At 38.2% G+C, this 72,089-nt stretch overlaps 1 protein-coding gene across 1 annotated transcript; it reads left to right on the forward strand.

Annotated features, from left to right (window-relative positions):
• Positions 1–14,645: 14,645 nt before the first annotated feature.
• Positions 14,646–15,155, forward strand: LOC104213013 (uncharacterized). Its single transcript, XM_009762392.1, has one exon. The coding sequence runs from the start codon at positions 14,646–14,648 to the stop codon at positions 15,153–15,155; it is 510 nt and encodes a 169-aa protein (XP_009760694.1).
• Positions 15,156–72,089: the final 56,934 nt, after the last annotated feature.

Consider the following 72,089-nt stretch of genomic DNA (forward strand, 5'->3'; position numbering starts at 1 on the left):
GTGCCAGTTGTGGTTGATAAACTCACTGAGTTCAGGAACAGAAAAGTTCTTAATGGGGAGATTCTTGAAAACACTAATGAAAAAGGGATGGCTCAACTAGTTGAAAAACTTGAGCTACAGGGATGGAAATACATGTTTGTCAGGCTTTCCCTCCTATGTGTGTGCTTGTTGTGGTGGAGTTCTATGTGAACTTCCAGTTTGATGTAACGGTGGTCAAGAGTAATATAAAGGGGGTTTGAGATAGAGTTTGATGCTGAGGAGCTGGGGATGCTTCTGAATATTTCTTCTTTGTGTTTTGACAATTACATGAAGAAAAAGTGGCCAACCATAGACAATAATGTGGGCACAAGAATTGTGGTCACAAGGAAGTTCTCTCAAAAGTTTGAACTGGATGCTCCCTCGAAGGTGTACTAGACTGATATGACCCCCTTCCACAAGGTGTTGTTTCACTTTGTCAATTCATCCATTCTGTAGAGGCCTGACAGAAGGCATGAGGCAACCTTGTTGGACATGGTTGTGATGGAATTGCTTGACACTGGTAGACCTATCAATCTCCCTAGCCCGATGATTCAGCATATAGCAAGAGTTGCAGACACCTCCAAGCCTAAGCATATTATGCCTTATAGCTTCATGTTGATTGAGTTGTTTAACAAGTTCAACATTGCCTTCCCTGAGCTTAGGTATGGAAATCACAATGATGTTTTGGATGCTATTAACCTCAAGCAGTGTGGCTATGAGGTGATTAAGGCCAGAGAACCAACAGGTTTTGCTATTCTACCTGGTAGCAGTATGGAAGCAGAGCTCACTAAGAGATTGGAGTTGGTTGTAGAGGAGCATGCCAAGCTTCGAGAAGACAATGATGAGTTGAGGAAAGAAACCAGGTAGCCTAGGGAAGAGCTCAGAAGGGATAAGGAAGCTCATGCCCAACAGATTTCCACCCTTGTGAAAGCATTGACCCCCTTTACCTCTCACCCATGAACATGTTCCTTCCTCAATGTCCTTAGTTTCTTTTGTTATCCTAGTGATGCTTTAGTTTCTGTCTTTTTCTATTCTAGTCTGAGTAGGTTGTAGCAAGTTTAGTTAATTTTGTTCTAATGGTTTAATACATGGTCCTAGGCTTATTTTGGCACTGTTAAATGACTTCTCTTATAATGTTTTAATGCTTCGTACATGGTTAGATCATCAACTTAGTATGTCTGCTTTGATAATTCATGAGCTTGTGTTGTAGGTTGTATGGACTTGAATCTTGCATTAACTGTACTTAATATATCTAACATCTTTTTGTAATTTTTATATGATGTCAAAAGGGAAAAGATAGAGTTGGAGGCGTTGTGTATGTTGGTGTAGATATATCTATATATGGTATGATGTGCATATTGATCATGATTTGGTATAATTACATGGTTCTAGTATGTACAAAGCTTGTCATCATCAAAAAAGGGAATTTGTTGAGTATTGAAATTTTGATGATTAACAAAGTTTGTTCGGATGAAATGTTCGAAGAACCAGGTCCTCGACGTAGCTGCTTAACTACTCTAAGAACCAGATCCTCAGGGTGAAGGACCATCTCCTCATGGTTGATGATTGTACATCTTTATAAGACAGTAACTTTATCTTAAAGTTACCCAGGGCAAAGTTTGGTGGAAAAAGGCTGCTACACATGATAAGGGTTGTTGCCCAAGAAGATACACATAAATAAGTGAGAGACAAGAGTCCCAAGACTTATGGAGTCCTTGAAACAGTAGGTGTCTGATCAAACGAGAAGTTGACTACGTATTGGACTCCTAGAAGTTCTTGGAGTCCATGCATTTAAATACTATCCATCTAGACTGTTGTGCACCTCCTTTTGCACCAACTGAAGAACTACATTTTACACACTCTAGTTGAGTACTAGGGTTGTGTTCTTTGTGAGTCAGTCTAGTAAATATGTTTTAGAAAATCAAGTTGTAATCAAAGTGGCATAAGCAATTAGTGAGTGTTTGCTTTACAGGTTAGGTGTAACGACCCGAACGACTGTTTTGATCTTTTGCATTTCGTTCAGCTGTTTGAAGTCTTGAGTAGCTTTATATGATGTATTATGACTTATGTGCATCGCCGGTTTTGGTTTTCAGGTGATCCGTAGTTGACTTGGAAGAATGATTCTCAACTAGGAAGCTTTAAGTTGGAAGAGTTGACCAAGTTTGACTTTTGTGTATTTGACCTCGGATTGAAGTTTCGATGGTTCCGTTTGGTCCGTATGGTAATTTTGGATTTGGGCATATGCCCTGATTTGAATTTGTATGTTTGTTGAAGGTTTTGGCATAAATTGGCAAAAGTTAGCAATTTGGAGTTTTGGAATGTTCATTAGTCTAACTAGAAGTTGACTTTGGTGATATCGGGATCAGATTCCATTTTCGGGAGTTTGAATAGCTTCATTATGTCATTTGAAACTTGTGTGAGAAATTTGAGGTCATTCCAAGTTGATTTGATATGGGTTTGCACGAGATTTGGAAGTTGAAAGTTCAAAGTTTATTAAGTTCGATTTGAGGTGTGATTCGTGGTTTTGATGTTGTTATGAGTGATTTGAGGCCTCGAGTAAGTGCATGTTATGTTATGGGAATAGTTGGTATGTTCGTACACGGTCTCGAGAGGCTCGGGTGTGTTTCGGGTTGATCTCAGACCATTTCGGACTTTTCATGCATTGCTAGTTTCTTTTGTTATCTGATGCCCCTAGTGTTCTTCGCATTCGCGACGTTCGCGATCGCGAAGAGTACTTTATTTTGCTGGTGGATTTGTTTATTGTAGACATGACAGATGGTACACGATCGCGGAGGGTTGGATTGGTTAAAGTTCGCATTCGCGCATGGGGTATCACAGACGTGTAGGGTTGAGCGAGAGCGGGAGCTGGAGAACTATTCATCGCGTTCGGGCAAGTTAAATTCACATTCATGGAGCCTTAGAGTTTATGGTCATCGCGTTCGCATGGCCAGTATCGCGAACACATAAAGTATTTTGATGGCAGTAGCATTTGTTCTTCGCGATCGCGATGTGTATTGTTGCCCAGTGAATATAAAGTACTCTCCGGACTTTGAGTTATTCATCACATTTTGAGTTAGGGATCTTGGATTACGGCAATTTTGGAGGCGATTTTAACTACATGGATTGGGGCAAGTATTTTCTACTCAGTTTTGATTATATTCTGTGATTCCATCTTTGTTTTTTGTATTTGATTGATGATTTCAAAAGAGAAATTGGAAGTTTTTGTCTAAACTTTCCTAAAGTGAATTTTTGAGTTCTGAACACCGATTAGGAGTTGGAATTGAGTGAAATAAGTTTGGTTGAACTCGTAATTGAATGGGTTGTCGGATTTTGTGAGTTTTGTTAAGTTTTGAGGTGCTAGCCCCGAGTTTGACTTTTTGGTTGACTTTGAGTAAATGTGTAAAGATTAGACCTCTATCGATTGGGTTTGCTTGGTATGGCATTATTTGATGAATTTGAGTTACTTTTGGCTAGTTTCGGGTCGTTTGAAAGATGATTTGAGTGGGATGGCGCTTCTAGTGTATCGATTGGGCTTGTTTGAGGTAAGTGTCTTGCTAACTTTATTGGAGAAATTTTTCCTATTAATTGCCATTGTTTACTACATGCGGGAGTGATGCATATATGAGGTGACGAGCATATATGCATATGCCAAGGTTAATCAAGATCGAGGGTAAATTATACGATTAAATGTGCCTTGAAAAATTACTTGATCTTCTTGTTTCATTTCTTACTTGATTCTAGACTACTAAGAATGTGAAATTAAATGCTAGAAACCAAAATTCAACTTATTATAACTTGATTAAAATTTGACAGATTTTTGTCAAACTATTGATGTGTTAAATTCGGTCATCACTATGCTTAATCACTAATACATTGCTACGACAGTTATTCTTGAGATATTGGATTCTATACTTGAGTTGAAGATCATTTTTGAGACTTGTTGAAAAACTTGAAAAATTAGGTTCTTGAGGTTTATTGCATTGTTATTGGTTTGAAAGTTGTGGTTGATGTTCATTTGGAATATTCACTTAAACACTCTCATTGATGCTATTCAATCTTCCTACCTTGCTTGCTATTGATATACATGTGCTTGGTGAGGAACAATATAAAGAACGAAGGGTGATGTCATGCCAATGCATACACATTGTTATGTGAGGAAGAGTGTAAATCACGAAGGGTGATGCCGTGCCATTGCATATACATTATCATGTGAGGAAGAGTGTAAAGCACGAAGGGTGTCCATGCCATTACATATACATTATCATGTGAGGAAGAGTATAAAGCACGAAGGGTGATGCCATGCCATTTCATTTACATTATCATGTTTTCATTTACATTATCATGTGAGGATAAAAGTAAAAGAACGAAGGGTGATGCCGTGCCATTTCATTTATATTATCATGTTATCATTTACATTATCATGTGAGGATGAGAGCAAAAGAACGAAGGGTGATGTCGTGCCATTTCATTTACATTATCATGTTTTTATATTATCGTGTGTTCATGGCACAAAGGATGTTTTCGTGCAGGCGAGGACGAGGGACATGCATTATGTTGTGACATCTTTTCTTTGTGTATACATTCATGCCTTTACCTTGAGCTGTTACTGTTGCACCTATGTTTTCTATGTGGTTTGTTGTTGTTGTTCTGTCTTTATCCTCTATCTCAATTGTTGTTGTGTTGTCCTTGCCTTCTATCTGTTTAACTTGCATATATCATGCTTTCCTTCTTGTTGTCATATCTACATCCATGTTGTTTCTTGTTTCTGTCACTTTCGTATAAGACTTCTACCATGTTAGTTATTCATGCTTTCTATTTGTTAGATCATAAAGATCATGCTTTGCCTCTTGTTTGTTATATCAACATCTAGGCCTTCTACCATTTTAGTTAGTAAAACTTATGCTCTTCTTTCCTAATTGTTGTCTTTACTTCTATGCTTTCTACCTAGTCTGTTACTATTGTCCATATATGCTTCCTTGTTCATTTATTGCTACTTGTGTATTTCCCACTTTGTCATTACTGTTATTGGCATTTTATTCACCTGGTCGGTACTGTTATACATATATTTAGTGAGGATGAGATAAATGCACGAAGGGTGTTATTGTGCCATTTGATTTGATGTCTTGAGTATATTGCACTATGAAAGTTATGGATTTACTATCGTGGTTTGTTGGTTATCGCTCTGAGGCAAGGATTGGTCATGATATTGAGGAATATTAATCGTGATTTCTTCTAGTAACCATTTATTATTTCGCATATATATATTTTGTACTCTTTTCTATTATATTCTAGTATTGTTCTATTGTTAGTCTAATGCACAAGTTATATAACTGAGTATCTTTAAACTAAAAAGCCTCGTCACTGCTTCACTGAGCTTAATCAAAATACTTATTGAGTACATGGGATTGGTTGTACTCATACTACACTTATGCACCTTGCGTGCATATCTTGGAGCGGAGCTGTGATGGATGACAGGAGCAGACTCTGAAGATGTTCGTGTCTTTCGAGTGTGGCTACAACTTGTCCCTGGGTAGTTTTAGAGTTGAATTTTGTTTATGTACATTTGAAATAGAAGTTGTATTTATTTCATATCAATTTTTGCAATAATCCAGTCTTAGTAGCTCATGACTTGTACTACCACTCCTTGGGATATTGTATGGAATCCAGATATATTATTTATTGATCACCTTTATTTTATTAGAATTGTGTTAACTGTTAATTTGCTGACCTAACAGGTGGGGTTAGGTGCCATCAGGACTAGTGGATTTTGGTTCATAACAAGTTGGTATTAGAGAACTAGGTTCGTTGGTTCTACTAGTCATGAGCAAGTGTGTCTAGTAAAGTCTTGCGAATCGGTATGATAACGTCCATACCTACTTTCGAGTGGCTACAAGGCATTTACGAAAATTTTCCTTCTTTCATTATCGTGCGGCCTTGTTTCAGCTTGAAATCTACGATTTTTATTCTTCGTATTTGTTCATATGAGATATTGCATACTCGGTATTCGCTATGCGCCGACGATTTGTGATGCTACAAATGGATTACGAAGGGGTATGGATGTTTGATTATTATCGCGATGTGTTGTCTGGTCTTCGCAGCAGATGTAGTGATACAAATTTTAATCGTTCATTTTTGGTACAAAGAGGATTCTTGTATCTGATTGGTAAGCACGGACTTGGGAATGATAGCTGGTGGCCTAGATTTTATGATTAAGGTGTGTTCATGGTAAGGTATTGATTTGAGTACAACTGGTGGGTTATCTCCTACTTGATGAGTTTGGATCGTGTGTTTCGTATGAGGTTTCCATTCGGTGGAATGCATATATTATCATTTTAGAGCATTTGGGGAAGTTTGCTTGATTATTGCAAGGATGGGTATGCGCTTGGTGGAGTCTTCGGAGTGTTCTATGACTAGTATTGCATGAGTTTTAAGTATTCAGCTAAATAGACGTGCAAGATCGGGGGAGCTATGAAGATAAGGTACTTTGGATTACCGATGATGTTTTCTATTGCTTCGGGCTAAGTGGGGGAGTCTATTAATGATGATCGGATTGTAGGATCATGCGTTGTATCAGTTTTCGGACCGAGGGATTGCTTGGTTGTTTCTTTGAATAGTCATGTGTTGGTGAAGCGCGGGTTGGTTGGTGCATATTAGTTGTGTATTGAAGATCAGTGTAAGATGAGTGGTTATCGAGAAGGTCCTGATGAGTTCTAGATCATATGTAGCATTTAAGGAGTTCTGAATTTGTGTATAGGAAGGGCTTGAGGTTGGTAGAAAATGGTGACAGAATCTGCAGTATTTCTATTTCGAGAATGATTCCATATGGAAATATTAGAGAGATGCAAGAAGCGGCTTCAGATTCGTAGAATGTTCCTTTAGAGCGAGCATATCGGATGGAGTTACTTTCGGGTGGGTAGTCTGTGTGATTCGGTTGAGTTAGAGGCGATCAGTTCTGATGACTCGATTATGTGTTAATGAGTTCTAAAGAATTCACCATGGTTATGGCTACAACCGGAGTTGATGTTTGCTACAGGTATAGAAGCTACATTACGTGTGGTGATGTCCTCCTAGATTGAGTTAAATGAAAGGTTCACGGTTGATGAGGTGTTCAACTTGCTTATGGTTCAGAGTTGATTATGAGATTTTCATAGTGTCACGAGTTAGCATGTCAGAGGCGGTGCGACGTGTGGGGTTGAAAGTTGCAAGTACAAGGTTGCGGTTTAGTGGTGGAGGAAGGATATGAGTTATTGATGAAACAGACAATTTCAGATGTTTAAGAGGATGTGGGCACTTATTGATATCACCGGAGGAGAGTGCGCATGTTGGCAGGTGAGTTGTGGGTATTTTCTATAAGATGATAGAGTATAAGTGACGCATCATCCATTTGACTAGCGATGTTGAGATCAGATATGAAGATTCTGGTATTCGTGAGGTTCAGAGGCTGGATGTTCTCGTTGACAGACTATTCCTTGATTGCGAATTGTGAAGAAATATTAAGGATTGGATGATTGGTTGTAGGTGTTGTGGAAAGGTTGTTATCGACTTTTGGAAGGTTATTTACCTGTTTGGGGATGATCAGATTTTGATTAGCGATTATTTGTGAGCCTAATGAGAACGTGTATTCTGTATCGGATCGAATTTGCTTGCTCTTGCGCATTTATTACCACATGTATATTATCAGGCGAAATGTATGTTATTTACGCCTTGGTCTATGTTATGTGTTTCTATCTTATGCTATGAGGGGTGGTTAAGGTTACATGATTTTTTGCACGCATATTCTAATTCCGTTTAGGCCTTATGGCGTTATGGGCGAGATGGCCCTCGTGATGTTGACTTGCTTATTGCATCATAGTTGTGCTTGTCTTTCTCAATATTGTTTGTGCCTAATCATCTTCCCACAGTTATATTTTGTGCTCTCTATCGTGTTTGATGTTGACGCACATGTGATTAGTCAGCCCAAGTATTATGGCTCGATGGGTAGCCCAATATGGATTGATATGATTGGATCGGGTTGCGTGCCGCAATGGTACTGTGATAAGATGTAACTCCTTATGCTTATTTCTGTGTTTTGCTCTAACTTTGTTGAAAATAGTTCATAGGAAGATGCTAATATTACCCCATCTGTTTAAATTGCTTTGTAGCCTTCTTATTTAACTTTCTTACTATTATCTGTCATGTCTGAATTATTACTTGTTTGGTGTACGGAACCACATTGTGTGGGGCTCCAGATGGTTTTTTTGTGAGACTTGTCGGTTGGGCTGCTTGTATTGGCTGAGATGAGATTTCTAGACATGTGATTTGCACTATCATTTTGGGATAAGGAATGTTTGGAAGAATGATACCATATTTCCGCTAAGGATATTGGCAACGGCCCTGGTCGGACAATTGAGCTTCGTGGCTTATTGATCAGATGAGTGGTTAAGAGATTCTGCATGTTTCTTTCATCATCGGCAGTGTACGAAGGTTTTAAACGAGGTTTTATTTGATATGAGGTTAATATCGGTACCAGATTTTCTTTTGGGCAGATATGGTGGTCATTATTTATTGTCGTGAGTATCTGAGTTATGTGGTGTATCATGTGACTAACTCTTGGGTTATAGTTGTGGCTTGATACAGTTTGTTCGGATTTATAAAGTGTATAGATGCGAGGTTCGGGCCTTGTAGTGAATCACGAATATTGTAAATTAGGTTCTAAGATTTAAAGACTAAGGTTGAAGTAAGGATCTTTAGCTATGTTGTGTTGACGGGATTGCATGGATTGGGGTGATGTGGGATCACCCCTAGGTTAACCCATGGAAAGTTACACAGTAATTTGATGGCTTTGGAACAACTATTGGCATGTTCGAGGATGAGCGTATATTTAAGTGGGGGAGCATGTAATGACCCAACCGATCATTTTCAGCATTTGCATTACGTTCAGCTGTTTGAAGTCTTGAGTAGCTTCATATGATGTATTATGACTTGTGTGAATCGACGATTTTGGTGTTCAGGTGATCTGGAGTTGACTTGGAAGAATGATTCTCAACTAGGAAGCTTTAAGTTGGAAGAGTTGGACAAGTTTGACTTTTGTGTATTTGACCTCAGATCGGAGTTTTGATGGTTCTGTTAGGTCCGGATGGTGATTTTGGACTTGTGGATATGCCTGAATTTGCATTTGGATGTTTCCTGAAGGTTTTGCGTTAAATTGCGAAAGTTGGCAATTTGGAGTTTTGGAATATTCATATGTTTGACCGGAAGTTGACTTTGGTGATATCGGGATTGGATTTTGGTTCCGGGAGTTGGAATAGCATCGTTATGTCATTTGGAACTTGTGTGCAAAATATGATGCCATTCTAAGTTGATTTGATATGGTTCGGCACGAGATTTGGAAGTTAGAAGTTCATTAAGTTCGATTTGAGTTGTCATTCGTGGATTTGATGGTTTTATGCGTGATTTGAGGCCTCGAGTAAGTTCGTGTTATGTTATGGGACTTGTTGGTATGTTCGGATGGGATCCTGAGGGAATCGGGTGTATTTTGGGTTGATTTTGGATCATTTTAAGTTTTCATGCATTGTTGGTTTCTGCTGTTATCTGATGCCCCTAGTATTCTTCGCGATCACGAAGGTCCAGGTGTGATCGGAAAGAGTAATTTGGTATACTGGTGGATTTGTCCATCGCAGACGTGACAGATGGTACGCGATCGCGGAGGATTAGATTGGTTAAAGTTCGCATTCACACATGGGGTATCGCAAACGCATAGGGTTAAGTAGGAGCGGGAGATGGAGAATTCTTCATCGCGTTCACGCAAGTCAGTTTGCATTCGTGGAGCCATAGTGTATGAGGTCATCATTTTCGTGTGGCCAGTATCGCGAATGCGTAGAGTATTTTGATGGCAGTAGCGTTTGTTCTTTGCGATCACGAAGGATGTCCCGCGATCACGATGTGTATTGCTTCCCAATGATTATAAAGTACTCTATTTTTGGACTTTGAGTTATTTCATCACATTTTGAGTTAGGGAGCTCGGATTTGGGTGTTTTTAGAAGCGATTTTCACAACATATATTGGAGTAAGTGTTTTCTACTCGGTTTTGACTATATTCCGTTATTTCATCTTCGTTTTTGGTATTTGATTGATGATTTCAAAAGAAAAATCTAGGGGTTTTGCCTAAACTTTCCTAAATTAATTTTTGAGTTTTGAACACTGATTCGGAGTTGGAATCGAGTGAAAATAGTATGGTTGGACTCGTAATTGAACGGGTAGTTGGGTTTTATGAGTTTTGTTAGGTTCTGAGATGTGGGCCCGGGTTTGATTTTTTTGTTGACTTTGAGTAAATGTGTAAAGATTTGACCTTTATCGATTGGGTTTGCTTCTTATGGCATTATTTGATGATTTTGAATTGCTTTTGGCTAGTTTCGAGCAGTTCAAAAGATGATTGGGCTTGTTTGAGGAAAGTGTTTTGCCTAACTTTTTTGAGGAAATTATTCTTACTAATTGCCATTATCTGCTACATGCGGTGGTGATGCATATAGGAGGTGACGAGCGTATATGCATGTGCCAAGGTTAATCAAGCTCGGGGGTAAATTATACGAATAAATGTGATTTGTAGAATTACTTGACCTTCTTGTTTCATGTCTTGCTTGACTTCTAGACTACTAAGAATGTGAAATTAAATTCTAGAAACCAAGATTTAGCTTATTAAAATTTGACGGATTTTTGTGAAATTATTGATGTGTTAAATTCGGTCATCACTATGCTTAATCACCAATACATCGCTACGACTGTTATTCTTGAGATATTGGATTCTATACTTGAGTTGAAGATCATTTTTGAGACTTGTTGAAATACTTGAAAAATAAGGTTCTTGAGGTTTATTGAATTATTATTGGCTTGAAAGTTATGGTTGATGTTCATTTGGAATATGTGTTTAAATACTCTCATTGATGTTATTCATGCTTCCTACCTTTCTTGCTATTGATATACATGTGCTTGGTGAGGAAGAGTGTAAAGAACGAAGGGTGATGTCGTGCCAATGCATACACATTATCATGTGAGAACGAGTGTAAAGCACTAAGAATGATGTTGTGCCATTGCATACACATTATCATGTATGGAAGAGCGTAAAGCGCAAAGGGTGTCCATGCTATTGCATATACATTATCATGTGAGGAAGAGTGTAAAGCACGAAGGGTGATGCCGTTCCATTTCATTTACATTATCATATGAGGATGAGAGTAAAAGCACAAAGGGTGATGATGTGCCATTTCATTTATGTTATCATGTTTTAATTTACATTATCATGTGAGGATGAGATTAAAAGCACGAAGGGTGATGTCATGCTATTTCATTTATATTATCATGTTATCATTTACATTATCATGTGAGGATGAGAGTAAAAGCATGAAGGGCGATGTCGTGCCATTTTATTTACATTGTCATGTTTTCATAATGTCATGTTCATGGCGCGAATGTTGTTTCCATGCATACGAGGATGAGGGACATGTATTATGTTGTGATATCTTTTCCTTGTGTATAATCATACCTTTATCTTGAGATGTTACTGTTGCACCTATGTTTTCTATGTGGTTTGTCGTTGTTGTTCTGTCTTTGTCCTCTATCTCAATTGTTGTTGTGTTGTCTATGCCTTCTTTATGTTTAACTTTCAAATATCGTGATTTCCTTCTTGTTGACAAATCTAAATCTATGTCGTTTCTCATTTGTTGCACTTTCGTATAACCCTTCTACCATGTTAGCTATACATGATTTCTATTTGTTAGCTCATAAAGATCATGATTTCCCTCTTGTTTCTTATATCTACATCTAGGCCTTCTACCATGTTAGTTAGTAAAAGTTATATTCTTCTTTCCTAATTGCTGTCATTACTTCTATGTCTTCTACCTAGTTTGTTTCCGTTGTCCATATGTATTGCCTTGTTCGTTATTACTACTTATGTATTCCCACTTTGACATTAATGTTATTGACATTTCTTTCACCTGGTTAGTACTGTTCAACTTATATTTGGTGAAGATGAGATAAATACATGAAGAGTATTGCCGTGCCATTTGATTTGATGTCTTGAGTATATTGCTCACACTATGAAAGTTATTGATTTACTACCGTGGTTTGTTGGTTATTGCTCTAAGGAAAGGATTGGTCATGATATTGAGGAATATTTATCGTGTTTCTTCTAGTAATCTTTTACTGCTTCACATATTTATTTGTTGTACTCTTTTCTATTATGTTCTAGTATTGTTCTATTGTTAGTCTACCGCACCGGTTATATCAGTGAGTATCTTTTATCTAAAAGGCTTCGTCACTACTTCATCGAGGTTAGTCAAGATACATATTGAGTAAATGGTGTCGGTTGTACTCATTACACTTCTGCACCTTGCGCACATATTTTAGAGCGGTGCTGCAGTGGATGACGAGAGCTGACTCTGAAGATGTTCGTACCTTCCAGGTGTGGCTACCACTTGTCCCTAGGTAGTTTTAGAGTTGAGTTCTGTTTATGCACATTTCAAACAGAAGTTGTATTTATTTCATATCAGTTTTTGCAATAATCCAGTCTTAATAGCTCATAATTTGTATTACCAGTCCTTGAGATATTGTATGAAATTCAGATATATCATTTGTTGATCACCTTTATTTATTAGAATTATGTTAACTGTTAATTGGCTGACCTAACGGGTCAGGTTAGGTGCCATCGTGACTAGTGAATTTTGGGTCATGACATTAGAGTAACTTGTAAATCAAATAGTCGTAGTAGGAGTACTGGAGAGTGTTGAGTTACAGTCTTATAATTGATACATTTTTGCTCATTGTTCTAGTAAAATTGAAGCTGAAAATCCTACGCAGTAGGTTGTGATTTTTGCACCTTCTGAGCCGGGTGATTTTCCACGTAAAATTGTTGTTTTAACTTTACTGCTTATTTTACTTCACGTTTAAGGAGTACGGTAAAGAACCAAGTTCTTTTGTAATTCATGAGGGCACTCAAACTAACAATGTTAGAGCGGAAACTAAAACCTGGGATTTCTTGGTTCTTATCATACTCTTAAACGCTCAATCATCACATCAGAGACTTCCTTGAATGAGATAATAAAATGAGTAAATTTTTTTTTAGGCCCAATTATAGCTTTTGAAACTTATGTTTCTTTCTTAAAGTTTGCAATATTTTGGTTTGGTGTGCGTTCTTTAGTTTCATTCATGAAGAAGCTATACTGTGGAATACCAATTCCGTCCTGTGTATATATGTCAGCTTGGAGAAAAGTATAGGCTGAAGCTTCGAGAAGATGTCATTATATGGTTAACTAATCTTCAGAACTGTGAAAGTGGTGATGATTATCTTGGTAGCTGAATCACTTTAGCTCCCCTGCAAATACAACTCTATTGGGTTTCCCGAGATATTTCCTTATTACAGCAATCTGAAACATGACGCAGACCGTAATTTTGGACCATACGACTGCCCATATGCGTGCTGGGTTAGAGTGCTCAATTATTGGTGATATTCCTCACTTGGTTGCTCATTTGACAGATGATCACAAGGTAGACATGTTATATCTAGTGTTAATGATGCAAATAATATATCTATATAGAAAATCAATTACAGAAGAACAAGGGATCAAGAAGATACTACAAGATCGTTGAAGTCAATCTTGATGCTTAAGTAAAGAAAACAATCAGCAAAGATTATGAATCAATCATCAAATCTGGATGCCTAAGGAAAGAAATCAATTAGTAAATCAATCAACAAAGATTACGGACAACTGCGATGGAAAGAATCAAGCAAGCCTAAACTTAAGGCATTAATCAAGGCCACCATATCTGGAAGATCGAAGTTCCTGTAAAGATTGCTAAGCGGCTAATTTCAGAAGGACCAACAATCAAGGAGTAAACCTTCATCATAAATAACTGTTGAAGGAAGGATATCAAGGAAGAGCAACAACTAGCTATCTTATTCTTGGAAAGAATCAATCTCTTTCCAAGGATCAAATCTCTTGGGTTGTCAAGCCTCGTCAACAATCAATCTTCACCAAAGTATTTATACATGGCTTTAAACCTTAGACAAATATACTTTGATCGAACCAAAAATCCTCTCTTTGTTCTACTGCAAACAAATATTGTAGTTCTCTAAGATCTGTTGTGTAACAAGTTAGAGAAAAAAAGGAGAGTACAACACTGGTGAGGCATTGCATCAAAAAGGAAACGAGTGTTAGAGGAACTGAGTCATCAAATCATTGCCACTGTGCTCAGAGAAAAGCATTTACTAAAGAGAACTCCCTTGCAACCCAAGGGGACTGGACTAGGATTCACATTGAATTCGAACCAGTATAAAATTTCGGTATCTTTAATTCCTGCACTTACTTTCTGTATCTTACTTTCTATTACTATTACTGTTAGGTCATTATATCTAGTCGACTAATTGACAAACTAGTCAACTAATAAGAGATTAAGTTTAAAAATATACAATTCACCCCCCTTCTTGTACTTTCAATTGGTATCAGAGCAAGGCTCACATTCTACTTTTGCTTAACAGCTTGTGAGAAAAGATCATGACAAATCAAGTTATCATAGGAGCTCTCTTTCAGGAAGGAACTTCACAAGTTAGACCACTGTACTTCAATAGACAACATTTCTCCCATTAGAAAGTGTGTATGGAGATCTTTGCCAAGGCCTATGGCGTCAAAGTTTGGATAGTCATTAAAAAGGGGAACTATTCCTTACCAGTTGCTACTTCACCACTTGCTGATCCTGAAGATATAGATTCATATACAAAAGAGCAAATGAAAGTGGTACAATTTAACAATAAAGCGAGAAATTTGCTTCATAATGCTATAAGTGGTGAAGAATATGAAAAAATTTCAAGCTGTGATATAGCCAAAGAAATGTGGGACAAGCTTGAGGTCACATATGAAGGAACCAGCAAAGTAAAGGAAACACATATCAACATGTTGGTTCATGATTACAAACTCTTCTCAGTGAAAGAAGGAGAATCTATTGAAGAGTTGTTTGCCAGGTCTAGCAAAATAATTAGCGATCTAAAGGCATTTGGCAAGCCTTGTACCAGCGGTGATCAAGTTAGAAAAATTCTCAGAAGTTTGCCAACCACTTGGCAGACCAAAGTAGTCACACTGGAATCTCAGGATCTAAACAAATCATCATGAGGAGATCTCAAAGCTTTTGAAAAAATGCATATCAAGAAGACTAGTCAAGAAGAAAAAAAGAAAATAGTTGCATTCAAGACCTCAACTGAAATAGCTGAAAATGAAATTGATGATGATCATGAAGCTCTACAAGAAGAGATTGCTATGATATCAAGAAACATGGATGGATTAATGAGAAGATTCCGGAATACAAAGAAAGGAAGAATTCCACCAAGACGATCCAGGCAATACAACGAACAGGACAAGAATGATGGAAAATGCTATGAGTGTGGAAGATTTGGGCACATTCAAGCTGAGTGCCCAGAACTGAAAAGGAAGATCTATAGAGGCTTTAACAAGAACAAATCCTTCGGAAGCTGGAGTGATGAAGACAATTCAGACCATGAAGAGATAAAAAATCTTTGCTTCATGACGATTCTGAAAAACGAAATGAACAAATCCTCAGGATGCTGGACAGATGAGGACACTTCAGATGAAGAAAATGAAAATTGTTTCATAGTACGAGGTGAAACAAATGAGGTAAGATCTTATAACTATGAAAGATGCAATGAATTGCATGATATTCTTGATTTAACTTTGAAAGAGTCTCCAAAAATAATGAATGAGCTTAAGAGACTTACTAAAGAAGTTAAAGACTGGAACCAAAACATGAAGTATGTGAAATCGAAAAAGAAGTACTTTAAGAAGAGTTTGAGGAATTGCAAATGCAACTCAATGGCATGTGCAAATCCACCAGTCACAGTTCTGTTAGGTCAAACCAGACGACTTACAAGTCAACTGGAAAAGGACCAGCCAGAACTAAGTCGACTAGTACTAACACTAATGAAAAACCTAAAGGTGGGTCAGAAGTTACATGTCATTACTGTAACAAAAGTGGGCATAAATATTCCTTTTGTCGTTTTCGTAAAGTAAACATTTCAGGATTGGTTTACAAACCAAAAAACAATTCTGAATCTGGTAACACTAACCCTCCAGGACCCAGACAAGCTTGGGTACATAAAAGAAAGTAATCACTTTGTTTTGCAGGAACACCATAGAATAAGCCGCAAAGGAAAATGGTATCTAGATAGTGCGTGAACCAGTCATATGATAGGCGACAAAAACTTGTTCAAAGAAGTTACAAAAATCGATGGAGGAAGTGTTAAGTTTAGGGATGACTCAAAAGGCAAAATAATTGGTACTGGAACAATTTCTTTCAATAACAACTGTTACATCACTGAAGTTTATCTTGTCAATGGCCTCAACTGCAATCTCTTGAGCATAAGTCAACTTTGCGACTCAAGATATGAGGTAAATTTTAAGAACAAGTTGTGCTATTGAAGACGAATCAGGTAAAATAGTCCTTCCTAGAAAAAGGTATGAAAATATTTATATCCTTGATGGTTTTGAAAAGATAGATGGTCATATTTGCTTAACATCTATGTCTGATGATCCATGGTTGTGGCATAGGAAACTTGGTCATGCTAGCATGTATTTGATAGAAAAATTGTCCAAACACGAGTTAAGTTGGTCTACCCAAACTGAATTTTTATAGAACTCATATCTATGATGCATGTCAAATGGGTAAGTAGACCAGAAACTCTTTCAAAAATAAAGATATAGTATCTACTTCCAAACCTTTGCAATTACTTCATATGGATTTATTTTGGCCTACTAGAATTGCAAGTATAGGAGGAAAGAGGTATGTTTTTGTTATTATTGATGATTATTAATGTTTCACTTGGGTAATTTTCTTATCTCATAAGGATGAAGCACTAAGAAATTTTGAAGTTTTCTGCAAAATAGTTGAAAGAGAAAAGGGATATCTGATCTCAACAATTCAGAGTGACCATGGAGGAGAATTTGAAAGTAGAGCATTTGATGATTTCTGTAATGATCAGGGATACACACATAATTTCTCTGCACAACTCTCACCATAACAGAATGGGGTTGTAAAAAGAAAGAACAGAACCCTCCAAGATATGGCATACTATGTTACGAGATCATTCACTACCAAATCACTTCTGGGCAGAAGGTGTAAGTACAACATGTCACATTCTCAACCGATGCCTTATAAGGCCTATTCTGAAGAAGACTCCATATGAATTATGGAAAGGTAAACGTCCCAATATCAGTTACTTCCATCTCTTCGAAAGTAAGTATTTTATCCACAATAACGGTAAGGATAATCTTGGAAAATTCGATCCAAGAAGTGATGAAGGTATTTTTTTGGGCTACTCATTAAATAGTAGATCTTTTAGAGTCTATAATAAACTTAATTATGTGTGGAAGAATCAATACATGTTATATTTAATGAAAATAATCCCTTGGCCGAGAAAGGAATTACTGCAAATGATGAAGATCAAGCTCAAGAAATTCAGGAGACAAGCAAATCTCAAGAGTCGACTGATATATCTGCTGCGACAGAGTCAACTGGTGAAATTAGCAGCAGTGTACCAGATCAACCAATCGAGCCAACTGCCAAAGTAGTGCATCCAAATGAATGGAGAAGCGAGCCTGAATATCCTCAAAAATTCAGTATAGGGGATCTAAATGAAAGAATGAAAACCAGGGGAGCTTTCAAAAAGAAAGCAAATGTTGCATTAATCTCTCAGGTTGAGCCAAAGAAGATAGAGGAAGCGCTAAAAGATTCAAGTTGGGTTCAAGCTATGCAGGAAGAGTTAGATCAGTTCAGTAAGAATCAAGTGTGGAATCTAATACCCAAACCTGAAAATGTTTCTGTAATCGGAACAAAGTGGGTTTTCAGAAATAAATTGAACGAGGATGGAAAGGTCATAATAAATAAAGCCAGACTAGTTGCTCAGGGGTACTCACAATAGGAAGGAGTTGACTATAATGAAACCTTAATTCCAGTAGCTCGTTTGGAATCCATACGAATTCTTTTGGCATACGCATAATTTAAAGGATTTAGGTTGTTTCAAATGGATGTTAAAAGTGCCTTTTTAATGGATTTATTGAGGGAGAAGTATATGTGAAACAACCACCTGGTTTGTAGATTCAAAGTTCCTATACCATGTATACAAGCTCACTAAGGCGCTGTATGGGCTAAAGCAAGCTCCACGTGCTTGGTATGATAGACTTAGTTTCTTTCTTGTTGATCATGGCTTCACAAGAGGTAAAATAGACACTACCTTGTTTATTAAAAGATCATCGGAAGGTAACCTCATTATTCAGATTTATGTTGATGATATTATATTTGGTAGTGCTAACCCTTTTATGCACAAGGAATTTTCAAATCTTATTCAAAGCGAATTCGAAATGAGCATGATGGGAGAGCTAATATTATTCGTTGGACTACAAATTCAACAATTTGAAGAAGGAACCTTTATATTTCAGACCAAATACATAAAAGAACTTATTCAAAAATTTGGTATGAGCAATGCAAAATCCATTGGTACACCAATGAGTCCTTCCACAAATTTAGACAAAGATGAACAGGGAATCCCTATTGATGAAACTAAATATCGTGGTATGATTGGATCACTGTTATACCTAACAACAAGTCGACCGGATATTATGTTCAGTGTATGTAAATGTTCCAGGTTTCAGTCAGCTTCTAAGGAATCACATTTGACCAAAGTAAAAAGAATCATTCGATATCTCATTGGGACTGTATCTCATGGACTATGGTAACCTCACTCTAACTCTTTTAAATTAGAAAGTTTTTCAGATGTTGACCTTGCAGGTGATAAGGACGATAAAAAAAGTGCAAGCGGTACATGTCAATTACTGAGAAAGGCATTGATATCCTAGAACAGTAAAAAACAAGCATCAGTTGCATTGTCTACTACTGAAGCTGAATACATTGCGATTGGACAGTGTTGCGCACAACTACTATGGATGTCTCATTAACTGGGTGACTATGAACTTTCGTTTAAGCATATATAAATTTTTTGTGATAATTCAAGTGCTATTTTCTTTCCAAAAATCATGTGCATCATTCGAGAGCAAAGCATATAGATATCAAGCATCATTTTATTAGAGATCATGTTCTTAAGGGAGACATAGAAATATCTTTTGTTCGAACTACTGATCAGTTAGCTGATACCTTTACTAAGCCTTTATTAGAGTAGAGATTTTGTGATTTAAGAATGTTACTTAGCATTACTTGCTTTACTAATAACCTTTAGGACCTATATGTACTGTTGATTCTTTTACAGGTGTAATGATTGTCCTTTACTCATGCATTAATTATTCCTTCATTTTTCCTTCTCTTTTCTCTTCTTTCACATCAGTTCGACGTTCAAAGTTGGAAAGCCAATCATCGTGTCCCTTCAACTGACATCTTTTCCTTTTTGGTACTCAACCGTTAGAAACTTTCTTCTTAAGGTGGAGAACCCTTTTCAGTCACTTTCATAGTTATCCCCTCTCCAAAGCTCCGATCAAACCCCTTCCCCTTCAATGGCCAAACATCCTATAAATCCCTCTGCCTCTACCAGAAAACCCGTTCCAAAGCAAAACCCCCATCTATGCCCCCAGAACAAGTAGACCTAGGGTTCGATCACTCTGAGGGTTTCTCCTATTCTCAGGGAAATTTCTATGAACGCTCTCAGCTCCTAGGAGAAAAAGCCCTAGGAAAATGACGCATGGAAGAACCCCCTGTTTCCTCTACCCCAAAGATATCCAAGGTTGATTTTTTTTGCCTTTCTCGAATCTGAAGGACAAGCCCATTGCTCATGGAAGGGTTGTCGACCTTGACGACATGGAAGCCCTCAATTGCAAGGTCAAAAACCGCTTTGTTCATCAAGGGTGGGTTAAGTTCCTCTCCATTCCTCCGCCTAAGGTGTATGAACCCCTGGTAAAAATGTTCTATGCCAATCTCCGTTCTAGTAAGCCTGATAGGTTGGAATCCTTAGTGTTAGGTAAGCGCATTATTCTTGATTGTGCCATGTTTGATTCGCTCTTTTAGTGTTGTTGTTCTGGTTTTCCTATTCTTTTTAAAAACATTTGTCCTAATGACTTTGAAATTTCTTTTGGCTAAGACAAATAGTGTATTGCTGAGTGTCCCTCTAACTCCCTTCTAAACTAGTTAGGCCCCAGTGATGTTACTTTCGAAACTCGAGTTCTGGACCACATTGTAGCAACTACTTTGCTTCCCCGTGCTGGTTCCTTTTCAACCTTCTCTCAAAGAGACACCTTCTTCGTATACTGCCTTATGACCAAACTCAAAAACAAGTTGTCCTCCTAGGTTATTAATTTCATGATCGAGAGTGCTGAAGATCCCACCAGTCTACCCTATGGCATGGAAATCACTCACATTCTGGAAGCTCATCAAATTTCCCTATCCAACTATCCCTTCATCAATGTTTCGAAGTCTTACAATTTTAGATCCTTTGTTAGTATGGGATATGTGAGTGTAAAGGGCTCCTAGGTTAAGAAGCATGATAATGAAGGAAAGCATGCTCCTATAGAGCCCAAACCTTCACCCTCTGTTCCTCATCCCAGTTCTGGTAATCCTGATCTTGGTGACAAGCTTCGTGCCATTGACTCTCAACTCTCTGAAATCAAAAATCTTTTCACAGCCACTCAGTCTACTATTGGTGACATTCATGCCATCTCCAAGGAAACAGGGTTTGATGTGTCCAAAATTAGAATTGTTGTTCTCAGAGTTAGGGAGAATGTTGGCAAAGCCTTCAGGGAAATTCATGACAGGTTGGATGGAGTGAGCATCTAATCCAATGCTAGCTTTGAACAATTGAAGGAAGCCATCTGCAACACCCTTACTTATTTTCTGCGCTGTTAATGTGGTTGTTTAAGACAATATTTTTTGTTGTGCTGGTTGTGGGCTGTTTTCTCAGCCATTGGATAATTTATTTTTTGCTATGCTGTTTTTTGGGCTGTTTTCTCAGCCATTGGATAATTTCTATAACTCTACTGTTTAATGCTATATATTTTATTTAGTTCTTGGCTTGTTCCCTCTTTGCTGATGCCAAAAAGGGGGAGAAGAGTATATGTTGTATCTATACAGGTACAGTTTCCCGTTGGCAGGAGTCAACTCTAACCATGGACTAGTCAACTGCATGAACTGAGGGGGAGTACCATGGACTAGTCAACTTCATACATTAAGGGGGAGTAAAACACAGGGAAGTCAACTGGAGTTTACACCAATATATTATTTTATCATCATCAAAAAGGGGGAGATTATTAGATCTAGTTTTAATGATGCAAATAATATATCTATGCAGGAAATCAATTACAGAAGAACAAGGAATCAAGAAGATACTACAAGATCGCTGAAGTCAATCTTCATGCTCAAGGAAAGAAAACAATCAGCAAAGATTATGAATCAATCAGCAAATCTGGATACCTAAGGAAAGAAATCAATCAGCAAAGATCACGGACAGCTACGATGGAAAGAATCAAGCAAGCCTAAACTTAAGGCATTAATCAAGGCCAGCATAACCGGAAGATCGATGATCCTGTAAAGATTGCTAAGCGGCTAATTTTGGAAGGACCAACAATCAAGGAGTAAACCTTCATCATAAACAACTGTTGAAGGAAGGATATCAATGAAGAGCAACGACTAGCTATCTTATTCTTGGAAAGAATCAATCTCTTTCGAATGATCAAATCTCTTGGGTTGTCAAGCCTCGTCAATAATCAATCTTCACCAAAGTATTTATACTCGACTTTAAACCTTAGACAAATATACTTTGATCGAACTAAAAACCCTCTCTTTGTTCTACTGCAAACAGACATTGTAGTTCTCTAAGATCTGTTGTATAACAAGTCAGAGAAAAAAAAGAGTACAACATTGGTGAGGCATTGTATCAAAAAGGAAACGAGTGTTAGAGGAACTAAGTTATCAAGTCATTTCCATTGTACTCGGAGAAATGCATTTATTAAAGAGAACTCCCTTACAACCCAAGGGGACTGGACTAGGATTCACATTGAATCCGAACCAGTATAAAATTACGGTGTCTTTAATTCCTGCACTTACTTTCTGTATCTTACTTTCTGTTATTATAATTGTTAGGTCATTACATCTAGTCGACTAAGTGACAAACTAGTCAACTAATAAGAGATTAAGTTTAAAAATATACAATTCACCCCCTCCCCTTCTTGTACTTTCAAGACATGCATTCACGGTGCACTTTTGACCATTGTTATGTCAAATCTAATCCCCGAGAAGTGGAAAATGCAACTTGGATGTTAACAGTAAGTTGGATACAGCCTTTATGCATGTTTTAATGAAAAAAGACCTTTGCCTGGTATATGATTTTAACATGTTCTGTCATTGAGCCCCCGGCTAGCAAGATTGGGAGGGTTAGTGTCTTCTTAAAAAGGAATACTCAACTCCTGGGGTCAGCTTCGTTCATGAGGAGAGAAAACTGTGCATCGGATGTTTCATTAAGTCTCAAAATGGAAGGTTTCTAATGCTTATAATAGTCATCTAGTATCTGTTAATTTAATACTGGCTGTATTTGATTTGACGGAAATTGTTTCCCGTGATGAAATCTTTTTTTGTTGTTTACATCAGTTTTACCTTGTAATTCATAAAAACATTTTACGCTCATACCAAATGGAAGCTTAGGTTTACATCATATTAAACAGTTCTACATATCATGGAGAACATGATTCTTGAGATTTATAAAATGGATTTTCCAGTCTGTTAGTCGTTAGTCCAAATACTCTTAATAGTTCAACTTAATTAAACTTTTGTTCAGGAGAGGATTCTAATTAGAGTCACACACTCCTGCTTCTGCTACAAAAGGTTACGTTCTGGGTTCCTCATATGTTCTACTAGCTTTCTTCTCTTGGAATTATTTTAATAAAGCCAAAGTACTCTAAAGCAAGTTAGCTTAAAACTCCAGTGTCAAATTTTGCCACATACTAAAGCTTGGTATATAAGGAGAGAAGGATAAATTAAGGAGGGGGTCTATTATCCACCAAGTTTAGAACTGTGCGCCAGCTTGCTTTCATGAATTTCTAGGCTAACAAAAAAGTGTTGGTTGTACCTCACAACTCTTGATTTATTTATTTTTTATTTTTATTTTTTTGGCTATTAGGTGTCAAATTTTCGAATAGTGTCATTAGCAACTTCAAATGTTGAAGATTCTTCGAAAAATGTATCGAAGTTCAGCTACTGCAAGTTTTAGGCTTCATTCTGATAGTAGTACTACTATATGGATCAATGGCAGAAGGTGAATGTGTTTCATGACAACTTTGTTGTATCTAGGTTGCAGTTTAAATAGAGACAATGGAATACTTGTAACTAATAGTTTGCATTATTAGTAACAAGAAACTAAGGCCACAAATTAATATAAAATTTTATGGTTAGAGTTTACACCCTTTAGCTACATATTCTAATCGTCGCTATGTTTTTGCGTCAAACCTTTTTGTGTACAAAATTTAATTAGTTATAAGAGAAATAATGGTTTGTTACAAATTAAGTATATCATTAGTGACAAAATAATGTGTCATCTATGACTTTAATTTTGTGACTAATATTAAATTATGCCAATGAATTTTTCTTTTTTTGGTGAGAAACATTAGTGGACGAACTTTTGCAATGAAATTTGTGTTTCGTAACTAAGCAAAATATATTACTCTCCTATTAAAACACGAAATGTCATTTTTATCATAAAAAGTGAATAACTAGTTTTGTTGTTATCAATAATTCCATAGTTACATATCATATTTTTCATTATGCACACTGATAAATTCTTTTGACTTAGCAGGTAAATTATTCGTGAAATATGTAATAAGTGGGTACAATTTTTGGGATTGTACTCTAGTAAAGGCAAATTCAAAATTTAGAGACAATGAGTTCAAAATGTGTGCTATCTATGTGTGTATTTTTTATTTTTTTTTGGATATGTATACATAATTTTGTTAGAAAAAAATAAATCTAGTTCAGGGAAACCGCGTAAAATACACCTATGTTTACTGGTTCTTCTAACATAGTTAAATATGTATAAAATGTGATTTTCATGTGAATAGTAAAGTGGTTCCTTTTTTGGGCTTTTTGTAAGGAAACAGCTGCATAGCTTAGTTTTTCTTCAGTTCTTTGTGCATTTTACTTCTAACAGAGCAACTTTTGTGCCTAGCTTATTTTACAGTACAAAGCTAATTAGCTTCCGTTTGGTTTAGTTGAATGAGAGTAACTTTCAAATACCTAGTGTAAAAAATCTTTTTAAGTGTTGGGAGTCAATTTTATGAAAAAGTAATAAAAAGGTGCCTACGTTGATAGTTTTCAACAAAAGTTGTGAGCAGTAACCGCCTGTTTAGATGGTTGTTACCTGTTGTATATTATATCGTATCGTTAATTTAAATACAATATTTATTTTGATTGTTACTTAAATTTTATTGTATCGTATTATTAAATTCGTAACATAATGACGAAAAGTGTCACTTTATGGAACGACTGATTTAGTGTGGTGAAGTCGTTACCTTGCTTTTTCTCTTGTCTTGTCATTCCGTATTATTAAATAATCATATTTTATTCTTCATCATACTTTTTTATATAATAATTTTATTTTGTATCCTATTTTTTCTTAGTACTATTGCAAGTTTATTCTTCATATTGTTGGTGCGTGATATCATAAAACGACGGCAAACGACGGCTATTATCGTCGGTTTGTGAGGCGAGCTTTCAGAAGCTCAAGACAGCTTTGACTAGGCACCGGTGTTGGTTTTGCCCACAGGTTCAGGGCCTTATACAGTTTATTGTGATGCATCTCGTATTGGACTTGGTGCGGTGTTGAGGCAGGATGGCAAGGTCATTGCCTATGCTTCGCGGCAGTTGAAGATTCATGAGAAAAACTATCCGGTTCATGACTTGGAATTAGCGGCCATTGTTCATGCGTTGAAGAGTTGGAGGCATTATCTGTATGGCGTGGCATGTGAGGTGTTCACGGATCACAAGAGTCTGCAGTACTTGTTCAAGCAGAATGAGCTAAATTTGAGGGAGAAAAGGTGGTTGGAGCTGTTGAAAGACTATGATATCACCATCTTATATCATCCGGGAAAGGCCAATGTGGTGGCCGATGCTTTGAGTAGGAAGTCAACCAGTACGAAAAGTCTTGCTTACATTCCGGTCGGTGAGAGACCGCTTGCTTTGGATGTTCAGGCTTTGGCCAATCAGTTCGTGAGGTTGGATGTTTCTGAGCCCAACCGTGTGTTAGCTTGCACGTTTGCTCGTTCTTCTTTATTGGAGCATATCCGTGATCGGCAGTATGATGATCCCCATTTGTGTGTCCTTACAGACACGGTGTAGCACGGAGGTTCCAAGCAGGTCATCTTAGGTGATGATGGAGTTTTGAGATTGCAGGGTCGAGTTTGTGTGCCTAATGTGGATTGACTCTGAGAGTTAATTTTAGAGGAGGCCCATAGTTCCCGGTACTCTATTCATCCGGGCGCCGCTAAGATGTATCAGGATTTCTGGCAGCGTTATTGGTGGAGGAGAATAAAGAAGGATATCGTTGCGTATGTGGCTCGGTATTTGAATTGTCAGCAGGTTAACTACGAGCATCAGAGGCCTGGTGGTTTGTTCCAGAAGATTTAGATTCCTGAGTGAAAGTGGGAGCGTATCACTATGGATTTTGTTGTAGACTCCCACAGACTCAGATGAAGTTTGATGCAATGTGGGTTATTGTTGATAGGCTGACCAAGTCAGCACATTTTATTCATGTGGCAGTCTCCTATTCTTCCGAGAGGTTAGCTGAGATTTATATCCGGGAAATAGTTCGTCTTCATGGTGTGCCCGTGTCTATCATTTCGGACTGAGGTACGCAGTTTACCCCCCATTTCTGGAAAGCATTTCAGAGAGAGTTGGGCACACGATTTAAGTTTAGCACAGTGTTTCATCCTCAGATGGACGGGCAGTCCGAGCGGACTATTTAGATTTTGGAGGATATGCTCCGAGCTTGTGTCATTGACTTTGGAGGCTCGTGGGATCAGTTTTTGCCTTTAGCAGAGTTTGCCTATAAAAACATCTACCAGTCGAGTATCCAGATGGCTCCTTACGAGGCTTTGTATGGTAGGCGGTGTCGATCGCCAATTGTATGGTTTGAGCCGAGAGAAGCTCAGTTGTTGGGTACAGATCTAGTTCAGGATGCCTTGGACAAGGTCAAGATTATTCAGGATAGGCTTCGTACAGCTCAGTCCAGACAAAAGAGTTATGCCGACCGTAAAGTTCGTGATTTGGCTTTCATGGTCGATGAGCGGGTATTGCTTCGAGTGTCGCCTATGAAGGGCGTGATGATATTTGGGAAGAAGGGCAAGTACGTTCATTGGCATGTTTGAGATTCTTGATCGAGTATGAGAGGTGGCTTATCGACTTGCGATGCCGCTGAGCAATTGCGATATCAGAGACCTGTAAATTCACACTTAGACGTATTTTTAACCATTTTTCACATCTTCTCAAAACATAAACTCTCTAGGGCGATTTTTCAAAGGCAACTTCTCTTCCTAATCAATTGTAAGTGATTTCTAACTAGTTTTCTTCAATCCTTAACATCTTTTCACATGATTTCAATTCAAAATCAATGATTTTCATGGGGGAAATTGGGTGTTTTGGGTAGAACCTAGGTTTTTCAAAAAAATTGGGGATTTGGACCTCGAATTAAGGTCCGATTTCAAAACAAATTATATATTTGGGTTCGTGGGGGAATGGATAGTCGGGTTTTGGTTCGAACCTCGGGTTTTGACCATGTGAGCCCGGGGGCAATTTTTGACTTTTTGAGTAAAACTTTAGAAAACTTATTTTCATGCATTAGAATTGATTCATTTAGCATTTATTGACATAATTAAGTAACGTGTGGCTAGATACGAGCAAATTGGTGGTGGAATCAAGAGGTAAAGAGATAATTGAGACTTGAATTGTGTTTGTGGCATCGAGGTAAGTGTTTGGTCTAACCTTAGCTTGAGGGATTAGGAGTCGTGTCTTATTTGCTACGTGTTAATTGTGTAGTACAACGTATAGGCATGGTGATGAGTATCTATACGTCGGTGTCAAGCATGCTCATGAGTCTTGTATTGTAATTGTTATGACTCCGTTGTGGTTTATTGTGCTTCACATGTTATTTTCATTATTGTTCCCTTGCCAGGATGTTATTATCATTATTGTTCCTTTGCCGGGATATTATTATCATTATTGTTTCCTTGCCGGAATTTTATTGTCATATTATTGTTCCCTTGCCGGGATGTTTGTTTTGATATTATTGTTCTCTTGCTGAGACCCTTTTATGATTGGTGTTGACAAAGGAAATGGAAGCGAGTTGCACGCCTGCAACAAGATATGTGAATGGGAGCGGGTTGCACGCCTGCAATAAGATATATTAAATGGGAGCGGGTTGCACGCCTGCAACGTTATATATGAAATGGGAACGAGTTGCATGCCTACAACGAGACAAATGAAATGGGATCGAATTGCATGCCTGCAACAAGATGTGAAATGAAAGTGAATTCTACATTTGTTTTCCGTATCCTTTCTAGTAATTGGATTTTGGTTTTTTATATTCTCTTGATATTTTGTTGTTATTTGTTATTCCCTGAAGCATGTTTCCCCTGCCCAATTTTAATTATGATTATCTGCTTCTATTTCTGATGTATATGATTTAACTGCACGGGTTTATTTGGTAGTCTGGTCCTAGCCTCGTCACTACTTCGCCAAGGTTAGGCTAGGCACTTACCAGCACATGGGGTCGGTTGTGCTGATACTACACTCTGCACTCTTTTGTGCAGATCCCAGTGTTGTAGACTTAGGACCGCAGTGAGGTTGCTGCCTTCAGTCCAGCAAGCGACCCGAGGTAGTCCTGCAGGCGTCCGCGGGTCTTGGCGTCACCTCCTATCTTTCCTTTATCCTGTTTCCTTTACTTATTTCAGAAATAGTGCATCTTTTATCTTTCAGACTTTGTATGTAGTATTCTTAGACCGTTTGTGAAACTGTGACACTAAATTCTGGGTAGAGTTGTATTTAAACTTCTACAGTTTGTATTAAGATATATTATCAGATTTGTCTTCCGCTTAATTATTTCCGCTATTTGCATGATATCTACTCATCAGTAATAATGTTTTAAAACTGGAAAAGGTTAAGTAATTAGAACAATTTAGCTTGCCTAGCTTTCACCAGTAGGTGTCATCACGACTCCCGGGGGTGGGAATTCCGGGTCGTAACATTTCCTAACCCCAATAAGAAAAGAAACGTGAGCGAATTACGACTTTTGGCATAACCGAAAGAGCATTAGGTTGAAAAAATAAAAGATCTCTAATCATCTTATTATTCTATAACAATATAACATAGACTAGTTAAATGAAATTAAAACAACACATTGATGATAGAGAATCCGTTCATTTTTTACGATTATAAAAAAATATAAGGAATAATAAAATAAAATAAAATATCTTATAAAACTCAAAGAGTTTTTAAGTTTAAAAATAATGAGTCGGGAGATCTAAAAATACTTTTGACGTTTATCAAATATCAATAACTCAAAAAGTGTTTAAAAGTTGATCTGATGTAGGTGTACATAGGTCGGGTTGGTTCGGGTTTTTCAATTACCAAATCAAATCAATTGTATCGGATTATTAAATCTAAAGACCAAACCAAACAAATAAAAATCAGGTTTTTTAATCTCGATTTTTCTCAAATTTTTCGGGTTTCGGATTATTTCGGCTTTTTTCCCATAACGTCTTCATAGCACAAAACATACAATTTGTGCTCCAAATATTTCTTTGATCCTAGTAAGACATAAACTATATAAGGTGTATTTCAAAAAAATAACATAAAATATGAGATAAGCTATGACATTGTACTAAGATATTCAACAATAAAGATAATAAAATCGCATAAAATAATATTATTAATATGCCATAATGAAAATAAACATAATCTAATATTACTAAGTTGCTAAAATAAGAACGACTAACAAGTACTATTTTTACATGACTAAATACTATAAAAAAGATAAGTTATGCATTTTATCTAAACCATGAAAAAACTATTTAAAAAAAAAATAAATATCCAATACTATTGGTATTCCTAGTTCAATTTAATTGAATGTCTTTTAATATTGACTATAAAACTTATTGTAGCATTCAAGAATTATAAGTCCAAGTTTAAAATAATACGTTAAAAGATAAAATTATAAAAATATTTAAGAAATATTTATAAACTACATAACAATAAGTATATTTAAAACTTTTATACATGTAATGTCGGGTTGGTTTTGTTCGGTTTGACTTTTTTTTAGTTAAAATCAAACCAAACCAATTATGGTTGAGTTTTTTTTTTCCAATACCAAACCAAATCAAACCAAATCAAGACAGATGTTTTTCTTCGTTTGATTCGGATTATAGGTTTGATGCGTTTTGTCGGTTTCCTTTGTACACTCCTATGATGTACCATCATCCTAATTTATATATCATATTTTTCTTTTTAGTATGTTCCAAAAATAGTGATAATAATAATTCTATTTTTTTAAAATAATTTTAATTTGAAATTTATTTTATCCTTAATAAGGTAATGTATAGTCACACAAATGTTTAACGCTTGTTTAAGACTCTAAATTTGAAAAGTTTTTTTTTCCTCTTTAATTCTATATCTAATCAATAGTACCACATAAATCAGTTGACATGATAAATGAACCTTAAGCATAATATAGGAATGTTAAGCCTGCCACGTGCACGCATGAATCCAACCTACATTGTGGCTATGGTTGTCACTGAAGTTGCTTCAAGAATTTAAGGTTTCACTTTTATGAAAGGTCCTAGTTTTGTCGGGACCTTTTTAAAGGTAAACAGGGCAGATGATTTCTAAGTAGGAAATTAAATCTTTACTTGATAAAATGAAAATTCAAGTAGGTAATCCACTCAATTAAATATAGATGAAATGTCTTATATGGAGATTAGTTTTATGAGAATAAAACACCTATAACACTAAAATAGCTTTGATTTCATCTTTTTATTTTTATTTATTTTGGAAAATAAAGACAATTACAAACTTGGGTATTATGTACCGTGTACTTAATTTCAAATGCAATTACTATGCATCTACAAGACTACAACAATAACAACTTATCTAGTGTAGTTTCACAAGTGAAATTTGAAGAGAATATAGTGTATGTGGATCTTACCCCTACCTTGTGCAAGTAAAAAGACTGTTTCTGATAGACTCTCAGCTCAAGATAAGCATATCACAACAGTTTAGAAAAGGATATATAGTAGCGAAAAAGCCATGAAAAAAGAAGCAGTAACAACAACAAAATGATAAGAAAACCGATGCAGAAAAAATATAGGTACTAATATAAATCTTAGAATAAAGAAACACGAGAATAATACCAATACTACAGTTAGGAAAACAAATGAGTCGACTACTTACTAACCTTCTACTCTAATTCTTGGCCTCCACACTTTCGTATCAAAGGAGGGTCATGTCCTCAGGAAGCTGAAGATGAGTCATGTCCTATGTAATCACCTCTATCTAGTACTTCTTTGGGCTCTCTCTATCTCTCCTTAGACCCACCAATACCAACTTCTCACACCTCCTCGTTGTGGTATTTGTGCATCTTCTCTTCACACCGAATCATCTAAGTCTCGCTTCTCTCATCTTGTCCACTACGGAGGTCACTTGCACCTTGTCTCGAATATCTTCATTACTGATTATATCTCTCATAATATGCCCAAACATCCATCTAAGTATCCTCATTTTTGTTATACTCTCATCTTCTAGACATGAGAGTTCTTGACTGGCCAACACTCCGACTCATTCAATATCAATGGTCTAATCACCACTCAGTATAACATACCTTTAAGACTTGGTGGCACATTATCGCACAATACACCACATGCGATCCTCCTTTTTATTCATCTCGCTCCAATACGTTGTGTGACATCATCATTAATCTCCCTATTATCTTGGATTGCTAATCCTATGTACTTAAAATTTCCTCTCTTGAGGATGACTTATGTCCATTCTCACTTCCACGTCAGTCTCATGAGTTTTGTCACTGAACTTGCATTCTACGTATTCTGTTTTAGTCATGCTCAACCTAAAACCTTTAGACTCCATGGTTTGTCTCCAAATCTCTAGCCTAGCTTTAACACTGTCTTGCGTCTCGTCAATCATTACTATGCCATCTGCGAATAACATGCACCATAGTACGTACCTCCCCTTGAATGTGTTGTGTCAATTCATCCATCGCCAAGGCAAATAAAAAGGGGCTAATCCTTGTTGGAACCCCATCACGCCCAGAAAGTATCCCGAGTCTCCTCTCATTTTTCTTACCTGAATCTTAGATTTATCATATATGTCTTTAATTGCCCTGCTGTATCTAATAAGTATACCTTTGTCCTCCATACATCTCCAGAGAATCTACTTTAGGACTTTGTCGTATACTTTTTCTAAGCTATAAATGAATATACTATACATATTTTAGTGATTATGAACGGCTATGTTATAATCTGTTCTTGTTATGGTTTCCGCATAATTTAGGCCACGAATCAGATCACCCATAATTAAGAGCTATAACCCCTCGATGTCCTAATCAACATGGATGGATATAGACAAATTTGGTGCTGGTTCATTTAAATTCAATTTTAAAGGTAAAACATAATACGTATGTGTGTAAATGTTTATCAAAAAATTAATAATTAAATATCATATATGAACTCGTAGATTTAAAGATGCAACAAATTCAATCACAAGAACTTTAAATATGAACTTGTTGAATTAAAATCTTGGATTCCGTTGTAACGACCCGGTCGGTCATTTCAAGAGTTGTAGTCCCGTTCTCCCATTTCTGCTTCTTTTGTGTTCTACAACTGTATTATGACTTAGCGGGTTAGTTGGTTCGGGTCCGGAGTGATTTCAGAATGATCTGCGAAAACTTAGTCTCTTAATTGAAAGTCTAAGTTGAAAAGTTAACTGGATATTGACTTATGTGTAAACAACCTCGGATTTGAATTTTGATGGTTCTATGAGCTCAGTTAGGTGATTTCTGACATAGGAGTGCGTACGGTTTTTGATTTGGAGGTCCATAATAGAATTAGTCTTGAAATGCCGAAAGTTAAAATTTTGAAAAGTTTGACCGGGAGTGGACTTTTTGATATCGGGGTGAATTTTGAGCGAGTTCAGACATTTCGGCACTCTGAAGTTGTTCTGAAACTTGGGAAATGCGGACTTCACATTTCCGAGTGTTGAGGCACAATTTTGAGTGTTGTGGCAGAAGAAAAAATGTTGTAGTAGATGAAAAATGCGGACCACAGAGAAAAAGTGTTGTAGCAGATGAAAAAGTGCGTACCACACAATTTCATCTGGGGGCGCACTTCAGGGATTTCGCAGAGTCCGACTTCGGAAGATTATATCGTTTGATCGACAAGAAATCTGGATATAATTCAAAAACAAAAGTTATATCCCTTTGAATCTAGTTTTCGAGTGTTGTGAAGTGAAGCCGCACAATTTTCGTGCGACCGCAGAACTTGGAAATGTGCGACCGCACTTGGAAATGTGCGGACCGCACATTGGGAGGTCGAGGGGTGTATTATATAGCCGAGGATTAGGGTATTATTTCACATTTTGGACTTTGGGAGCTCAATTTGTGATGATTTTTTGTGGGTTTTTCAAGAAAATCATCAGGGTAAGTGCTTCTAACTCGGATTTGGTTAATATACATAAATATATCATTATTTTCATCATCCAATTAGTATTTTGAGATATAAATTTGGGGAAAATTGTAAAAAATTAATAAAATAAATTTTTGGGATTTGAATGTCGATTCGAAGTCGGATTTGAGTGAAATTAGTATGGTTGGACTCGTAATAGAATGGGTTGTCGGATTTTTTGACTATTGTCGGATTTCGAGATATGAGCCCGGGGGCCGGGTTTGAGCTGATTTCAAATTTTTGGCTATAGTTTAGTACTTTTCTTGTGAGATTAATTTCTTTAGCCTATATTAATTGTATTGTACTGTCTGTGGTTAGATTCAGGACATTTGGAGGCCGACTCGCCAGACAAAGGCATTTTGGAGTAGATTTTTGCTCAGATTGAGGTATGTAACAATTATAAATCTAGCCCTAAGGGTATGAAACCCCGGATTTTGTGTCATGTGATTATTTTAGAGGTGACGCACATTCTAGGTGATGGGCGTGTGGGCATGCACCAAGGGGATTGTGACTCGGTCCGTCTTGTGAAACTGTAAAGTTGAATAACTTGTTTTTAGCTATATGCTCTCTATGTGTTGTAGATATTTGATTGTAAATCATGTTAGAAACTATGTATAGGCTATGTGTTGGTACTGTGGATCCCACAGAGGCCATGTTACATGTTGAATTTCCTTCTAAATGCTATTTGTACTCAGTCTATGTTTTTACTTGCACATCGTATCTCAGTCTCTGTTATTAATATTGATACATCATGTTATTGTTGTTTGAGCTGATTTTCCTGAGAGCCCTTGAGAATATAGAGGTTGATGACTGAGTGAGGATTAGGGACTGATGGTAAGATATTAATACTATAGCACGTGAGTTGTCCGTGCGGATTCAGATATTTATGTTGTAGCATATGAGGTGTCTGTGCGGATCCTGATATGATACTGTAGCACGTGAGTTATCCGTACGGATCCAGAGTTGAGTGACTGTTTCCCTGAGAGGCTGTACTTGCTTTTATTTGTTGTTGCACTTAGTTGCTATCTGCCATTGTTCTAAACTCTCTAGAAGATTCTATATCTGGTTTTTACTTGAACTTGAAACTGTATAAAACTGAATTGACTTAAATTGTCGTATTTGAAAGCATGTCTACTTCTTACTTAGATTACTAAAAATGAACTATACCTGTGTAGCTCATCACTATCTTTTAGTTCCTTATTTATTATTGTTACTTACTGAGTTGGTTGTACTCACGCTACTCTCTGCACTTTATGTGCAGATCCAAGTGTTTACAGACACGGCGGGCGTTGATCTCGTGCTTGGTTGATCGTTGTAGATTTACGAGGTAGTTGCCCGGTGTTCGCAGTCTTTGTTTCTCCCTCCTTGACTTCTCCTCTATTTGTATTTGATACAGACTATTGTAGACACTATTTCTTAGACTGGTTGTTTAGTTTGCTCATGATTTAGTGACACCCCGATGTCGGAATATTTTTCGCACTTATGTTTTGGGTTTACCCCGTTTTTATGAAATGCTGATTACTTTAAATGCCTTAATTCATTTCTATTAAATATTGAAACTGTTTGGTATGTGTCGGTTTGCCTAGCACCACGATAGGCGTCATCAGGACGGGTTAGGTTTCGGGTTGTGACAAGTAGGTATCAGAGCCTAAGTTACATAGGTCTCACAAGTCATGAGAGTGTTTAGTAGAGTTTTGCGTATCAGTATAGAGACGTCTGTACTTATCTCCGAGAGATTGTTTAACCCTTAGGAGAACTTCATATTCTTGAATTCTGTCATGTGAGTCTATTGATTTTGATAACTAAACTTCTGATATTCTATTCTATCACAGATGGGGAGGACACGTACTACTAGGGAAGGCGTACAACCACTAGTGCCACAAGTCAGGGCTGCAAGAGGCCGAGGTCGCGGTAGAGGATGCGGTAGGGGCAAAATGTGCAGCTCGCACAGCATCCAGGGCAGCACCTGAAGATCCACCAGTTGCCCCAATTCAGGATCAAGTCCAAGTTGCAGATGCACCAGTAGGACCATCACAAGCACAAGTTATGCCCATTGTAATTCCAGCCCTTCAGGAGGCCTTAGCTCAGAATTTGACCGTATGCACCAGTCTTGCTCAGGAGATATCTGTTCCGGCCGTAGCAGCAACTTCTCGGGCCGAGGGAGTTACTCAGACTCCCTCCACCCGTACACCTGATCAGGTGATGCAGGGAATCCAGACACCGGGGGAACTACCAGCCCAGCTGATGGCAACTTCTCAGGACCATGTGGTTCCTGCTACGACTGATGATGAGCAGCAGAGACTAGATAGGTTTGGTAGACTTTAGCCTCCATCCTTCAGCGGGGCAGAGTTGGAGGATGCCTAGTGTTTCTTGGACAGATGTCAGAGGATCCTCCGTATAACATGTAATTTGGAGACCAGTGGGATCTCGTTCACTACTTTTTCAGTTTACTGGAACTGCCTTCACCTGGTGGAAAGCTTATGAGAGGCATATACCGGTCGGTGCAGCACCACTTACATGGAAGGAGTTCTCTGTTCTCTTCTTGGAGAAGCATGTACCACAGTCTCGCAGAGAGGAGCTGCGCAGACAGTTTGAGCAGTTGCCTCAGGATGACATGACTATGATGCAGTACGAGATGAGGTTTTCTGAGTTAGCCCGTCATGCAGTTTGGTTGGTTCCCACTGATAGGGAGAGGATTGATGTCACCCAAGTTCACACCTCAAATTGGGTTTGTGAAGCGGTCGATGCAATTATAATTATCCAACTAGGAGTTGGGATCGATTTCTCAAGGAGCGTAGATGGGATTAGGGCAAATATAAAACTAGAGAATGATATTTTTGTTGTTGTTTTTCAAGTTGTAAAAGATCTAGGGCTATGACTTCCACCTAAGTGGTTGCCTAACGGGTTGTAGGCTTTAGAGCGAGTTTAATTGGTCGGGGCGTAATATAGCAATCAACACACAATTACCCACTCAATGTCTCTCGGTAATAGAGTAGTTTTGCAAAATTTGGCTTTCTTAAGCCCAAATGGTAATTCACAAAATAGTTGATAGATGCTGAAGTGGGGTTTTACTATCTCTAGATTCAAACCTTTGGAACTATCAATTTCTTGAGTTCACCCCAATTTCTTGTTAGCCAAGTTTTTCTAGACTCAATCTCTCTTTCTCAAGTATTGACTAAGTCAATTAGGCATGAATCAATGTTTGCAACCATTAATTCTTAAATTAAATCAAGAACTAGGCTAAATATCACACACCAACCTTAAACAAGCCCTAAATCAAACACCCATTAGGTACCCACACTAGGGTTGAGTCACAACCCTAGCTAGAAATTTAGCTACTCATAGATAAAATGAAGAAATTAAATAAGAAAAGACGATTAAACTCATATTAGATGATAAAGAGATAAAAATCCAATGTAAATTAGACAAGCTATTGTAAACTTTCCCAAACCAGTAAATAAAAATGGCTCTCTCCTTTCTTAAGTTCAAACTTAACCTAATTTTGACAGAAAAAGACTATTTATACACAGAGAAAAATTTCAGAAAAAATTGCCTTTTCGGAGGTTCTACGGCCGCACAATTCTATGCACGGTCCACACTTTAAAGCTGAGCTTGATAGGAGGGACTTTTGCAGCCGCACAATTTTGAATTGCGGCCGCACTTCTTCAGGTTCTGCGGACCGCACAATTCTGTGTGTGGTCGCACTCTGGATTCTGCAGCCGCATAATAATAGTGTGGTATGCACTTCTCAATGGACTTGAAGTTCGAACTCTCTGATCTTCCTCTTCTGCGGCCGCACAATTATTCTGCGGTCCGCACATTGCAAAGTAGTTCTGTCAGAATTTCTTCGCATTCTACGGCCGCAGACAAAATTCTATGGTCCACAAAAAATAGTCCTTCTTGAGTTGAATTTCATCACGTTGGTATACAAATATTTATAGGGCTTTATCAATTTCAGATGAGGAATTTGCTACACTCGCAGATGCAAAAGCTTCAATTAAAATAAATGCTCAAACAATTTATAATGCTTATCAACTTGCCTTAGATCACGCTAGACCAAATGTTCCAACTCCTACTTCGTCTAGTTCGCAATCATCTAAAAAAACTACGGCCTAAAAGTACTTAGTTCTTGGACGGAGTTCAAGGGTTCTCAAGGTGATAATATTGGTTATAATTCACAACTAAATGAGCTTCAAGTTTATTTGTCGCAGGGACTTGAATTAGAGAATCTCGACGGCTCCTTCGATGTTTTGGAATGGTGAAAGGACAAAAAAACACTATCCGGTTCTTTCAAGGATGGCTCGAGATATTTTAAGTATTCAAGCTTCAACAGTGGCATCGGAGAGCGCTTTCAGTCAAGCGAGACTTCAAATTTGTGATCACAGAGCGTCTATGAGGAAGAGCTTGGAAAAATCAGTACTCTTCAGAGATTGGATCCGTTCAGAAAGAAGAAATTTTGGACTTGTTGAATCACAATCGAAGATAGATGAAGGTTATGAAGAAATGCTAGCGGAAATTGCGCAGGATGCTGCTTCGCCCGAAAGTGGTGATGATCAAGCTTCTTTTCCGCCATCACCAACAGAAATTCCTCCGGACCTTGAAGGATTTATGAAATTTGTTAGAGATAATACATAGACTAATATGTAACTTGTATTTTGGCACATCTTCATTAGTTTTTTTCCTTTTAATGATGGTATTAGTACCTTGTAGTAATCATTCCATTAGGGGTAGGAAGACTAAGAAAGATATTGCCATTTTTTGTTAATGTCGTAATAATAAAAATTATAAGGCATTCCGTTGAATATTTCTGTGCAATTTATTTTGTGTTTAAATTTGAATTAGAAGATTTAAGTCATAATTATATATATATATATATATATATATATATATATATATATATATAATTTACAAGAAATTTCCTTAGATAAAAAAATTTCAAAAAAGAATAGCCGGAACACATAGGCCCGAACCATTTAGCTCGGGACCATGTGGGCTTAGGCCCACAGTGGACCGGTTCCACCCTCCAAGACCGTTAAGCCCGGGACTGTTTGGGCCAGGACCGCTAGAGCCCGGCCCGCCAAAACTCGGGACCGTTAGGCCCGGCCCGTTTAGCCTATTTAAGCCCGGGCCCGACCCAAAATACAGCCTTACTATGAACTATCGGAAATGGGGTAAACAACCCTGGCATTCAACCACTTTAAGATCTCCTTTTTGACCACCTCTTCCATTGCTTCATTTAGCCTCCTTTGATGTTCAACGGATGGTTTGGCACCCTCCTCCAAAATAATCTTGTGCATGCAAAAGGCGGTACTTATGCCCCGAATATCCGCCAATGTCCATCCTATAGCTTTCTTCTTCTTTTGTAGCACAACCAATGTGGAGTCTACCTGCATATTAGTCAAACAAGAGGAAATAATAACCGATAAAGTAGAACAAGGTCCAAGGAATTCATACTTGATATGTGGAGGCAATGGCTTTAACTCTAAAGTGAGAGGCTCCTCGATTGAGAGCTTTGTTGGAGGAGTCTTCCGATTTTCAATATTCAAGGATAAACTGCGGGGTTCATAAGTGTACGACCCTATTCCTTGCAATGCATTCACATATTTCACATAGCCTTCTTTCTCCTCATCATTATCAAGGTTGAGAAAACGTCTTCCAAAGTATCCTGAATATTCATTGTGTCACGAGCATCATCAATAATCACATCGGTCACCAAATCCACGAACGAACAAACTTTATTGCTATTCGGTTGCCTCATAGATTTGCACACATGGAAGACCACCTTTTCATAACCCACCCGGAAGGTGAGCTCACATGCTTCCACATGAACAATAGCCTTTCCCATAGCAAGGAAAGGTCTACCCAAGATAATAGGAACCTCATAGTCCACTTCACAATCAAGAATTACAAAGTCCGTCTGGAGGATGAACCTGTCAACATGGACCAACACATCATCAATAATACCCAAAGGTCTCTTCATTGTATGATCCTCCATTTGTAACCTCATGGATGTGGATCTTGGTTGCTGAATTCCCAAAGTTCTGAACACTGAATAGGGCATCAAGTTGATACTTGCCCCAAGATCACATAAAGCTTTAGCAAAATCGGCACTTCAAATTGTACATGGGATTGTGAAAGTTCCGAGATCTTCCAATTTATGAGCAATTGAGTGCACAATTACACTTACTTGATGTGTCATCTTTATAGTCTTACAATTCATCGACCTCTTCTTAATCATCGTGTCCTTTATGAACTTTTCATACCCCGACATTTGCTCCAAGGCTTCAACCAATGGCACGTTAATTGACAAACTCTTCATCATATCAATGAGCTTTTTAAATTAGTTCTCGCCATTTTGCTTAGCAAGCCGTTGAGGATACGGGGGAGGAGGCCTTGACATTGGTGCCTTAGCCTTTGGCACTACCGATTTCGGTATGTCAATAGTGTGCTCCCTAGACGGCTTCACTTCTTCTTGAGTCTCCTCCACATTGTCTTCGATATCAATTCTCACCTAATCATTTGCTTTCCCTTCATTGTTTGACATCTCATCTTCTTGTACCAATTGTTCATCATCCTTAATCTTCTATTGGCTTGAGGTGGTTGCATCCCCACCTTTTCTACTCATTGTAGTCATGGCCATGACATGTACCATAATATTCCCACCCTATGAGTTCACAACCGTATCACTTGGTAGTGCCCCCTTAGGACGAGTGTTCAAGCTTGCGAAATTTGGCCCAATTGAACATCTTAATTACGAATTGAAGTGTTGTGAGAGGCTAGTTGAGCATCGGAGTCAGCATTCTTCTCCATCATTTTAAAACATGTTTTAGACTTATCTTATTGTTAGAGGAGCTCAGACCTTGAGAAGGATAAAGAGGTGGGTTTCTTGGTTATTGAAACATCGGGGGCCTTTGAAAACTCGACCCCCGGTTGTTGTTGTTGTTCCACCCTCCTTGGTTGTTACCTCCCCAATAGCCTTTATTATTTCCACTCCAATTGCCTTGGTTATTTTGACCATTTCAGTTTCCTTGATTGCTTTGATTATTCCAATTCCCCTAGTTGTTTTGATTGCTCAAATTACCTTGATTGTTTGAATTCCAATTCCCTTGATTTCCTTGTGGTTGTCATTGTTGTTGATTTGGTCCTTTATTGTTGTTTCTTTGCCCTTGGAAGTTGTTCTCATATTGTAGTTCCTCCTCTTGTTCGTTATATTGTCCATCTTGATCAAATTCACTATCATCTTGCACATAATTTTCAACCCGGTTTTTTGCTTAAAGACCCTTTTGCCTTCTATTGTTTACCATCATACTTACTCCTTCCATTGCATTTACTTGATTGGGACCTTGCACTTGTTGAAGTTGAGCTTTGGCTTGTTGATTCATTGTGCTGATCAACTCGGCAATTGCTTTCCCATGATCATGTAATTCTTTATGCAAGTGAATCACATTTGGATTGCATTGACGAACATTTGCTCTACTTTTCCATGCCGATAAAGTATTCTCCATTTCATCAAGAATCTCACAAGCTTCCGCATACGGCGTTGTCATGCAATTTCCACTGCAAATTGGTTGACCACGCATTGATTGGTAGTATTAATCCCCCTATAGAAAGTTTGTTGAATCATAGCCACTGTTATGTCATTGTTCGGGCACTCTTTCACCCTAGTACGGTACCTCTCCTATATCTCATGCAAAGGCATTAGGTTCTTATTTGAAAGCTAGAATCTTATCCCTAAGCGTTACCATATGACCGGGAGAAAAGAACTTAGAAAAGAATTTCTCGGCCAATTCATACCATGTATGGATAGAATGATTTGGCAACCTCTCTAACCAATCCAAAGCCTTCCTCCCGCAGAGAAAAAGGGAATTGCCTCAATCTTAAAGCATCCTCGGAGACGATTGTCTGTTTACTCCCCCAACAAGTGTCAAAAAACCCTTTCAAATGCTTATACACATTTTGATTCGGAGCCCGATAAAGAATACCCGTTGTTCCAACAATGTAAGCATAACATTTGTGATTTGAAAATTTTCTGCACTAATGTGGGATGGGACTATGGAACTTGCATATCCTTCATTTGGCAATACCCGGTGTGCCGCCGCTCTTGGAGGAGGTTGGGGGTGGAATGGGAACTCTATCTTGAGGCGGCCGGCCTCATATATTTGCTTGAGGTTCAAGAGGAACCTCATTAACTTGGTCATCATCCCCGGCATCCCCCAATGGCACGTTTGCAAGATGATCATTATTGTTGAGAGCCATTGTATCACCTACAATTATTTTACCAAACATATTAGTAACCCGGAAGGAAAGGAAGACAAATCACACACAAATCCAAATATATAACTAAATCCGTTTTTAGCTCCCCGACAATGGCGCAAAACAATTAATGTCGCCCAAGTTCACACCTTAAATTGCGGTTGTGAAGCGACCGATGCAATTATAATTACCCAACTAGGAGTCGAGATTGATTTCTCAGGGAGCGTAGATGGGATTAGCTATATACTTAGACTTAGCGTATAATGTGTCCAATATGCACTTCCACATACTTTGTTGTTTTTGTCTACTTCTAATTTAAGCTATTGTTAGCGAATATAAAACTAGAGAATGATATTTTTGTTGTTGTTTTTCATGTTGTAAAAGATCTAGGGCAGTGACTTCCACCTAGGTAGTTACCTAATGGGTTGTGGTCTTTAGAGAGAGTTTTATTGGGGGCTCGCAATCAACACACAATTACCCACTCAATACCTCTCGATAATAGAGTGGTTTTGCCCAATTTGGCTTTCTCAAGCCCAAATAGGTAATTCACAAAACAGTTGATAGATGCTCAATGTAGACATGTGATTTTTGACCCTCCCCAAGATTTTTTATATTTTAGCATGTAAATATTTAATTTAGGCCTAATATAGCTATTTCAACTATTTTTGATTTCTTTACTTTATTTTCGTCATAAAAATGAAAAATTACAAAAAATATTTTAGCTTACGTATCTTTCATAACTTTAAATAAAAAATATATACAAAAATAGAACCTTATTTTTATCTTTACATGATCTTGAAAATACAAAAAATATATATAATAGTTTCATGTTAGCTTTTGCATTATGTAGTATTTTTATCTTATTTTAAAAGGAGTCGATTAAGGTGTTGGATCATAATTTTAAGAGTTTGAGAACCCAGTTCTTGGCCCAAGTCGGATTAGTCCATTAAGCCTAGGGATCCTTCTAGACTCTTCTTTAGAATAAAAACAAACAAAAAGACCCTAAGGACCTAATACACAAAAGACCTAGGGACTAATGGGCAAAATACACAAAAATACACCTAAACCTAGACTCTACCTATAAATTAATGCTTAAAAAATCAAAAAAAAGGAGGAGGAACGCATATACACTCTATTGGCAGCGCCGCAAGAACAGATAAAAAATGACCCCCCCCCCTCAACGTCTTCTCCTTCGTCATACCCCACCCCAAATGCCACCCCCCTATCATTTTCGTAACCTTCAGCTGCAATACACACCCTTATAAACAAACAAACACAAAAAGAACGCCGGAAATAGCCACGCACCACATTTTCGAGCTTCGTCGATCCTTTCACTAATCCAAGCTTCCACTGGCTTCTTCTTTTCTCTTGATACCTAATGTTACTACTGTCTTAGCACACGTTAGTGCATCAGCAGCTGCAGCGTTGAACCAATGGAGTTGAGATCATAGCCTGAGGTTCCCGGAGAGATTCGCGGTCCTGTCAAGGTCGTCGCCAGTTTGAGATATCTGTCGTGGCTTTCTGGTGACGGGTCTGTTCATTTTCAACCCCATCGATACGTTCTTCTTGTAAATTAATTGGAAGATTTTTGATGTTCTGAAAGTTATAAAAGGTCCATACTCTTATCTTTCTCTTTGTTATAACTTTTTTTTGGTGATTTTAAATGTGATGTTGGCTCATTCTTCCTAGTTTTTTCTATCATCTGAGTTTTATTGGAATACTTAAGATTATTTTAGGCATCTAAATAAGCTGTTGGATCAATTTCTCATGAAGTTTAGTCCAATCTTTCTTCCAATCTCACCGTCGCCGATTGTTCTGTTGCGTTATGGTATTCTTCTGGGGCGAGATTCCGTTAAATATTTTCTCAAGTCTGAGGCAGTTCTTCTCGTTATGGGATTTCATTTCTAGTTCTCTCTATTCTTAACTAACGATTCCTTAAGAATTTGTCCACATCAAGTTGATATATAAATGTTAGTATCTCTCAATAATTCATATACAGGTTAAGTCGCTGAAGGCATTTTGGTAATCCATCACGTTCAGGTGTAGAGATCCTTTTTAAGCTTTGTCAAGTTGATGCATTAACTTTGAATTTTGGACTAATTATTGTCAAGGAAAATTTTCCCTTAAAGTAAGTGAATATTTGGGTTTTTCAAGTTAGTCTCACTGACTAAATTCATGGTGCCTTGCTGGATGTTCCATTTTTAGTTTGGAAGGTTTTTTTAGCGAAATATCACAGGCTTGAAGTTGATGGAATATTTCAGAAATTATGTGTAATAATATCTATCGTAGTGTTTCATGTTTGCTAAAGCCAGTTGGAACTTGAAGCCTATTTTCGTAGAAGTGTGCTTGAGAATGCTTTAGCCTTGCTCTTAGCTAATCAATTCACTATGATTGTGTACACATTCGCGTGACATAATTAAGATCCTTTAAGGATAAATTGAGATGTGCCATGCCAAATAAAATCTCAAAACTCATGGCCCTCACTTAATTAATTTTAATCCTTTAGAAATCGAGGCGTGCCATTTAGTTGAATTTTTCATGGCCCTCGCAAACTTGAAAGTGCGTAGTTGCTTTAGGCGCATAGTTTAAATTAATTTTCTTAAACTCGGGTGTGCATTTCATGTGACCCAAATCCAAATCTCAACAATGTTAAATAAAATGTGTCAAGGACTGCGGGTGCATTTCATGTGGCGTGGTTCAAGACGTGTTTTAGATGATGTTGAATCTTCCTAAAACTAATTGAAAGCGGCTAATAAGTTAAAAATGTATCACAGGCTAAAACATGTAATAAATCAGACAATAGGTCAATTATAACAGTTGAGCGACCGTGCTAGAACCACGAAACTCGGGAATGCCTAACACCTTCTCCCGGGTTAACAAAATTCCTTACCCGGATTTCTGGTTCGCAGACTGTAATACAGAGTCAACCTTTTCCTCGACTCGGGATTTGCACCGGTGACTTGGGACACCATAGACCTCCCAAGTGGCGACTCTGAATCTTTTAACAATAAATCCCGTTTCAATTGTCACTTAAAGTGGAAAAACTCCCCTATATACTCCCTTCCGGGGGTGTAAGCAAAAAGGAGGTGTGGCAGCTCTGGCGACTCTGCTAGGGAATCAAATCCAGAACTTCAGTTCAGGATTTAAGAATTCGAGATTAAAATAACTGTTATAGTTGGTTTGTTTTATCTGACTTTTACATGTTGAGCATAATGTGCTAAATGCCGCTTTTACCGCTTTAATATTGTTTGGACTGTATAAAAATTGCTACGAAACCCTCCTCTTTCTGAGTCTTCTAAATCATCTAGGAAGTGTGCACTTCGTGTGACTTCTTTTCTGTTAGAGTCTTATCCCAATTTTAGAATGAGGTTCGGACAAGTTGCAAAGCCGGTGAAGCTTCTATATTCCCGGTATGATGCCCCTCTCGGCTCGAGCTGTCCGCTCGGGTAAGCCAGGTCTAGAACAATACACCCAGGTTTTAAACCTAGAGTAACATAGCCTCATGTCGGATCCCTAGTAGGAACGCTTGTTTGCATCACGTGCATTTGACTTTGGGTACTCAACACAGGGGTTGGGTCCGTCTAGGACGGGTGTACCCAAATTAAAAAACTATCCTGATGCATCTTACGTGCTACTTGCGTATCTGTTTGTTTCAGCTTGCATGTTGATTGGCTTCTAGAATAGGGAAAGAAAATGAAAAAAAAAAAGAAAAAAGAGAAAATCAAAAAAAAAAGAAAAAAAAAAGAAAAGAGAGTGAGAAGTAGGTATTTGAATTGTCCTGAAACTCTGCCGAAATTTTGAAAAAAAAAACAGAAGTCATTTTAAAATAAGTCGATTTCTGTTGCGTCAAAACGGGCGAACTACGCGGGTATGATTCTCACCGGATGTGAGATACGTAGGCAAATCTCATCGGTTCCGGCCCATAATTTTTAAAGAAAATCCAAAAATATTTTCTTTTACTTCCTCTCTAGAAAAGTCTTTTTTTTAGACCCTACTTTTCAAAAATCCAAAAACAAAAATCTTCAATTCCTTCTTTAGAAGTCTTTCTTTAGAAAATCCCAAATAAAAATTTTTAAAATAAAAATATTTTCTACCTTATTTTTAGAAGTCTTTTTTCCAAAGATTCAAAAAAAAATCAAAAATCCAAAAAAATACTTTTCTTTCTTTTTTAGAAGTTTTTCTTTCAAAAATTTCAAAAAAAATAAATCAAAAAATCCAAAAATATTTTCATTCTCCTTTCGAAAATTGAAAAGAAAATTCGAAATTTAAAAAAAAATCTTTTTTTTCTTTAGAAGTATTTCTTTCATAAATTCAAAATAAATGTCCAAAAATTCAAAAATATTTTCTTTCTTCTTTAGAAGTTTTTCTTTCGAAATTCGGAAAAAAAAAACAAATCGAAATCCAAAAAATATTTTCTTTTTTCTTTATAAGTCTTTCTTCGGAAATAAAAAAAAAGAGTTAGTTTATTTACTTTATTCTTAATCTTCCCAAACTACGCAAGATCTGATTCATGTTCCCACATGATACATAGGCAACCCACATCAGGTTCGATCAACCATTGAAAAGAAAGATGAGAAAAAAAAAATGAAAAAAACAAAAATGAAAAAATATTGCTAATAATAAGGACCGACTGAGTCCATTCTAACATGTTTTGTTTTGAATTGTGAAGAAAGTTGAGGTGGTCGGTTTGTGGTAAGCTGGAAACACATGATCCAGGGAAAAATGATAATTGACATCGAAGCTGTTACAAGTGCTCAAGAGACTCAGGGTCAGAGGGTTCAACAAAAGGCTACTGTGTTTGAGAGAAATAGAATACTGAAACAGCAAATGACCGAAACGTGTCAAGCATGGGCCAGTGGTCAAGGACAACCTCGTCATGAATCACAGTTTGCTACACAGCAAGAGCAGTACCACTCGTACTCATTTGATCTTCCTGCAAACATTGAGAAGCCTGCCCGAAAGATGGTACAAGAAGAAATGACCCAAAGAGTGAAAAGCTTAGAACAACGATTGAAAAACATGCAAGGGTTGGCAGGTCAAAAGAGTGTTGCCTTCAAAGATATATGTATGTTCCCTGATGTCCAATTGTCGCCTGGTTTCAAGATTCCCAAATTTGAAAAGTATGATGGACATGGAGACCCCATAGCCCACCTGAAAAGGTATTGGAATCAACTGAGAGGTGCGGGAAGAAACGAAGAATTGTTGATGGCTTATTTTGGGGAAAGCCTTACGGGAGTAGCATCCGAATGGTTTTTGGATCAAGACACATCTCGCTGATACGTCTGGAATGACATGGCACAGGCCTTTGTCAGTCAGTTCCAATACAACATCGACATTGCCCCAGACCGCATTTCCCTTTCAAACCTGAAGAAGAAACCAAGTGAAAGTTTCAGGGAATATGCCATTAAATGGAGAGAGCAAGCATCTCGAGTTAAGCCACCCATGGATGACCACGAGCTAATCACTGTCTTTCTTCAAGCGCAAGAGCCAGATTACTTTCAAAACATGATGTCCGCAGTTGGAAAATCCTTCTCGGAAGCAATCAAAATGGGAGAAATGGTAGAGAATGGTCCTAAGACAGGCAAAATTATAAGTCAAGCAATTCTCAAAGCCGCAACTCAGGCTATCCCGATTGAATCCAATAATTTCAGTGGTACGAATGAGAAGGATGAAGAAACCATGATGATAATAGGTTCGAGAAGAGGTCCCAGGAAAACACCTCGAAGATATGCGCAGCCTCATCAGGTTTCCCATGACTCCCCTGAGCATCGCTATCCACCTCAGAACCCGCAATACTCTGTCGCTCTATATCAGTATGTTGTCCAGCCACCAAAACACCCAGAAGGCGAGCGCGAGCATCACAAAATCTCCACCAGCTTCCATAAAATTTTCAGGTACCCTATAACCCACATCCATGCCAGAGGTATAGAGGGGAACAAAAGTTGAAAGATAATTTTACACCAATAGGAGAGTCCTATGCAAGCTTGTTTGAGAAATTAAAGCATTATGACATGATTACACTTATTCCTCCAAATCATTTGGACCCACGTGCAAGAAGCTTTGACCCTTCTAAAAGGTGTGAATACCATTCCAATGCCCAGGGGCATAATATTGAAAGCTGTCGGGATTTGAAAAGAGAAATAGAAAGGATGATCCAGGAAAACCTGATTGTGATCCAAGACAGTGACGCCCAGAATATTGCGCAGAATCCTTTACCTACACATGATGATGCACACTTTGTGGGGATGATGCCCGGTGACGTGGAGTATGAGAATCTTCTCGGGAACTTGTCGACTGAAATTGGGGAAGGCCATGGTGATTCTGATGAGGAAATTTGTGGCTAAATGTCAAGCTTAGCAATTGAAAAGTCATTCTCTCCTCATTTGGAAGGAATCTTGGTAGCTTGTTTTGATATTTTTTCTACTATCTGGGTTATTTCAGGGTTGTCATCCAGATTTTATTTGTTTGGGTCAAACCCTTCTATCCCTCCATTTTATTTGTATGAGTCTTGTCTGTTTGTTCTGTTAACTCGGATTTTAGGTTGTTTGTCTTGTTGTCAAACCCTTTCTTCCTTTACTCAATAAAATACAGTTTGTCCTTTTGTGTCATTCTGTTCTTAGTTCTTTTCGCGCTAGTTCTAATAACATGACATGCATGCGGAAATTTTGGCCAAATCTTAGAAACTGATTTATTCTGGAATTGGATAACTGAAAAAACACTTTTGAGGATGAATAAAGAGTTGAAATACTTTGAAATTAAAGTCGAGTAAAATTCACCTTCAAATCATTCTGAAGATCGGGCTTGAGGATGTTTAATCAATTGATGTTTGTTGGAAAGTTTGTCACTAAGGGATGAAAAAAATGTCTTGTGACCACGGCACACCAAGAAGACATACATGTTCATCAATGTTGTGATCGCGAAAAGATATCATGTTTGACGTTCTTGAGGTTGGGAGGCCCTTTTTCTGCTACCAAACACTTTATATCCTTTGCTACTCCTTTTGAGCCTATGTTATTTTTCTTTGACTACCCTCTTTTGGAATCAAGTTTAGAGTCAAAAAAAAAATCATGTCCCAAGAGTACAAACTGGGGCAATTCTTAGAAAGTTCAGAGAAAAAAAAAGAATTATCAAAGGTCCATGCCCTCAAAAATAGAATCTAGGGCAAACAAAAAAAAGAAAAATAAGAAAAAAGAAAAGAAAAAAAGAAAAGAGGAAAAAAGAAAAAAGGAAAAGAGAAACAGAAAGAAAGATGAAAAATAGTTTAGGTCAGATGTTTGAACTACGTTAGACCTGATTCCTTGAAAATAAGGATACGTAGGTAGCCTCACGGTTCGGTCCAACCAAATAAGAATTTAGAAGAAAAAGAAAAATAAGAGAAAATAAAAAAATCCAAAATTCCCAGCATCTGAAACTGGGGCAAAGATTTTATTTCATTTTTGAAAGAGTCGATTCCAAGAGTTGTAAGTCTACAACCCCTCATTTTGAGTTTATTTTGAGCCTTCATGCCAACCTTTCTTTCCAACCCTATCCAAAATCCTTCCAAATAAATACCTCCCGATATGCCTTCAAGAATGCCAAGAGACGCATGCAATGAGCAATAGTTGTCACACGACGTAGAACATTGTCGAGTTGCTCACAAAAAAAGAGAAAGAAAAAGAAAAAATTAGAGAGTCTTATTAGTGAAAACCCTCACGGGCACTGTAAGGCGACGGTAAGCAGAGATGAATAAATGAGAGAGACTTGTTGCCGAAAACCCTTCGGTCACTACTTGTCGAAAGTGAGTCGTGAAGCTGATGTGAAGAATTGGCATAAACAAGTCCGACTTCAAAGGTCATAAGAATGGTGAAAGGGAAGATTGGATTAGTTTGGTAGATCGGTCGTTAAGTCCAAAATGCATGTCATGATCATTAAGACTAGGTATTGAAAAAAAAAAGAAAAAAGAACTCTTCTGTTTGTCCTTCCGACAAGGGCATTTCTTGTTAATACTTGTTTCTTTGCACCATTCTGTCCTTCACTCTGAGTCAGTCCTTGTCAAAATAAGCAAGAAAAGATTTTAAAATCTACTACCAGCTTTTCAGTTGCACAAAGTAAATTTAGCCAGCATACTCGGTTGTTACAGTTAACATGCCTTGAGGATTCATGCAAAAACTCCCCCCATCCAAGACTCTTGTCAGCTTACTTGGCACAAGGCACAAGCAAAGATAACTGGTGATTCTCTCTGACAGACAAATTGATCAAAAAGCAGGAAGTCATTCAAGATATCAGAAAAGGTCACCTAAGCAAAGATCTTCGGTTGGGATAAGGCTGTTTGAGCTACAAATACAAATGGTAATGGGTGTGAAACAATCAGAGTTGGTGTAGAACAAAAGTCTTTTGAGACCGACTCAAGTTGATTGAGCAGAAGCCAAGTTGCCCAAGACTCAAGGTCACAAACCGACCACCATTTTAAAAACTGATAAATTTTTCTTTGTATGAAACAGGAACAAAGCGGTGCAAGAAAATTGACTCAAAAAAAGAAAAAATGAAAAAGAAAAAATAACAAAAAAAGAGAAGAAAAAGGAAAGACGAGAGGAGCCGACAAAGGGAAGTTTCTCAAATCTTTGCCTTTATTTGTCTTGCTATTGTGCATAAAATCTTGCCATTTATCTTCACATTTTTCGTTCTAGAATAAAAAGTCCTAGTCTGATGGATTTTCCTCCCAATCGAAATCCTAGTCTGATGAACCTTCTCCTAGGATCAAAATCTTAGTCTGATGAATTTTTCTCCTAAGATAGAAGACCTAGTCTGATGAACTTTCTCCTAGGATAGATGTCTTAGTCTGATAAATTTTTCTCCTAAGATAGAAAACCTAGTCTGATGAATCTTCTCCTAGGATCAAGATCTTAGTCTGATGAATTTTTCTCCTAAGATAAAAAACTTAGTCTTATGAATTCTCTCCTAGGGTAAACGTCTTAGTATGATGAATCTTTCTCCTAAGATACCAAAAAAAAACAAAAAGAAAAAAAGAAAAGGACCTAGTCTGATGAATTTTCTCCTAGGATTAACGTCTTAGTCTGATGAACCTTTCTCCTAAGATAGAAAACCTAGTCTGACGAATTTTCTCCTAGGATATTTTGAAAAATAAAAAGAAAAAAAGAAGAGGAAGTTTGGATTTGAAAAAAAATGGGTCAAATTTTAGTTTTCTTAAGATTATCAATGTTTAGTTTTCCTGAAATCAGGGAGCCCCGCCTGGAGAATATGGTGAGTCTTTACTTTAGCCAAGCTTAGTTTATAGTTTTCCTAGTTTATTCTTTAGTTTGCTCTCATCATTGCATCAATAGTACAAGTGGTTTACAATTTTGCTAAACAACTCACAAATCTTCCTAGCGCAAACTGGGGCACAAAAAATTTCTTTTGTTTTGTTTGTTTTATTGTAATCAGGCGCCCACCTGGAGAATAAGGGAAGACAACTCAAGTTTCAAGGGATAGTAGTGTTGAAGGAAGACAATTCATGATGCAAGGGAAAACAGTGTCAAGTAACAAGAGAAGACTGTTCAAGTTCAGCAATCAGGCGCCCACCTGGAAAAAAAGGGAATTCAATTCAGAATGCAATTTAGGTCAGCAATAAAAGAAGCTCGCGTCAAGAATGCGAGGCAACAGTCCAAGATGATCAACATAATTAGTCAATCCAGAATAAAAAGTAAAAACAAAAAGAAAGATAAGAAGTGAATCCAAATGCAGAAGTTAATGAAAGATGTGATGTGCTCAAGACAGGGCTGAGGTCACAAGCTCTGCATGTCTCGTCTTGGTTTGAAAAGCTTAAGAAGATTGAACCAACACCTGCGGCTAACAAGCATCAAGATTCAGATCAGAGTCCGTATGAAAAACCAACCAAGACTCAAAATCAAGCTTCAGAAGACTCATAGATAGGAATCTTGTAACTCGTAGCTGACAGGTTTAGTTAGTCTTTTTCATTGGATTTTTGATGTAATAACCGGACCGCGGACCGGAACCTCAGCGGAACGGCACCTCGACTGGCTCTCCACCACGGCACACTCCATTATCTCACTCACTTCTGAACTACACGTGGCCTGATTCTTTTATAGCCAAGGATATGTAGGCAGCTCAGATACTAGGGCTCGGTCACATTTTCCCTTTCTCTTAGCTTTAGTCTCTCCCAAATAAGGGTCGTGTCAAAAAATCTTTCTAGTCGTTCTTTATCTGAAAACGCATCGCGTTTCCAGTCAAAGAGGGGCAGCTGTAGACATGTGATTTTTGACCCTCCCCAATATTTTTTATATTTTAGCATGTAAATATTTAATTTAGGCCTAATATAGCTATTTCAACTATTTTTGATTTCTTTACTTTATTTTCGTCATAAAAATGGAAAAATAAAAAAAATATTTTAGCTTACGTATCTTTCATAAATTTAAATAAAAAAATATATACAAAAATAGTACCTTATTTTTATCTTTACATGATCTTGAAAATACAAAAAATATATATAATAGTTTCATGTTAGCTTTTGCATTATGTAGTATTTTTATCTTATTTTAAAAGGAGTCGATTAAGGTGTTGGATCATAATTTTTAAGAGTTTAAGAACCCAGTTCTTCTCGTTATGGGATTTCATTTCTGGTTCTCTGTATTCTTAACTAACGATTCCTTAACAATTTGTCCACATCAAATTGATATATAAATGTTAGTGTCTCTCAATAGTTCGTATACAGGTTAAGTCGCTAAAGGCATTTTGGTAATCCATCACGTTTAGGTGTAGAGATCTTTTAAGCTTTGTCAAGTTGATGCATTAACTTTGAATTTTGGACTAATTATTGTCAAGGAAATTTTTCCCTTAAAGTAAGTGAATATTTGGGTTTTTCAAGTTAGTCTCACTGACTAAATTCATGGTGCCTTGCTGGATGTTCCATTTTTAGTTTGGAAGGTTTTTGTTTAGCGAAATATCACTGGCTTGAAGTTCATGGAATATTTCAGAAATTATGTGTAATAATATCTATCGTAGTGTTTCATGTTTGCTAAAGCCAGTTGGAACTTGAAGCCTATTTCCGTAGCAGTGTGCTTGAGAATGCTTTAGTCTTGCTCTTAGCTAATTAATTCACTGTGATTGTGTACACATTCGCATGACATAATTACGATCCTTTATGGATAAATTGAGATGTGCCATGCCAAATAAAATCTCAAAACTCATGGCCCTCACTTAATTAATTTTAATCCTTTAGAAATCGAGGCGTGCCATTTAGTTGAATTTTCCATGGCCCTCGCAAACTTGAAAGTGCGTAGTTGCTTTAGGCCCATAGTTTAAATTAATTTCCTTAAACTCGGGTGTGCATTTCATGTGACCCAAATCCAAATCTCAACAACGTTAAATAAAATGTGTCAAGGACTGCGGGTGCATTTCATGTGGCGTAGTTCAAGACGTGGTTTAGATGACGTTGAATCTTCCTAAAACTAATTGAAAGCGGCTAATAAGTTAAAAATGTACCACAGGCTAAAACATGTAATAAATCAGATAATAGGCCAATTATAACAGTTGAGCGACCGTGCTAGAACCACGGAACTCGGGAACGCCTAACACCTTCTCCCGGGTTAACAGAATTCCTTACCCGGATTTCTGGTTCGCAGACTGTAATACAGAGTCAACCTTTTCCTCGACTCGGGATTTGCACCAGTGACTTAGGACACCATAAACCTCCCAAGTGGTGACTCTGAATCTTTTAACAATAAATCCCGTTTCGATTGTCACTTAAAGTGGAAAAACTCCCCTATATACTCCCTTCCAGGGGTGTAAGTAAAAAGGAGGTGTGACACTCAAGCCGGGTTTTACTATCTCTATATTCAACCCTTTAATTGGGGCTATCAATTTCTTGAATTCACCCCAATTTCTTTTTAGCCAAGTTTTTCTAGATTCAATCTCTCTTTCTCAAGTAGACACTAAGTCAATTAGGCATGAATCAATGTTTGCAACCATTAATTCTTAAATTAAAGCAATAACTAGGCTATATATCACACACCCAACCTTAAACAAACCCTAAATCAAACACCCATTAGTTACCGACCCAACCTAGAAATTTAGCTACTCATAGATGAAAATGAAGAAATTAAAAAAGAAAAGAAGATTAAACTCATATTAGATGATAAAGAGATAAAAATCCAATGTAAATTAGACAAGCTATTGAAAAATTTGCCAAACCAGTAAATGAAATATGGCTCTCTCATTTCTAAAGTTCAAACTTAACCTAATTTTGATAAATAAAGACTATTTATACACAGCTAAAATTTTTAGACAAAATGCCCTTTCGGAGGTTCAGTGGCCGCAAAATTCTGTGTGCGGTCCGCACTTTGAAGCTGAGCTTGACAGAAGGGACTTCTACGGTCACACAATTCCAAAGTGCGGCAGCACTTATTATGGTTCTATGGACCATACAATTCTGTGTGCGGTCGCACTTCGAATTCTGCGGCCGCACAATAATAGTGCGGTCCGTACTTCTCAATGGACTTGAAGTTCAAACTCTCTGATCATCCTCTTCTACAGCCGCACAATTATTGTGCGGTCAACACATTGCAAAGTAGCTCTATCAGAATTCCTTCGCATTTTATCAGTTTTCGGGAATACCTTTATGCATTTTTGAGCTCAAACTGAAGTAAAAGGGTGCAAATAAGTAGTCAAAATCCCTATTTATCAAGGATTAGGAGGTTCATAGATGGCCTCACATTTGCTTATGACTAGAGAGAGGGTGTCTGCTGCTACTTTTGATGAGGTTATTAACATTGCTCGGGAGATAGAGTTGGTCTGCAGTCAGAAGCGGGCTGAGAGGGAGGCTAAGAGGTCTCATGGATCAAGTAGTTTTGGTGGTGTTCCTTCTGGGGGTCATTTCCACCACGGCAAGGATCATCCTTACAGGCATGCTAAAATGACCCGACCAGCTCATCGTGGTGCATTAGTTAGCCATGGTTCTCACATTGCTCGCTCAGGCCAGTTTTCATTCAGTGCACTACCAGCATAGAGTTCTCACCATGCCTCATCCGGTCAAGTTTCTATGGGTAGTTCCTCTAGGTACCAGGATTAGTAGTTCCATTAGAGGAGGGGTTGTTTTGAGTGTGAGAATCTTGGTCATATCAAGAGGGATTACCCTAGGTTGTTGAGTGGTACTCCACAACAGAGTTCTCGGCCGATGGCACCAGCACCAGCAGCTACACCACCCGCTCAGCTAGCTCGGGGTAGGGCCTAGTCAGCTAGAGGTTGCCCTAGAGGGGAAGGCCGATTAGGTGGCGGTTAAGCCCGGTTTTATGCTCTTCCCTCCAGTCCAGATGCCGTTGCTTCAGATGCAATGATCACGGGTATTGTCTTAGTTTTCCATATGGATGCCTCTGTATTATTGATCCTAGTTCCACTTGTTCATTTGTGTCATCGTATTTTGCTCATTATTAGGATATACCCCGTGAGTATCTAGTATTATCTCTTTATGTATCTACACCGATGGGCGATACTATTATTGTGGACCGTGTATATCGATCATGTGTAGTGACTGTTAAGGGATTAGAGACCAGAGTTGGTCTATTATTGCTTAGTATGGTTGATTTCGATGTGATCTTGGGTATGGACTGGTTGTCTCTATGTCATATCATTCCAGACATGGATTAAGTAGTGAGGTGCTTTACACTATGTTTCTAGTAGAGTGATTTCATACTTGAAGGCCTAGTGCATGGTTGGGAAGGGTTGTTTATCGTATTTGGCCTTTGTGAGGGATGTTAGTGCTGAGACCCCTGCTATTGATTTTGTTCTGATGGTGCGAGATTTTCTGAATGTGTTTCCTGCAGACCTGCTGGGCATGCCACCCAACAGGGACATTAATTTTGGTATTGACTTGGTGTTGGGCACTCAGCCCATTTCTATTCCTCTGTAGCGTATGGCACCGGCTGAGTTGAAAGAGTTGAAGGAGCAGCTTCAAGAACTCCTTGAGAAGGGGTTTATTAGGCCTAGTGTGTCACCTTAGGGTGCACCAGTTATGTTCGTGAAGAAGAAAGATGGCACTATGAGAATGTTCATTGATTATTGACAGTTGAACAAAGTCACAATCAAGAACAAGTATCCTTTACCGCGTATTGATGATCTATTTGACCAGCTTCACGAAGAGAGGGTGTTCTCCAAGATTAAGTTGAGGTAGGGTATCACTAGTTGAAGATTTGGGACTCGGATATTCTTAAGACAACTTTCAGGACTCGTTATGGTCATTATGAGTTCCTTGTGATGTTTTTTGGGCTGACCAACGCCCTAGAAACGTTCATGCATTTGATGAACAGTGCATTCTAGCCTTATCTTGACTCGTTGTTATTGTATTCATTGATGATATCCTTGTGTACTCTCGTAGCCAGGAGGAGCATGCCTAACATTTGCAGATTGTGTTGCAGCGGTTGAGGGAGAAGAGGTTTTATGCCAAGTTCTCCAAGTGTGAACTTTGTCTTAGTTCAGTGGAATTCTTAGGGCATGTGGTGTCCAATAAGGGTATTCAGGTAGATCCGAAGAAGATAGAGGCAGTTCAGAGTTGGCCCAGATCGTCCTCGGCTATAGAGATTCGGAGCTTTCTTGGTTTAGCTGGTTATTATCGTTGGTTTGTGTAGGGTTTCTCGTCTATTGCATCTCCCTTGACCAAATTGACCCAAAAGGGTGCTCCTTTTAGGTGGTCAGAGGAACGTGAGGCGAGCTTTCAGAAGCTCAAGATTGCCTTGACCACAGATCCAGTTCTAGTTCTACCATCAGCTTCTAGTTCTTATACAGTATATTGTGATACTTCTCGGATCGGTATTAGGTGTATTTTGATGCAGGAGGGTAGAGTGATTGTTTATGCTTCGCGCCAGTTGAAGACCCATGAGAAGAACTACCATGTTCATATTTGGAGTTGGCTGCTATTGTTCATGCATTGAAGATTTGGAGGCACTATGTACGTGGCGAAATATGAGGGTCTAATTTCTTTCTATCGAGTCACTTTAGAAGAACACCTCGAGACCCCGAGGATGGGAAGGTGTGACCGAGTTCTCTCTCTCGGAGCTCGTCGAGGTTCAACTGAAAGAGGATACAGATCGAGGCTAGAGTAAAATAGGGGGTTCCCAAGGCACACGGTTGAGTCTAACAAAGCCGACCTACCCGGAGCCTGTATCAAGGTGTCACGTCTGGCCGTCCCATCTCCATGCCTTTACAATTAATACATTTTGTACTATAATGAGATCCCCCTCCTATATAAAGGAGATCCTCATCACTTTGTAAAAGGGTTGTTGTTACTCCAGCTATTCTACACAAGATCAATAATAACTTTCTCTCTCTCTTTTCTCTCTAACTTACTTGCTCGAGACTACCTCTTTCATTTATTGCTTGGTATTGGCCATAAGAGCCTCCTTTAATTATACTCTAACTGTTAGTCCCCTCTCGATTACCCCCGATAGCTCGAGCCCGAGCCTAGACATCGACCTCAAGGTCATTCACCGGTTAGCCCGAGGCTCGGACAACTAGCTCCTCAGTTTGATTATAACCTTGTTTTAGTTCATATTTCGTCATTAAGCTTCACATATCTAGCATCAACTGCTTAAACAACTAGCATAAAAATAGATCACGTATTTTAGAGTCCCATCAACAAATTTAATTATTATTACCATTTTTACGGTAAACACACTATCTCTATGGTGTATCTTGTGAGGTATTTACTGATCATCGTAGCCTCCAACACTTGTTCAAACAGAAGGATCTTAATTTGAGACAGCGAAGATGGTTGGAGCTACTAAAGCACTATGATATTACTACTCTGTATCATTCGGGAAAGGCCAATATAGTGGCCGATGCCTTGAGCAGGAAGGCAGTGAGTATGGGTAGTCTTGCATTCATTCCTATTGGTAAGAGACCTCTTGCAGTTTATGTTTAGGCCTTGGCCAACCAGTTCGTTGGATTGGATATTTCGGTGCCAAGTCGAATTCTAGCTTGTGTGGTTTGTCGATCTTCCTTATTTGATCGCATCAGAAAGTGCCAATATAATGATCCTCATTTTCTTGTCCTCAAGGACAAGGTTCTGCATGATAATGCTAGAGATGTGACTATTGGAGATGATGGGGTGTTGAGGATACAAGGCCTGATATGTGTGCGCAATGTAGATAGCCTACGGGAGTTGATTCTTGATGAGGCCCACAACTCGCGGTATTCTATCCATCCGGGTGCCACGAAGATGTACCAGGATTTGAGACAGCACTATTGGTGGAGGAGAATGAAGAAGGATATAGTTGGATTTGTAGCCCGGTGTCTCAAATGTTAGTAGGTAAAATATGAGTATTAAAGACCAGGTGGATTGCTTCAGAAGATAGAGATTCCAGAGTGGAAGTGGAAACGGATTACCATGGATTTCATAGTTGGGCTCCCACGTACTTCAAAGAAGTTCAATTCTATTTGGATGATTGTGGATCAGCTGACCAAGTCCGCGCACTTCATTCTTGTGAGCAACACCTATTCTTCAGATCGATTGTCTAAGATTTACATCAAAGAGATTGTTCGCCTATACGGTGTGCAAGTTTCTATCATTTCAAATAGGGGCACGCAATTTACATTGCAGTTTTAAGGGCCGTGTAGCGAGAGTTGGGCACTCAGGTTGAGTTGAGCACAACATTCCACTCTCAGAAGGATGGGCAGTCTGAGCACACTATTCAAATATTGGAGAACATGCTACGCATTTGTGTCATTGATTTTGGTGGTTCATGGGACTAGTTTTTTCTGCTAGCGAAGTTTGCTTACAACATCAGTTATCAGTCGAGTATTCAGATGGCTCTATATGAGGCTTTATATGGGAAGTGGTGTAGATATCCAGTCAGTTGGTTTGAACTGGGGGAGGATAGGCTATTGGGTACTAACTTGGTTCAGGATGTTTTGGACAACGTTAAATTGAATCAGGAACGGCTCCGTACGGTGCAGTCAAGACAAAAAAGTTATGTTGACAGAAAGGTCTGTGATGTGTCTTACATGGTTGGGGAGAAGGTTCTGCTGAAAGTTTCACCCATAAAGGGTTTTATGAGGTTCGGGAAGAAGGGCAAGTTGAGCCCTCAGTTCATTGGGCCTTTTGAGGTACTTCAGAGGATTGGGGAGGTGGCTTACAAGCTTGCCTTTCCACCTAGCTTATCGAGTGTGCATCCAGTATTTCATGTTTCTATGCTCCTGAAGTAAATCGATGATCCATCTCATGTTTTGGACTTTAGTACGGTTCAGTTGGATGGTGATTTGACTTATGATGTGGAGCCGCTGGCTATTTTGTAGCGGTAGGTTTGAAAGTTGAGGTCAAAGGATATAGCTTCAGTGAAAGTGCAGTAGAGAGGTCAGCCCATGGAGGAGGCTACTTGAGAGACAGGGCGGGAGATATGGAGCATATATCCACACCTATTTATAGCTCTAGGTATGTTTCTAGACCCGTTCGAGGATGAGTGTTTGTTTAAGAGGGGGAGGTTGTAACGACCCGGCCGATCGTTTCGAGAGTTGCAGCCCCGTTCCTCCATTTTTTGCTTCTTTTGTGTTCTACAACTGTATTATGACTTACCTGGTTAGTTGGTTCGGGCCCAGAGTGATTTCAAAATAAATTGAGACACTTAGTCTCTTAATTGAAAGTCTAAGTTAGAAAAGTTAATTGTATGTTGACTTATATGTAAATGACCTCGGATTTCAATTTTGATGGTTCTGTGAGCTCTGTTAGGTGATTTCAAACTTAGGAGCGCGTTCAGATTTTGATTTGGAGGTCCATAATAGAATTAGGCTTGAAATGCCGAAATTTAAAATTTTGGAAAGTTTGACCGGGAGTGGACTTTTTGATATTGAGTTGAGTTTTGAGCGAGTCCGGGCATTTCGGCACTCTGAAGTTGTTCTGGAACTTGGGAAGTGCGGACCGCACATTTCCAAGTGCTGAGGCACAATGCTGAGTGCTTTGGAACAAGAAAAAGTGTTGTAGCAAATGAAAAAGTGTGAACCGCGGAGAAAAAGCGATGCAGCAGATGAAAAAGTGCGGTCAACACAATTTCATCTGTGGCCGCACATCAGGGATATTGCAAATTCGATGGTCCGACTTCGGAAGCTTATATGTTTTGATCTACAAGGAATTTGGAGATAATTCCAAAATGAAAGTTGTAGTCCTTTGAATGTAGTTTTGAGAAAGGTTTAGCAATAATCATTTAAATATACGTAGAGATTGTTATGGCCAACTTACTCAAACCTAGTAGTATAGAGGCTATGAAGTGCGGTCGCACAATTTTTGTGCGACGGCAGAACCTGGAATGTGCGGACCTCACTTGGAAATGTGCGGACCGCATATTGGGAGGTCATAGGGTGTACTATATAACCGAGGGTTAGGGTATTATTTCACATTTTGGACTTTGGGAGCTCGGTTTGTGACGATTGTTTGTGGGTTTTTTAAGAAAATCATCGTGGTAAGTGATTCTAACTCGGATTTGGTTAATATACATGAATATATCATTGGTTTCATCATCCAATTAGTATTTTGAGATGGAAATTTGGGGAAAATTATAAAAATTTCATAAAATGAATTTTTGGGATTTGAATGTCGATTCGAAGTTGGATTTGAGTGAAACTTGTATGGTTGGACTCGTAATTGAATGAATTGTCGGATTTTAAGATTTTTGATGGATTTTGAAACATGAGTCCAATGGCTGAGTTTGAGCCGATTTCGAATTTTTGGCTATAGTTTAGTACTTTTCTTGTGGGATTGACCCTTTTAGCCTATATTAATTGTATTGTACTGTCTGTGGTTAGGTTCGGAACATTTGGAGGCCAACTCGCGAGGCAAAGGCATTTTGGAGTAATGTTTTTCTCGGATTGAGGTAAGTAACAGTTATAAATCTAGTCCTGAGGGTATGAAACCCCGAATTTTGTGTTATGTGTTTATTTTGGAGGTGACGCACATGCTAGGTGATAGGCATTTGGGCATGCGTCGAGGGGATTGTGACTTGGTCCGTCCCATGAAACTGTAAAGTTGAATAACTTATTGTTAGCTATATGCTCTCTATGTGTTGTAGAAATTTGATTGTAATTCATGTTAGAAACCATGTTTAGGCTATGTGTTAGTACTGTTGGGTCCCACAAAGGTCGCGCTACATGTTGAATTGCCTGGTCAATGTTGTTTGTACTCAGTCATAGTTTTTACTTGCACATCTTATCTAAGTCTCTGTTATTGATACATCACGTTATTGTTGTTTGGGTTGATTTTCCTGACTTCTGAGAGCCCGTGAGACTAGAGAGGTTGATGACTTAGTGAGGCCGAGGGCCTGATGGTGAGATATTGATACCATAGCATGTGAGTTATCCGTGCGGATCCAGATATTTATACTGTAACACGTGAGTTTTCCGTGCAAATCATGATATGATCTATAGCACGTAAGTCATCCATGCGGATCAAGATATTTATGTTGTAGAACGTGAGTTGTCCGTGCAAATCCTGATATGATATTGTAGCACGCGAGTTGTCCGTGCAGCACGTGACTTGTTCGTACAGATTATAACGCTTGGACTGTAGGAGTTTCTCCAGATTCTATACACCCCTAGTGATCGCATGTAGCTATTGAATGTGAGCGCTGAGGGCTGAGAGCCAAGTAATTGAGCTGTTGAGAAAAGTTGAGTGACCGTTGCTCTGAGAGGCTAGACTTGCTTTCATTTGTTGTTGCACTTAGTTGTTATCTGTCATTGTTCTAAACTCTCTGAAAGATTATATATCTGGCTTTTACTTGAACTTGAAATTGTATAAAACTGAATTGACTTAAATTGCCGAATTTGAAAGCATGTCTACTTCTTGCTGAGATTACTGAAAATGAACGATAACTGTGTAGCTCGTCACTATCTTTCAGTTCCATTTATTATTGTTACTTACTAAGTTGGTTGTACTCACGCTACTCCATGCACTTCATGTGTAGATCCATGTATTTTCGGACACGCTGGGCGTTGATCTCATGCTCGGTTGATCGTCGAAGATTTACAAGGTAGCCGCCCAGCTTTCGCAGTCCTTGTTTCTCCCTCCTTGGCTTCTCCTCTATTTGTATTTGATACAAACTCTTGTAGACACTATTTCTTAGACTGGTTGTTTAGTTTGCTCATGACTTAGTGACACCCCGATGTCGGGCTATTTTCCGCACTTATGTTTTGGGTTTACTCCATTTTTATGAAAAACCCCGATTACTTTAAATGTCTTAATTCATTTTTTTTAAATATTGAAAGTGTTTTGGAAGTATCGCTTGCCTAGTACCACGATATGCGTCATCACGACGGGTTAGGTTTTGGGCCGTGGCCAGAGGCGGACCCAGGATTTGAGAATGACAGGGGCACCATTATCATTAGAGTGAATTACCCAATTGACCCATGAACACAAACTCCAACTTCATCATACTCCAAAATTGACCTACGAACACAAATTTTAAAATAAGTATTCCAAAAGAAAAAATCTTACACATCCTTGCGCACACATGAACTAAACTAGAATAAATTTTAAAATGTAAAACAAGAATAATGGCCTTAATAGCAATTCGTGACATACAACAGTAATCTACTCTTGTCCCAAAAAGAGAACTAAAGAAGGCACAACTTATATCAAAATACAAACTTCAATATTATAGAATGTCTTTAGTTAATACTAATATAACAAAAGTACATCATCCACTTATACTTGAACTCGACACATTCTTATACTCTGAAAACGGTCAATAATAGCATCATTGCTTACATTTTCAAATACTTCTTTTTCAAAGTAATAAACTAAACAATCATTTAAAAATGCATCATCAATACTACTACGCAATTCATCCTTGATGTACTTCATGGATGAGAATGCTCTTTTTACCGTTGCAGTCGTGACGGGTATAATTAGAGTCAATTTCACAAGTAAATAAATAAGTGAATATGTCTCCACAAGATTTGCTTCAACCTGATTGTGTGATGTAAATATAACTTACACTAATCGTGTAAAATATTTATATACTTTCAAACTCATTTGAAAAGGCAACTAGCAAAGAAGAAATAATGTACCAATTATTATTAAAATCAATATTCGCAGTTGTACTGATGTTTTTATTTATTTTTAATTTTTGATACATTAGGGATCAGGAAGGGAAGGGAATTGGGGTAATTAGAACGAATTCACCCTATTGAGTGGAAGATTATCACTGATCACTATACTATAAGAATTGATGGTGTGCTTTATATCACTACGACATATCATATGAGCAGTGATCTTTTAAACTGAATTCTGAAACTTAAATGCTTGCTATTTTATAAAGTAATAACTATAAAATCAAACTCAAGTCCCTAAAAAAATTCAATTAAAAAGAAAATCAACAGCAAGTTTCAAAGTAAGAGAAGCTTTAAGTTATAAATAAAAAATAAGTTTCAAAGTAAGAGAAGGCGAAGCACTAACCAGAAATTGAGGAAGAAGGGTTCTCTATTTTGAAGTGAGAACTGAGAAGTGATGGAGGCAGACTGGTGGAGGGTTGGAGGCGACTGGCGAGTTTTGATTTTTGATTGAGGAAGAACGGAAGAAGTGAAGAAGAAGAACTGGAGAAGCCGAGAAGGGGACTGCCGAGAAGCCAACAAATTAGCTCTGAAACATCAATAATTTCAGGTTCTTGATTTTGTACATTACTCTGAACATTCTTTTTGTGATTTTCATTGACCTGAATTGGGGTTAACGGCATGTCTGCTGAAGTGAAGAATAAGATGCGGTTTGAGGCTTTTGATGTTTGGGAATTGGGGTTTTTGATGCTTGGGGCTTTTGACTATTATTTAATTATTAAAAATTCAAAATATAATTGAATTTAGAATAGATGAAATAAAAAATTATTAATTAGTCAATTGTTGACTAGTGACTAATAAATAGTACTATTGTAATAAGTAAAAGAAACTTAAAAAAAATTGTAGCAGGCAGGGTTCGAACCCGCGCCGTGTGACAAGGAGCAACGCTTATGCTTAGAAGCGGACCATTGCTCCAAGCGTAATTTCATCAATGAGGGGGTCAAGAAAAATATTTAAGGGGTCTCCAACGTATATACAGCTATACATAGAATATATATATACAGAGTTTTTGCCAAAGTCAACGGATTCACGTGATCCCTCAAGGGCTGTTGTAGGTCCGCCTCTGGTCGTGACAGTAATTACTCATGTTAGTATTGTAATTTGGGACATGTAGAGGTGCTTAGGACATTAGTCCTATAACTTATAGGCGTCTTGAATACAGGAAAAGTATTAGTTTGTATGGGTCCACCAAATCGTAGAGTACCTGGTCCTCTACGCGGTACTACTGAGAACACTTAATAAAACGGTAAGTAAATGAGGTAGAGGATTTTTTTTACGTTGAAAAATCTCACACAAGAGGATCAAACCACGACCTATACCTCTAGGCTTTTAACTTCACTAACTTGTAATGTACCTATTACAAGCCACTCTACAATAATTCCTATTGTAAAGGATTTACTCAACTAACTTGTGGTACCTTTACCACAAGCCACTTTGTGACTATCCTAGTTACAAAGGCTTTTTTTAACTTGTAATGCTATCACCACAAGCCACTTTGTAACTATACGATTACAAAGACTTTTTCTTATGACTAAATCTAGTCACAACATAAACTCAACAAGTTTACAGATTTACAAGAGGATTCCTAATCAAAATGCTTCTAGGTAAGCAGTTTAGGAGATACAGTAAGTACAATAACAAGGTTACAACTCATCTAGGACAACAACAATCTATCTTTTATGAACTGGTCCGTAGTAGCGTTCAACTTTGTTCTTCAAGCTTGTGAGGATTGATTTCTCTATTTTTGCAAGAGGCTTGAATGAGAAACAGAACCCTTCTAGTGATGTTTTTGTATAAAGCTCATTGGGTACATCTTGATCACATCACTTGAAATGATGTGAGTACTTTGTATGGTTAGAGAATGAGTGGGCTGACAGTGTAGTGTAGTGCGGCAGAAACAGTGTCGTCAGTCACTTCATTTTCAGCTGTGTCCAATTGACTTTGTACTGCTATGAGGAAACCACAAGAGCATCAGGTCCTTGTGTTGGTTCCTAGCTCCTAACGTTGTAGCAGTTCGTCTTTAGCTGGAATCCGTTAAAGCTTGGAGCAATCCAAGTAGGCCAGTTTCCCTATCTGGTTCTTAATAGTAAGTTTGTTAGATCATCAAAACATAGGGCAAGAATATTTAAGATCTATCAATTTTCCCATTTTTGATGATGACAAACTTAACATTTTTAAGTAGGAATTTGGAGCAGTAAAAACCAGTTTCAAAGTCTCAGGAAACATAGAGTTCCCCCTGAAACTATATATAGCACAAAAACCAATTCCCCAATATGTTCCCCCCTGAGTCTTTTCCCCCTTTTGGCATCATTAAAAAGAACAACAGCACAAAGAAATCCAGCTAAGCTAACTCATGCCACATATGTGCACACAATCATGATAGAGAATAGAACAGATAAAGAGTGTACCATACATAATAAAAAAAGGATTTTTATTAATAATGATTTAATATGCCTTTGCCTTTTGAAAAAGGAAGAGGCAATATTGGACTTGTTCACAGGAGCAGTAGTAGTACATCCCAACCATAAAAAAAGGACACAAAAAAATATCTACCAAACATCAACAAAGAAACAAAAAAAAAAGAAACATATCCAGAAAACTGGTCACTGAAGGGGTTCTTAGGGGGCACTAGGAGGAAAAGGCTTGGTAGTTGCAGCAAGTATCTGGAGAACAAGGTTTATTCGGGCGTTTCCCGACATTTGCTCATTGAGCGGTTCAGCCTTCAGGTTCTCAACTTGCGTCCTGAGATCAGCATTTTCCTATGTCAAATGAACCACTTCATCATTCAACATGGGAACCGCTTGGGCTTGCTGACCTTACAGGATAGCATTCCTGGCCTTCAACCGACAAATTTCCTCAACTGCAGTATTCTAGGCATTCATGAGCTGAGAAACAGTTGTTGTACTTCCTACCCCCCTGCTTCTCAACACATTCGCACTCTTCCAAGGTTTTCTGTGAGAATGTCTGCTTTCAGGTCCCCACTTTACCTGTTCCCAGTGGAACCTTAAAGAATTTGAACACCGAAGTAAGCAAGAATCCATAGGGAAGCCCATGATTACCATCCTTGAAATTGGGAACCTTCTGCATGTGTTCAATCATTATGGTAGGCAGACTCATAGGGTTGAAACCGTCCAGTTTCTCTATTAGGAATAGGTAAGGCTTGGAAGTCACAGACCTTCGTTCTGCTCGAGGCAACAGGACTTTGTTAACCAACTCAAATAGCAGCTTGTAGACAGGGAGTAGTGCTTTCTTATGGATCTGGTCCCCTTTCTGATTAGCATTGTCTTTCATTACTGCATTTTTGAAGTTATACTAACAAACATCTCGTACACTCGACACCCCAACTATAGGAACTTTCAAAATCTCTCCAAGCAATTTCACATCAAAGACGATGTCTACCCCATTGACCAAAGCACAGACATGGTCAGTATCAACTGGAAAGAGACTAGTGAAGAAACTTTGTACCTCCTCCTTATACACTTTAGGTGCATCAATGTGAAATAGATGCACCCATTGTTGAAACTCGACCATTTCCAGAATTTAGCGCATTTTGTCCATATCAGAGATTGTTAGGTCAAACGTACGACCCAGCAGAACTTTTTGATGCCTCAGGCACTCAAAGCCAAGGCAGACTTCACTTCTCATTTTCTTCCCAAAACTAGGTTATTCGACAGTTTCAGACTTGTGTTTCCTAAGCTTTTCTCCACTGAATTTGCCTTTTCCCATGGACTTGACTAGTATATCCTCATCACTCACTACCTCCGTCATCTTGGACTTAGATGTTGACCTTTTCTCCATTGAAACAGGCTCTGCCGTTTTCGAGGACCGCCTAACAAGGGAACCAGGTTCCTCAGGAGTTCCCTCTTCCACCTCGACTACAGGGATAGCCTCATCAGTTACAGGTACATCGTGTTTCACCAACTTTCTTCTTTTCTTCTTACTGCTCTTCTTGCTCTTTTGGAGAGCAGAGTCGTAGGCCACTTTGACTTGAAGCCTGGTAGAAGGTCGCTTGATTTCAGACTCAGGGGTGCAGACAACCCTTCGCTTACTTATGAATGCATCAAGGGCCACGTTGTCCAGGTCTTCTTCATCACTAGATCGCATTTCAGGTGCTTGAATTTCCAGGGGCACAACATCGAATGCAAGAATAGCACTTTCCTGGGGATGAGAGTCCTGACCTGGGTCCTCCGGAGAGGAACCAAGTTCCTCATGTGATGCCCCAGTAGTATCTGCTACCGCATCCCCTTCAACAGCCATAATGGCCCTTTCTTCCCCCACACTATGTGACTCATTTTTCTGGAAAGTAATTTCATGAAATATCCCATCAGCGAATACTACAAACACAGTTATGACATCCTTCTCTTCTTCAACCGGTGCTTCCACAACCATGGAATTGGCGGCAACGATGGCAGAACCCTCTGTGAACTCAGTATTTTGACCTTGTTCTCTACTTAGGGTTTGACTGGTGGGAACAGCAAACGATGGGGAAAATGAAATAGTAGTTTCAAGGGTTTCTGAGTTGGGAAGAAATTGGGAAACTGGGGAAGGTGTGACTGCAGCAGTAGGAGTGATAGAGGGTGACGAAGGCTCAGTGAAGATGAGAGGTTCTATAGATGGGTCAGAGGTAGTTACAGCTGAAGTAGAGAGATCAGAAGTTTTCTCAGCCATTGGAAGAAGAGGTGTGATGATCCTTTCCTTTTGGGTGAATCTAGAGTAGGGCTTATGGTTAAGAAGGGCAGAAGAGAGGGTTTTTAAAAGGAGAAGATAATTATGAAGGGAGAGGAATAGGCACCGGTTCTGAACGGCGGTTGGACATGGAGAATTGCAATGTTTCAGAGGGAGATGGAACATTTTGAATTGAAGGGGTGTGATAGCAGGATCTGAAAGGTTGATGACATGGCAGTTGTATTTTGTACCCTCTTTAAGACATGTATCAAAATGATGCACAGAACTACTAACCTTTAGTACAAGAACCTGGTTCTTGAAAAAGCATTTTCTTCTTCTTCCCTTTTTTTTAAAAGAATCAATCCTCTTTTATCAGTCATGCACTGCATCTATTGCTTCTATGCTCATCATACGTGTTTACCTGTAACGGTATTGAAGTGAGTTAGACAAGGCCAAAAAACACTTTGAGCCAGTTATTTCTTAAGGAAACAAGCCAGCCAAAGAGGAATCAGGTTCATAATTTGGCCTCAACAGTCCCAGCTTTACTCTGTCTCTTTCAAACTGTTCCCTACTTAGTTCTTTGGTGAAAATGTCTGCAATTTGATCTTCTGTGTTGCAGAACTTCATACATATCAACCCTTTCTCCACATTATCTCTCAGAAAATGATGCCTCACATCAATATGTTTTGTCCTTTTATGTTGAACTGGATTCTTAGCCATGTTGAGTGCACTAGTGTGTTCACATAGAAGGGGCACACTCTCAGTGAGTACCCCAAAATCCTCTAGTTGCTGCTTGATCCATAGAAGTTGAGCATAGCAGGATGTTGTAGCTACATATTTTGCTTCAGTTGTTGAAAGAGCCACTAAATTTTGCTTCCTTGTACCCCAAGAGATAAGACATGATCCTAGGAAGTGAGCCATTCCAGAAGTGTTTTTTCTGTCCATAAGATAACCTGCATAGTCTGCATCAGCATACCCAATCAGATTAAAACTGTCACTTGATGGATAATATAGCACAAGGTCCTGCGTTCCTTTGAGATATCTCAGTATTCTTTTGGCAGCCTTCAAGTGAGATTACTTGGGATTTGATTGAAACCTTGCACACAACCCCACGCTGAAAACAATATCAGGTCGACTGGTAGTGAGATAGAGGAGAGACCCAATGATGCCACTATACATTGTTTGATTCACAGGAGATTCAGTTTCATCCATGTCCGGTCAAGTGGTAGTTGCAATGGGAGTGTCTATCACCTTTGATGCTTCCATGTCAAACCTCTTCAAAAATTCCCTAATATATTTTTGCTGACAAATAGAAGTACTCTTTGGGGACTGTTTTACTTGAAGACCCAAGAAGAAGTTTAATTCTCCCATCATGCTCATTTCAAATTCACTTCCCATAAGTTTTGCAAATTCTTCACATAGAGAGTCAGTTGTTGCTCCAAAAATGATATCATCAACATAAACCTAAACAATGAGCAGGTTCCTTCCTCGTTTATTTAAAAAAAGAGCGTTGTCAATTTTCCCTCTTTTAAAACCATTTTTACGAAGAACTTTGACAGTCGTTCATACCAAGCTCGAGGAGCCTACTTTAGCCCGTACAGAGCTTTGTCCAGTTTGAACACATATTTAGGGTGCTCATGACATTCAAACCCTGGGGGTTGCTTCACATAGACTTCCTCCTTAAGGAATCCATTCAAAAATGCACTTTTGACATCCATTTGGAACAAGGTGAATTCCATATGAGATGTAAAAGTGATTAGAATTCTGATAGCTTCCATGCGAGCCACTGGAGCAAACGTTTCATCATAGTAAATCCCTTCCTCCTGATTATAGCCTTGGACCACTAGCCTGGCCTTGTTGTGAGAAAAGTAACCAAGAAATATTCCTTCATTACTTTTGGCGTCGAACTTACCAAGCTGATCCTTTCCATTGTTGAGAATATAACATTTGCATCCAAATATTCTTAGGTGAGTCAGCTTGGGTTTTCTTCCATTCAACATTTATACGGGGTCTTGTTCAGAAGTGATCTGATCATGCACATGTTCACTAAGTAGCAGGCAGTGTTGACAGCTTCAGCCCAGAAATTCTTTGCAATTCCACTGTCAATCAGCATTGTTCTTGCCATTTCTTCTAGAGTTCTGTTCTTCCTTTCTACTACTCCATTTTGTTGAGGAGTTCTGGGAGCTGAGAAGTTGTGAGTGATGCCATTTTTATAGCAGAATTCATCAAATTTGACATTGTCAAATTCTATCCCATGATCTAATTTAATGCATACAACTCTAGACTCCATCTTCACCTGGATTTTCTTCACAAAGGCCACAAATACTTAAATAGTTCATCTTTTGTTCTGAGAAATAGAGTCCATGTGAATCTGGAATAGTCATCCACGATTACGAAAATGTATCTCTTTCCTCCTCTGCTTTGCACCCTCATAGGTTCACATAGATCCATATGCAGGAGCTCAAGCGGCTTTGAGGTGCTCATATCTCTTTTAGACTTAAAGGAGGACTTCACATGTTTTCCTCTAGCACAGGCATCATAGACTTTTTGAATCTTGAATTGTGACATAGGCAGACTATGGACCAGGTCCTTCTGAATTAGTTTGTTTAGAAGGGAAAAGCTTGCATGGCCCAGTCTTCTGTGCCATAGTTCAGTATCATCTTCAACCGCCTTCAGACAACACAGATCACTGTTCTGTAAAGATTCAAAATCAGCAACATAGATGTTCTTGTATCTTTTGGCCACTAGTACTATTTCACCGATTACAAGGTTAGTGACTGTACATATTTTGGACAAGAATTCCACCTTGTTTCCTTTATCACTAATTTGAGAAACACTTAGGAGACTGTACTTAAGCCCATTCACATAGTACACATTTTCAATAGAAGAGTGAGTGACTTCCCGACTTTTCCAACTCCAAGAATGTACCCCTTTTTGCCATTGCCAAAGGATACACTCCCTCCTTGCAGGGCTTTTAGTTAAAGAAAGTCTATGGTGTTCCCAGTCATGTGTTTCGAACATCCACTATCCATGAACTATTGTTGTCTGCTTCCTTTCACTGTTCCCTGCACAAGAGATTAGGAGTTAGTTTTAGGAACCCAAACAAGTTTGGGTCCCTTGTAGTAAGCAAGAGGATGAATAAAAGCTCTTTTAGTCCATGCAGGTAATGTGCATTTTTTGTGAGTGGAACCTGGTCCCTCTTTTGTGGTCACGGTTTCAGCAGCCACTTTGTCTTTCTGAACTGATTGATTCTTAGACTGGACACTTTCCTTGAAGCGTCCAGTGTTCCTACATTAGATACGAGTCTAGTTATCAAAGACAATGACACTTTTACTGTGAGGGTTGTAAGGAGTTTTTTCCCTTTAGAACCCTGCTCCCTGCCTTTTTCACTATCATTTAGGAGAAAGGCAGTGGTAGCTTCTGAGGACGAGGTCCGCTTTAGAGACCTTTCAAGATCATTCATTACTTTTTCTAGATTGGTTTGGAGGAGCTCGTTTTTCTCAATTTCAGCACGCATCATACATCTGATAGCTTTCACCTCATCTTCAAGCCTAAGGTATTCCTCACTTGCTATCTCCTTTCCTCTTTCAGAACTTTTAGGTTTTGACTTAGTCCATGGTTGTACTATTGTTTCCCTTTGGTCTACAATTTCTGCCAACAAATTACTCTTTTCTTTTCTAAGGATTTCAATGGTTTTTTTGTGGTCAATAACTGCAACCACTAAGTCTTCTATAGTATGTTAAGATTCTTCTAGTTCTAAGATCAAGGAATCCCTATCCTCTGCAAGACTACAAAAGGCGATGATTAAAATATCAGCTAAACACATGAGTTTTTTGGAGAATAAGATTTCAGATTTCTCTAAACGTCCCTGAAGTTTACCTCTTTGTTGCCATTGTCTTCATCATCATCTGATTGAGCTGTCAAAGCAAAAGTTGAGTCATATTCACTCTCCTCGCCTTCAACTTCCATCAAGGAACTATCACCAGTATTAGGTTTATCTTTAGACTGTTTTACTTGTGTTGTTCCTTCATGAGCCGTTTGCAAAGCTTCTCATATTTCCTTTGCAGTGTCACGGGTTGAGATTCTATCATACTCTTTAGGTCCCATTCCATATACTAGAATTTTCTTAGCACGAAAATTCTTCTCCACAGCTTTCTTGTCTGCTTCAGTGGATTCTTTGCTGGTTTTTGCCATTGAATATGGAAATTCATCTAGTACCTTAATTGGAACATAAGGACCATCGAAAATGATATCCCATAGCTCACAATACTCAGCCATAATGAAATCGTGCATTCTATCTTTCTACCACCAATAGCATTGTCCATCAAACTTGGGATTCGGTATATGGATTGACCTTCTTCAAATTTTGGTGGAGCCACCATGAGGATCCTTCCTAAGTGTTATCCTGATAGGAGGAACCTGCTCTGATACCAATTGTTAGTTTGTGTGGGTCCACCAAATCATAAAGTGTCTGGTCCTCTATGAGGTTCTACTGAGAGCACTTAATAAAACGGTAAGTAAATGAGGCAGAGGAGTTTTTTTACGTGGAAAAATCTCACACAAGGGGATCAAAAAACCAGTACCTACACCTCTAAGATTTTAACTTCACTAAATTGTAATCTACCTATTACAAGCCACTTTACAATATTTTCTATTGCAAAGGATTTACTCAACTAACTTGCGGTACCTTTACCACAAGCCACTTTGTGACTATCCTAGTTACAAAGACTTTTTCTAACTTATGAAGCTATCACCACTAGCCACTTTGTAACTATACGATTACAAAGACTTTTCCTTATGACTAAATCTAGTCACAACATAAACTCAACAAGTTTACGAATTTACAAGAGGATTCCTAATCAGAATGCTTCTAGGTAAGCGGTTTAGGAGATACAGTAAGTACAATAACAAGGTTACAACTCAACTAGGACAAAAACAATCTATCTTTTTGGAACTGGTTTGTATTAGCATTCAACCTTGTTCTTCAAGCTTGTGAAGATTGATTTCTCTATTTTTGCAAGAGGCTTGAATGAGAAACAGAACCCTTCTAGTGATGTTTTTGTATAAAGCTCATTGGGTACTTCTTGATCACATCACTTGAAATGATGTGAGTACTTTATTTGGTTAGAGAATGAGTGGGCTGACAGTGTAGTGCAGTGCGGCAGAAATAGTGTCGTCGGTCACTTCATTTCCAGCTATGTCCAATTGACTTTGTACTGCTATGAGGAAACCACAAGAGTATCAGGTCCTTGTGTTGGTTCTTAGCTCCTGAAGCTGTAGCAGTTCACCTTTAGCTGGAATTCGTTAAAGCTTGCAGCAATCCAAATAGGT

This window comes from Nicotiana sylvestris, chromosome 8 (genome assembly GCF_000393655.2).
Source record: "Nicotiana sylvestris chromosome 8, ASM39365v2, whole genome shotgun sequence".
Classification (NCBI taxonomy): Eukaryota; Viridiplantae; Streptophyta; class Magnoliopsida; order Solanales; family Solanaceae; genus Nicotiana; species Nicotiana sylvestris.

What these genes read in the sequence shown, in the direction of transcription:
- LOC104213013 (XM_009762392.1), top strand. Translation starts at nt 14,646, where the DNA reads ATGGAGATCTTTGCCAAGGCCTATGGCGTCAAAGTTTGGATAGTCATT.